General features: G+C 30.7%; 1 protein-coding gene across 1 annotated transcript; it reads right to left on the bottom strand.

Moving 5' to 3' along the window:
• Nucleotides 1-3870: 3870 nt before the first annotated feature.
• On the bottom strand, nt 3871-46563 carry Ir40a (Ionotropic receptor 40a). Its single transcript, XM_075365447.1, has 12 exons — nt 46433-46563; nt 41394-41559; nt 39225-39331; nt 38215-38305; nt 36321-36479; nt 34092-34260; nt 30549-30677; nt 21879-21979; nt 17372-17540; nt 11588-11684; nt 5229-5449; nt 3871-3959 (listed from the first exon to the last, which is right to left on the bottom strand). Exons 1-12 carry the CDS (start codon nt 46468-46470, stop codon nt 3910-3912), a joined length of 1497 nt encoding a protein of 498 aa, XP_075221562.1. The 5' UTR covers nt 46471-46563; the 3' UTR covers nt 3871-3909.
• Nucleotides 46564-60948: the final 14385 nt, after the last annotated feature.

The raw sequence follows: 60948 nt of genomic DNA, 5'->3' as shown, positions 1-60948 counted from the left end.
GTAATTTAATAGGCATACAAGGAAGGGATGTGGTGTCCACAAGAAATGTTTAAAATTGCTTAAAATTTTTATTAAGAAAAATGCTATGGGTGTTTAAAATAATTATTGATGAACTTGACTGTACCACTCTGATGAAGTGCACTAGGAATAATTCTGTACTTCTTCCATTTGTTAATTCCTGCTTCATTATACTTACATTTGTACTTTATATTTATTCAGCATATTTAAAAAATAAAATAAAATGATCTAAAAGGAGTATTTATAACCTATTACTGTAAAACTTATTATTTACCGCTGGAATGCTTCCAATACACCAAGTCTTTAAGAAGTTTGAACTGTCTAATTGTTATGTCTAATAGTTAAAAGTTATGTTTAATCTTTTTTTCAAAATTTAGAAATACTTGTTACTTTATTTAAAATTATCTCTTACAAAATTTACAGATATTCATGCCAGACTTATCAATTAAAAGTGATCTAATAAAAATGATTTACATGCACTTAAATAAATAAAAGTAAAAACAGAACTTACATCAGTTGATCCAGCAATTCTATCTTTAAAATAAATAAAATTAATAACTCCATCTTACCAGCAATTAAAATATAAAATCTCAAGATCTTTTGGTTCTTAAACCATCGTCAGGAGAATTAAAATATTACAAAATAAAGTCAAGATTAAAATAAAATAACAGTCATGACTGTACAGATATTATCAATATAAACTACATTAAGATTTTCTGTCTTTCTTTTCTGGTCCATGAAGACTAATATTTATGAATAAAAATGCCAACCTTCATGTGGTGATTGATGTATATCTTTTAAATTGTAACTGAAATGATTACAGGTAAATACAACCTGACACTAATCATTAGTCACCACCACAAATCACAGAACTGTTTTTAAGAAAAACAACCATTCAGGCTTAGCTATGGAAAGTGAGGGGATAAAGTAGTTTCCTGGTGCCTTCTTAACCAAGTACAAACCAAATACAATGTTTAAGTCATCATTTCCAGTAAACTGAAATGCAGATAATATTGAGTTATTTAAGTAATACCTTCACTCTTCTTGTTCATTATAAGGATTGGCTGAATACTAAAGATTATTACTCTCTATAAAAGTAACTGTTATTGGTACTGATTGTTGTTTGAGTGATTTCGATGTGTCACAGCAATGAGAAGTCCGGAACATATAATGTAAAGCAGAGAAAGAATTTATTCCTTTCTGTTGTACAACAACATTTTATATATATATATTTTGCTTCAACTAAGCAAAGTAAATGATGTTATACATTACTTGTAATGCAATAATTATGTGTTTCTGAAAATAACATTAAGTATTGCATAATAAATAATAAAATCAGAGATTACTAACAATACTATTAGAAATTACTCTTTCAATTAATAGTAGTGAAAAATCACAATATGTTGTACTATATATCGAAGTATACTATATATCTTATGTTGTTCATACCCCTATACTAACTACACTTGGTAAATGGATGCTAGCCATCTTAATGTTTTAAGAATTAGAATATCAACAGAAATATTGTTAATACTCTTTTTGGCAAAAAAGAGTATTACTCTCTTTGGAGTGTTACAGATATAAATAGCACAATTTAAAACTATAAACCACCAATTCTGGTCATTATTAACTATTTAACAGAACAGGTGAAATATTTAAAAAAATTAAACATCCTGAAATAAGTAAAAGAATGTTTATTTACTTATACAAACTACAATAATATTACAAAAAGAATAAAATATAACATTTTAGTTTTCATAAATTATTTGCAGATATAAAGTTACTTAATGATGTCATTAAATGTTTCTTGAATAGTTAACAAAAATTAACTTAAAAGTTAATTTTAAATAATAAATATATTTCGTATATAAAAATATATTATGAATATATGTAAATTATTAAATAGTATTGTGCATACAGAAAATCTGATTTGGACACCACATGATTTCCTTGTATGCCTCTTAGATTACATATACACATTTTTTGCTGCATTTCATAAAAATTATTTAATTTGAAAGCGAGATATGATCCTCCAGTTCTTTAATAAAGTGGACAGTTACACAATTGCATTGTGGTGGACACCACATCCATTACATTTTTTGTGGTGTCCTTATCAGCATTTTATATTAGTTTATATATTAATTTTGTTTCAGTTGTTCAAGTAGTTATGTGGGGTAAGTGAGAACGTGTCGGATCTGTAACCATGAGCACATCGGTTTGGATCCGACTTCATATCCATATATTTCTTTTTAACTTTTTTCTTAATTTAAAAATATCGATTTATTAATAATTATTACCTCAGTAAAATTTTTGAATTAAAATTAAAAGTATATAAAATTTTATTTCACTAATAACTTCTGATTTTTTTTTCATATTTTCTTTTGTATTGTTATTATTTATTGTAAAAATTTTTTACAATCAGAGGTTAATAGTTATTAATAAATCAATATATTTAAATTAAAAAAAAAGTTAAAAAACAAGGAGATTACGTCTGATTCGAACTGATGTGCCTTCCCCTTGTAAGATCCAAATATTTAATTAATTAAAATTTTATTTGGCTGTAACTCTGGTACCAACAAAAATAAGTACCACTCATCATATATCGTTGAAAAGTTATCAATGAGGGCTTATTACTGCAGTTAAGAAAAAGTCCAAATTTCAAAATTTCAACAATCTATGGCTAATCGTTTTTGAGTTACATGCGGGACATACATTTGTGTAGGCGTCACACCGAGACTAGTCAAAATGGATTCAGGAATGGTCAAATGAATATTTCCATTGAAATGTTAAATCTGAAAACCGAAATTACTGACGATTACAATACTTCCTTTACTTTGAACAGGGAAGTAAAAAGTGGAAATTACAAAATAGACAGCTGAGATAACAGTTATTATGTTGAGGTTAAAAAGTTAGAACAGAAAAGAATGGAGAATAGCATCAAATCAATCTAATTTTGTGATTGCAAAAGTCAGTAAAAAATAAAAGAATTTTTCAAAATTGAGGGGAACAGGACTACTCTTTTTTGATAGTCCTGTGTGATCTAGTTACTAATTTTTCTTCATATTTACTCTATGATTCAAACAAAGGATTTCTATCTACTTTCAATCAATTAAAAATCAAACAATCATTGCGGAAAAATCAATAAATTAAACTATTAAATATTACTGTAGGTATTATTTGTTTATTTACGATATATTGGGAACAATACATCCAAACTGTTCACAAACTATACTGTCTTTATAAGGGCAGTGAATTTTCAATGTTTATGAACTAGATGAATTAATATTGATATAATGTAACTAACTATTTCTATGAGAAAATAAAACATATTTATAGTTCTACAATAATAGATTTATAATATAATACTATAACATTTCTAACAGATAAAATGAAATAATAGAATAGTGAAATAATAAAATAAAGATTTCAGTCAGAAATCCTTTCCTATTTACAAAGAGATGGTTTTATTTTAAAGTAAATCAATAAGGAAATAAATAAGCTATGGCCCTTCAAATAAATGTTAGTACCATCAGAGATCAGAAAACCAGACAACAATTAGTTTGATCTTAAATAATATAATACTGAACCAGGTATATTAACTTTTATAATGATTTGAAGTACTACTGCACTTACTATGATGCTGATATTAACTTGCATTTTTCTACAGCACTCTGGTAGTAAAATTTTAATACCACTTCACAGTTTTTTCTTCTACGTTTTCTCCAACTTTCTGATATTTTTTCCAATAATAATCGTTATTTTCTTTTTAAAAATCTACAATGTTATCTGTTTTAATGAATAAACAAAAAATATCATCAATAAATTTATCTATTTATTAATATTTTTCAACTACTTTATTAAAATGGCTAATCTGTTTTTAAACATTCTATCCTAAGGTAGTTTAATTTTATGTAACAATAGTTCGATAAATAATAAGCAAACTGAAACAAAAGAAAAATTGACCATAAATTAACAAAAGTATTTAAATAAAGATATCCTTTGTTAAAAATTAGTTAAAAGTTATAAATGTAAATTTACTTTAAGCAAACATTGTACATCACCACTTAGAGAAAACAACCTTTTTTTTTTCCTGTTTAACCTCCAGGAATCACATTGCCAGATATTACTTCAGAGAATGATTGAGGATGATATGTATGAGTGTAAGGGAAGTGTAGTCTTGTACAGTCTCAGGTTGACCATTTCTGAGATGTGTGGTTAATTGAAACCCAACCACCGAAGAACACCGGTATCCACAATCTAGTATTCAAATCCATATAAAAGTAATTGCCTTTACTAGGATTGCAACATTGGAACTCTCGACTTCTAAATCTGCTGATTTGCGAAGACGTGTTCACCACTAGACCAACCTGGTGGGTTTAGAGAAAACAGACTGATGGCTGACAAATTTAAAAGTTTTTTTTTTCACTTTTTTTGTATAAAACAGCTGGATGCAAATGTCATTAATATTTCTTATTAATCGGCACTGGAGTATGAAGAAAACAGTTATCACTCAACAATGTATATTCTTGAGTGATGGGATTTGTCATGAGTCCTTTCTGAATCAATTCTCCTTTCTCATATCAAAACATTATCCTTTGATCCTTTCTTCCTATGATCTCTTCTTCATGGAATAAGTATTAAATGAAACTGCTGTAACATTTACAGAGCCTTATTAGCTCATCCAAGGATTCTGTTTGTTGCCTATGGGTTACATAATAAATACAATTAGTTGGTTGTTACAACTATCAAGCAAAGCACCTCCCTTTCCTTATGAGCACATTAATTCAATAGAAAAAATAATGAAATGCATAACCAAGAGTGAATTAAATAACTGAAAAACGGACTTTCTGTACCGCAGGTAAATAAACTTTTAAATCAGAAATTTACTTTATTCTGTAAATTAACTAAATTAATTGTTTAGGTCATTTGTGACACTAACCATTCTGCAGATCAGCGTATCATTATCAAAGGTAATAGCAGTATATAACAAATTTGAATTGACAAGCACAAACAAATGTTTATTGAAACAAATTGTTTTTCCTCATGAAAATAAGATCCTCAGAGAACAGGATCAAGTTTTATTAAAAACGTTTCTGCCTTCCATAATCATGGAAGTGTAAATTCAATTATATATTTCCAACATAGAAGGCAAAGAAAAGGCAAAGAAGACAAATTAAATGTTGATGGCATTACACATAAATAAGTCTCACCTGAAGCACTATATCCGATAGACAATATGACAAATGCTCCACTTAAGGTTGCCATACTCATCGGTCTGGGTTGACCACCATCAGTCTCCTCTTCGGTTGCTTGTTTTCCTTCAGCTACAGTTTCTACCTTTCTTTCTTCAATCTTCTTTTCTTCAACCAGCTTCTGATATTCATCTTCAGTAATCTTGGCTAAAATTCCTGATTCAAATAGCTGCATCAATCTTAAAACAAATAATAAATGAAAAGCCATATAAAAATAATCGGTATACAGAATGGCTGGGAAGTCATAATACTCCCTAAACTTAGAACTAAAAATTTGTAATGAGTTATAAATGAAAAATGCTATATAATAATGAATTATTTTATTTACTTACTTGATACATAGTATTTATTTTAATAGTCCAATGGGTCTGAGTGTCTATCCTCATGTTGCACGCACAATTCTATATGTCGCCACGTCCTCTGTGACATGTGATGGAGCATTTCTGGTCTTATATTATGTAAAGCATCCTTCACGACATTACCCAGTTCTTCATTTGTGGTGTAGCAATGTGCAGATACATGTGCCTATGTGCCTTGATAATTCCCCATAATGAATTGTCCGGTGTGGTGAGATCAGAACTTTGTGGTGGCCATGATAACGAAGCTGATGAAGGTGGAGTACCATGCCAATCCCTGTGGACTGATAGAACAAAATGGAAAGGGACTCCATCCTGCTGCAAATATACTCATTCCATGAGATCCTTCTCTTGAAGCTGTGGTATTAACCGTGCCTCCAGTATCTCTAAATAAATTTGTGTATTTTTGCCTGTCAAAAAAATAAGGACCAAACAAATGGCGAGTTGTCTCTCCAGCCCATATCATGTTATGAGGTGGATTTCTTTCCAACTCTGTCATGTAATAAGGATTTTCTTTCGCCCAAAATAACACATCTTTGGCATGCAAACTACGATAGATTGCAGTAAAAAGCACCTTTCCATGGTGGACTGCAGCGGCGAATTTTTCTAATAAAGCCCAGCAGGATGCAGTGCGATGTTCCATGTCTGCATCTGACAGTTTATTGATGAACATCAGACGAAAAAGCCTAACTTCAAGTCCTTTTTCATATGGTCTTGCGTTGTCATCTGCGGTAAACAAAGTTCAACTGATCGTTTACAAGTTGATTTTAATGGTGATTATTCAATGGAAACTGCAACAGCAGCACATGTTTCTAACCGTGTTAATTTTGTCTACTCCGCAGTCTATCTTTAACACTGCCTTACACCTGAACCCATACACCTGTCAACTGCTCCTCGACACTATAACTGTTTGTGTCAGCCATTTTGGCATAATTATCTTTTACTCAGAGTGCGTACTGGTAAAAAACTGTTGCCAACCGACCCCCAACAAAAATACCATATATTCTAAACATATTATTAATCATTAAATATTAAATATAATATTTAAATATTATATTAAATTTAAGGGTACAGTGACTTCCCAACAGTACTGTAGAGTATTTAATTTTGAGTAAGAGACATTTCCTTCGCATATGCAAAAGTATGGAATAGGATAAGCATAATATGCTACACACATAAAACTGAAATGAATGATGTTCATAATACAGTGGCACTAAAGAGTCAAGATTCTATTTCAAGGTTGTAAAATACAAATATTAACAAAGATCGCATTTGCATAATTAAAGTTTTTAAGTCATTCATTTGTAAATACATGGATTTCATTTTAAATTTAAAAATTAGGGCTGATAGGGGGTATAGGGTAATCGAAAAAGCGGTTAAACTTGTTCAGCTTAGTCTAGATTTTGTAACCCACCGGGTTGGTCTAGTGGTTAACGCGTCTTCCCAAATCAGCTGATTTGGAAAGTCGAGAGTTACAGCGTTCAAGTCCTAGTAAATCCAGTTGTTTTTACACGGATTTGAATACTAGATCGTGGATACCGGTGTTCTTTGGTGGTTGGGTTTCAATTAACCACACATCTCAGGAACGGTCGAACTGAGAATGTACAAGACTACACTTCATTTACACTCATACATATCATCCTCATTCATCCTCTGAAGAATTATCTAAATGGTAGTTACCGGAGGCTAAACAGGGGGGAAAAAAGTCTAGATTTTGTAATTCTTTATTTAGCGATTAAACAAAAGATATTTCTCTGAAAATGAATAGCTCTTACAAATGGATGCCATGACTTTTTCCGTATCATTAATTGATCCATCAGCAGTAAAACTTTTATAAAAAAAAATGAGCATGTTATTTAATGATAACACTTTTTTGTTATTAGACCATTAATTTCTTTGTTACATAAACTATAGCCAAAGCGCATCCTTAAAAATCTTCAAATCATATTTCTATAGGTATATGTAATAGGACTGTAAAAGAATCCTCTGAGGATACTAATAAATGGGGCAATCAGCTTTAGTTTTCTTTTTATAGTCTTTAATCATCATTTTACTTACTAAAATCGTTTGCGGTTTTCTTAATCGATTTCCTTTTGTTTAATCCTTCTAACTTTCAATTTTTTTTAAAAATGAAAATCACTTTACCTTATCCACTCATAATTATAATACATAAAATTATTTACAATAAAGACATGAAAAATCCATCGCATTATAAAATTACACAAACCTACAAATAAAACAACTAGAGAAACATAATTAATCTACAATTTTGAATAAATGGACAAGAGCGTAAGATATCTCCCCTTTGAGACCGATAATGTTACCCTAAGGAAAGCACATTTATAAAAATATAAAGAATATTCCATAAAGGTCTGGTTGCGTCCAATGAATTACATGCGCTAAACATTTATTAGATTAAAATAACGAATGTGTGCTAAGGAATAATTTTCATAAATTATAGAACTAAATGTCCATTTCAACTATTAAACAATCATAATCAGCACTTACACCGCAAGGAAGTAGTAAAAATTTAAAAAAATAGATAGACAAAAAGTAATACTTACAAATCTGTGAAAAATCTTTTACCAGTATTTATTAAGTAAAAATGACTACAAAATGAAAAAACAATTATGAGCACTCCAAGCACAAAGCACAATGTTTGCTTAGAATATGTTTTATGGTACTACAACTCTTAATCCCTTGTATTTTTTTAATTTATAACAGTAATCGCTTTTAATTTGCAGGAAAGGTTATATTTTACATAGTGGAATCATTAAAATCTCATTGTTACAAAGAAATAATGCATTTCCTAGATTTTACTTAATAGTTTATAGATAAAAAATAGTTAACAGATTTTCTTCATAGCAGCAGAATTTATTTCGAAGTACTTACGTAGTTGCTACTCCAACATCAGGGATTTCTTATAAGATGTTAATTCAAAATTCATATATCACATCTGTAATTATATTTAAATTAAAATTGTTGCGTTCATAATAGTCAGTCGTCAAGAAAGAAAAAAATAATTTATACATCAATAAGACTTACGTCATGTCACGGTCATGACTATTATCATAATAGTTGTAAACATCTTAATTCAAAATTCATATGTCATGTGTGTAATTATATTTAAATTAAAATTGTTTTTATTTTTATATTATTTTTACTTCTTGAAGACTGACTATTACGAACGTAACAATATTAATTTAAATATAATTACACATTTGACATATGAATTTTGAATTAACATCTTATAAGAAATCCCTGATGATGAAGTAGCAACTCCGAAAGTACTTGGAAACATATTTTAAAATTGTTGGTAAGTGGAACTTTAATTTATACAATTGTATTAATACCGACGATGCTATACGCTTAGAAAATTAAATCTAAAGAATTTATTTAATTCTTAAAATTAATTAAAAAATTTTATCATTACTTCTTACCCAGAAATGACTAAATACTCTTGTTAGAAATCAGATGTAACAAATTTAAATCTCTCATGCTCAAAAAAATTTTCATAATAAAATATAGCGATGAAAATGTAATTAACAAATAAAATTTCAACTAGATGACTTACATAGTGTAATAATGCATTTCCTATAAATGATTAAAATTCACATTTTACTTTTAAAAATTTATTAATATATGTTACAGGGCGTCAAAGTTATCTTAGCGTAAACACAACGATGCGAAAACTGTGTGTGTCTGTGTGTGTGTGTGTGTGTGTGTGTGTGTGTGTGTGTGTGTGTGTGTGTGTGGAGTGGGAAGACGACTGTCGGTGCATTCATGTCTAGTGCTTCGCTTGGTTGTAGTAAAATAGTATTGCCTTTTGTTAAAACAGTATTTATCATTACTAGTTTCACAGTGTAATATATGGTATTTTCAATACTAGTTGCGCTGTTGGTGTATTTTCAGTTTGAATTATGGTGTGTAGAATTACGATGTGTAATGCCTCAACCAAGATCTAATTGTAGATTGGGATGGGAAGTGGCTATAAGAAGTCAAATTATTTTTTAATGAATGTCTACAAAAAAATTTCAGAATAAAATTCTGATACATTTACATTCAAAAACACAAGCTCGCGTTGCTGATTTATGTGGCATATCGGTTAACATGGTGCAAAAAATTGTAACTGAAAAAAATAAACTTGGTGAAAATGAAAGTTTCACTACACCAGGAAAATTTCGAAAAGAATAAAGAAAAAATTTGTATCGATGATTTTTAAAGATGTGCATTAAGGAACATTGTGTATAATTTTCATATAGCCATAAAAAATTACCAATGTTAAATAACTTGTTAGCGGATTTTAAAACAGAACATAAAGATTCGGATTTTGAATTTACGAAAAAATTACGAAAAGTTTAACGAAACAAAAGTTACGAAAAAATTTACGGAGTGTGAGTTTTGGGTGGAAAAAGACTGCTGATAACAGAACATTGTTAGAGGAAGAACACGACATTCGTTTAAAACGAGTAAATTATTTGCAAAATTTACACAGGTTTAGAAACGATGGCCAAGTAATTATTTTTTCTGATGAGTGCTACATTTATTCAACTCGACCAAAACGTTTTGGTTGGACTGATGACTGTGTTCTTGGTTACAAGAAACCTATGTTGAAAGGGATTGAGATTGATAATGGTGTACGCCGGAGGTGAAACTGGAGAAATCCCTAATGCTTTTTTAATATTCAAATCGAGTCAGAAGCAAAGTGATTACCATGACACAAAAATGACATAAATACCGATAATTATGAAAAATGACTTAAAACAAAATCGATTCCAAATCTTCCACCTTGTTCAGTTTTAGTTTTCGACAATGCATCAAAATTATACGGTTCTGAACTCAAATTTTAGAAAGCAAACGCTATTAGGATGGTAGCAAACTAGAAATATTCCATGCTCATCGCAGATGTTAAAAGTTCAACTTTATCAATCGGTGAAGTTAAATAAAGTGCACGACTAACAATTCTATTTTGACAAAATATTGTAATATTACGGTCACAGTGTTTTAAGACTGCCACCATACCATCCTGAACTTAACCTGATTAAGCTGATTTGGGCAAGAGTAAAGAATCAGATAGCTGAAGATAATGTTTTATTTCGGCAAAATATCGGAGAAGTTAAGCAAAGACAGAACAAATATTTTCTTAATTAACAGCTGAAGACTGCAAATTATGTTGCGATCATGCTTTAAAATTTGAAAAAGCGTATTCAGAGAGAAATGCAGTTACAGATATACAAACTGAAAATTCTATATAGTGACTTATGATAGCGATAGTAGTGCCAACGATACAGATAATGTAATTGACAATGGTATGGGTGGTATTGAGCCACTTGACTGACTAAAATAAAACATGGTTTATTAAAAAACAAAATAATACAGTATCATTTATAATCTACTCGATCGATACTATCCTATTTTTCCTTTCTGAAAAATAAAATTGTGAATTTAAAAGAAGATTTTAAAAATAAAAGAATAATAAAAATACGAAAAAGAAAATTTCATGAAAAATAACAAATAACAGCGCGCCTAGTTGCCATTCATCACCTAGGTGTATTGAGTGCACTGATGGAATACATATGTGCGTGCAGTTACAGGCATTTGTATGTAACACCATAAACCCAATCTTACTCCCACCCATCTAGCATTCCATGAACATGCTAAGATAACTTTGTTCTACTTGACCAAAATTAAATTTGTCTACCATCAGAATTCTGTAGTGACAATAATTCATTTTATTTCAATGAAAGGTAGTAAACAATTTGTTCTACAATTTGAGATTTAGCTTAATTTTTTTACTGATATATTAGATAAAAAAAAATCTAAAGCAGAGATCTCTCCAAGGGTACTAAATGATGACAAAAGAGAAAAAAAGAGTATGCGATAAAATGTTTAAGTTAATTTTAATAAATTAATTTAAAAAATTAATAGAAACAAACATACTAAATGAAGTACCGTGCTTACACTTTGTTAAAATTCTGTAAAAAAGGACAGCCTATTTGCAGAGCTATTGCAGAGTAACGAGTGTGTAGTTTTTCACTCAAGTGAAAGTAATGGGCACCTAGGTTAACAAAAAAAGAAAATAAAGTAAGTAACAGTAAGGAAATCAATATTCATTAAGGAAATATTTGTAACAATAAGGAGATTTAAAAATTAATTTTGGTTATAATTAGTATCGTACTAGATTTAATAAATTATAATTGTTATGTATTAAAACTCAGCAGATTAAAAACAGTTTTCTTAAAATTATACATATACGTATATGAAGTGTATTTTGTTAAGTTAAAAGAAAAGTTTTCAAACATCAATATTTTTTTGACAAATAATCACATGAACTAGTAAACATCGACTAATACCACATCTTTCAGTAATGACTAGAACCAAATTTTTATAAAATATATCTGAACCATTTTTCAGAACAGACTCAAATTCAAAAATATTCAAGTAATGTTATTTCTTGAAAATGTTAAGATCAAGAGCACCTTCAATTTTATAATAGATGTTAAAAATTATCTCCTCTAACATGGATCCTAGTTCTTATCAATTCTGACACCTGCAACCATTTTTCATAATATTTTATAAAACTGAAGTTGAAATCTCAACTCAGCATTAGATTTTAGTCCATCCTATGAGAATTTTTCTGAAAAATTATATTTTTTAAATAACTCTGAAGGAAAAAATCTGGTGATCTTGGAGGCCTCAAAAATGAAGTGAAGAATTCTGAAAAAAAAGATTGGCTGAAAAATTCTTTTAGTACGATTATTAACATAATTCATTAACAAAACGATTGTTTGTTTAGAAATGATTTGCACTGATTTTGACTACTCTGATCGTTCAAATGAAACCAAGCTCACACCAAAATAAACTGAAATAAAATCTGAAATCTCACGTTACATTCTCATTTACAAAAGAATGAAACTGAGATAATTGTTAGCATTTTCTACAACTCGTTTTTTCCATTTCAAGAACAACACAAACAAATGCAATTTTACTTCTTAGTAGCATTGATATCAGTAGTAGCTGACAATCTGACTGTGATAATTCCAGTTTGACAAAATTTACAAATCAAATAATATGTATTCAATTCGATAATAAATTATTGGGAACTGCTGACTGAGGAAATTTCAACTGAAAACTCATTTTTCTCTTGTCTATGTTTTATTCACAAACTAAGTTCTACAGTGAGTAACTATTCATCAACACAAAACAAGACAGCTGATGCAACACAAAGAAATGTATACTATTGCTTAAAAAGGTTATTTGATCTCCATATCCAGGATGACTCTGAATGTAGGATTCTTACAGTTGCATTCTTTTGAAATGCCCATTATAATGTGTATTTACCAACTACTATAATAAATATGTTTAAGATGTATTAGCTGAACATTATAATAATAAAAATAAATCATGTGTTTTATTACTAATGATTTATTTTTATTATGAATTTTAAAGATTAATAACAATCTCATTTAAAAAAACTTTCGACTAAACTTCAAGAAACTTACAGATTCTCATCATATAGCTCATTAAAACAATTAAGTCCTGAGAACAAAGGCATTACAAAACAAATACAGTTAAAGACCCCAATCAAAGATAATTCTGATTCTGCCAAAGTTTAAATCTATTTTTTAAATAATAGTTTTTTAGTTGAAATTTTATAAGGTTACAAGCAGAATGCATATATGCAAATAACTTTGTAAAATTTTACAAGGTTGAATTTTTGAAGAAGAAGAAAAAGAATAATTTAAATTAATAATATTTTTACACCTAATTTTATAATTTTTTATATTTTTAGTTAAAGTAAGGTAGATAAAAAATTCTTTCTTCGATCGATTCTATTTTTTGAACAAACTATAATACCACTTATAAATATTGTATTGATACATTTCTTAAAATTTGGTATAGGTAATTAAATCATTTTGTGTTAATATTTGATATGTTCAAAAGAACAAAAGACTTCAAATTAACATTAATTATGATAAATTAATCACAGAGCACTACACGAATCATAGTTTAAAAACATTTTGTAATTTAAAACTGCATTATGACTTTTGGATTATTTTGCAACATTTTAATGATATAAAAAATATGGTCTAATAAATTTAGATTAAACGACTGGGAAGAAACTAAAAAATTCTTGTTAGTCATCTAAAAGTAAAAACTTAAAAAGTATTTACTTGCTAGTTCATAAGTAATCTTTTACTATAAAAAATTACTTGTAAACAATTCAATATTTACATACAAGGGATTTCAGAGGTAATTTCATGAACAGTTTCAATTTTAAACAAAGAAATTTAAAAAAATATATTTTTCTTCTATGCAAGCCTGTGATGGTTGTGGTTTTAGTTTTTGATAACTGATTTTTTTTTTTTTGCTGATTACAAAAATAACCTTCATTTTTTCCGTTTCAAGATTTTTCAAAAATTTCAAAATTTGTAAAAAGTAGAAAAATTGTGAAATTGTGATACATTAAAATATTGTATCACATTTTTGCAACTCAACTGTTTACCTACAAGAATGCATAGTATAAGCCAAAAAAACTGAATATATTATATTAATTTATTATAAAAAATCGTTTAAAATAAAACAATATCTTATAACAAATTAATTTAATATATCCACTTTTTAATATATGCATTCTTATAGGTAAACAGTTGAGTGGTCTGAAAAGGTTGTCAGTGACCCATTAATTTGTAATGAAATTGCCATAAGATAAGCCTAATTTCTATTATAGTGCATTTTTAAATTAGTTTATTTTTATTTAGTTAATTAATTTTTATGAGGTACGTCACATCTTTGGAAACCTCTCCCCCTCTTAGCACACCTTAATGATGAAGTATGTAAAATATTTACAATTTTATTCCATGTGTTGAAATTTCTTTGGACAGCTTATACTCTGCTTTGCACTTCTCGTTCTATGTTCTCTATAGGGTTCATCTTCGTGTAAACATCCAGCAATAGTCTGCCATCATTGTAGCAGTCCATTTTCCTTGATACCTCTTTTCTATTTTTTCATGTCCTGATGAAATCTCTCACCCATCTCTTGGCTAACGGCACCCGATTTTCAAGAAATTAGTTCACATGTAAATTTAGGAACTAAACCTTCAAGCTCATGGAACAGCCTAATTTTTTGTACTTCTTCAGCATGTTCATTGAGAACATGCTGAAGAATGTTCTGGAAAGAAAGTTTGGAAGGATCCAAACTTCAGATTTGAAGTTTGGACCCTTCTTATTGCCCAGAAACTTGGTTACTATGTCTAAGGTTCCTCAGGCTTTTTTTCTACAACTTCTATTTGTTTCTCAAAATTACCATCTTTGAGAAGTTTTCTAATGTCAGGACCAGTAAAGACCCTCTTTTAGTAAGGTTTTGACAAATTGCTTAATCAAGCCTAACTTGATATGCAGGGGTGGAAGGAGAACATTATTCTGATCTACAAGAGCTTTTCAGAGCACATTTTTGGTTCCAGGTTCTAATAAAGCTCTTTTTTTGCCAATCTTTCCTTATCCAATGATTTTCTCTGTCTGTGCTATCCCATTCACACAAAAACAAGGAAACTCTGAATATCCTCATTGCTGTCCTAGGACCATTGATATTTTTTGAGATCACCGCACATAATCCACTTATGATTGTTGTATTTAATTTTATTGAGAATGAATTCCAAATTATTGAAACCCTCTTTTAAATGGCCAGAACGTCTGACGGGTATTAACGGATACATATTCCCATTGTGAAGAAGGACAACTTTGAGGCTGCTTTTGGATGAACCTATGAACAGTCTCCAATCGGTACTTTCATACAGAATGTTAAATAGAGTCAAAAAGTCCATGTACATTAGTGCAGAAGACTAATTCTCCTTCTTCTGAAAAATATGGAAGAAAATCCTTTTTTCTGTAGCTGAACCAGAAAAATAAGGTGCCAGCTGCAAGCAGGTTCTTCTCTTTAAGCCTTGAACCAAGCAATTGTGAATTTTCTTTGATCCGATGTAAGACTCAGACCAAAAGGTCTGGTGCACAGCTATCTCTGGGTTCCTACTCCTCGATGTTATCTTCGTTTAAAACACTTGTATAACCATCTATTTCAGGTAAATTTTCTGGTGGAATTGGCACTGGTGCGTGTGGACCACGAGGAAGTGGGCATAAAGCGGATGCCATACTTGGATAGAAGATTCTTTTTACATTCTTCAAATTGAAACCGTGAACCCTAGTCGAACAAAAGTAACAATCATTAATGTGATTTTGTGGCTCTCACCACACCACTGGAACTCCAATTCTTTTTTCTTTTTCTGTTTAGCCTCTGGAACCACACAGGGTATTACTTCAGAAGATGAATGAGGATGATTTGTACGCATGTAAATGAAGTGCAGTTTTGTACAGTCTCAGATTGACCATTCCTGAGATGTGTGGTTAATTGAAACCCAACCATCAAAGAACCTGGTGTCCATGATCTAGAATTCAAGCTCGTATAAAAGTAACTGACTTTACTAGGAATTCCAAATCTGAATACTTCTTGTTCACCCTTTGATTACTATCCGAGTCCTTCAACACATGTGTAGCAAATAAAGGCGGATGCCCAATTTTGTCTTGTTCTCCTATTTTCACTCTGAAATATGTGAGGTACACTGCTCGAATGAAACTTGTTATATTTCTTTTTTGCCTTTCCACCATTAACTCATCACAAATGTAACAAAAAGAATCTGCAGAATTTTTGCAGCCTTTTGAAATCATTTTGTAAATGGAAAGTTTGCTTTGTAGCCTGAAAATATATTTTCCATCGACAAAAATGTGTTTGATCACAGAGGACGGAATAAACTTGAATTATGCATGCTGATGGTTGAAACAGCACTGATAGTAATTGTACGGTATATAAGTGGCACGGATAGCTGCCAATAAACATTTTACATCTTGTTAAGTCTTGTCACAACCTGTCAACCAAGCTGTCCCACCGTCTCGTTATTTTCAAACACCCCCCTATCACCCTCTTGAGACCACTGAACTGTTTAGCTATAAGAACCGATAGTATAAGCAAGCGGTTCCCAAACTTTTTCCGAGTCGCGGCACCCTTTTTCGATTAAAACATTTTTCATGGCGCCTTACCCTAAGTAAAAGTACGATGACTACTTGTAAGTAAGAGATAAAAATAAATAAAACTCATATATCTTCATTATTTAAAGTAATCTTCATTACTTTATTAACATTAAATTAATAATTATAAATTTCTCGATTCAATTAATTATAAAGTTTTTAAAATATTTTATGGCGCCTCAGTAAAGAGGCTGTGGTCCCTGGGGCGCTGCGGTGCACAGTTTGAGAATCACTGGTATAAGCCAAAAAAGTTGATATATTATATTAATTTATTATTTAAAAAAAAAAAAAAAACATTTTATGTGTATTGTATTTTATAGTATCACATTTTCACAACTTTTCAACTTTTTACAATTATTGAAATTTGCAATTTTACAAAAACTTTTGACACGTGCAAAAAAATGAAGGGTTTTTTTTTATATAGCGTTAAAAAATACATACTAATTGATTATCAAAAGTTAAAAAAACAATCCACAACCCAAATTTTCCAAGCTTGTGCTATCGTACATCTTTCATCTGGACTAAATAGTATACAGAAATCACGGGTAGCAAAAATAAAACATTATTGATGTACGGCAAATGAAATCACCTTTTTTTAAATAATGGCTTAGACATTAAGAAAATAATAATCTTTTAATTTAAAGCAAACTGAAATCATCTTCTTACCAAATCTCTTTGTGTTATAATAAAACGTCTCTCTTCCACCGATAAGCGCATAGTGTTTATTATCTTTAACAAGTTGCATTCCCTGCATTCCCATCTCGGCAGTTTCAATCAAGTACCTGTGTTGTTTTTTCATCATGCCCCATATTTTTTCATATAAACCGGTTCCATTCTGAACGAAACAATAAAAGAAATACGGTAACCGAAATCATTTCTGTATTTACAAATTCTACTTAAAAATAGTAATAAAGAAAACAGAATTAGTTATAAACGATAAAATTATCAGCGTTTCGCTTTTAAATTAATGGAATTTATTCTAAAAAATTCGTTAAGTTAATTATTTCTTCTTCAGTGAAGCTCGGTAGGACTATCAACAGTTCCTACCTTAAACAAGATTAGACGACTCATTATGTACGTATAAATGTATTTTAAAATACATTAAATCTGTCAAAAACACCATCGAATGCATAAACATAATGCATTAAATATTTATATCTTTCGATTACATGTTTACAGGATTTCTTAACTTTCCTTTTAAGACATGTCATTAACAACATCGCGACCAGAAACTCCATCGAAGAAACGTTTTTAAACGTTTTTAAAGCTCTGAAGCATTTAGAAAAACATATTCCGTTTTTAATAAGTGAATTGTTTACAATTTAAAAAAAATAATTTTTAATTAACTAAGTTTTGCTGTGCCGTTCGACAAATTAATTATCTAGTAAATACGATGAAGAAAGGCAAATTCCAATTTCCAATGATGTAATCTATCACAAAAAGCACTTATGAAATCGAAAGAGGAATTTACGCTTAATTCCGATAGAAAAAATCGTATGTTTTTAACTAATAAAACGAAATTATTATGTTAATTTTGAAAGGATGTGGGGTTTGCCCGAGATTCCTGTTACTATGAGAATGTTAGGTGCTAAAGTAGAATATAAAAAAAACAGCGGTGTATTTACCAAACGGTGATTGGACTTAACTCTTGCGTCTCATGTGACAGCTGGGAGCACAACCTGTGACTTTGTGACGTAATTTCTAGGATTCAATTTACTAATTTATATGACAGCCGGATACAACTGACCGGACAAAGGCCCAGGAAATAGAGGACTAGTAAAAATATTAAAATGAAGCCATCATATTTGAAATAAAAATTACATCGTACAAATAGCAGAATAGGAAAAATAAATTTACCGAAGCTTAAAAAAACTCAATTTTTGTTCATTCTTAATGACGATTTACAAATCCAGACCGATGCTTCTGATAGTGAAATACCTGGAAATAGAAATACGCTTTAATAATATTTTTATGTAATAAAAAAATTTCATCACGCTGAACGTAAAGAAAAATGAAAAAATCAAATTAATCTAGAAAAAATTTCTAAAGACGATCAAATTTAAACGATGAAAATAGTAGTCCAATATTTATTGAAATATTAAAATTTGGAACTTCGAATAAAAAATAAAATCTTAGTTTTAATCTTTAATTAAGAAATAAAATATTAAAATTATATGTACAGAACAGATTTGTGTGAAAAGACAGGACTTAAAAAGTTCAATCCCTTTCTTTTGCTCTTCAGTTCAAAAAAATCTGATGTGAACACCGCATGACTTCCTTGTATACCTTTAAATTAAATATACACTTTTTTTTTTAAAATGAAAAGTACATAAAATTTTATTTCATTAATATCTGATATTTTTTTCCTTCCTCTTTTGCCTTCCTCTTCTAAGATCAAAATATTTCAATAATTCAAATTTTATTCGGCTGCAACTCTCCGATGAAAATACGTACCGCTTATGATGATCGGTGAAAAGCTTCAATGAGGGCTTATTACTGCTACGGTTAAGAAAATGTCGAAAATCCAAATTTTTCAGATTTTGGGCTTTTTTTGACGCTTTTGGTCCGGTCGATTGCAATCAAAAGAGGAGGTACACAACTAGATGTTACAACAGTTCTAAATCCAAAATTTTGGATTTCCTTTTGGAACGGCACGGGAGAGCTTTGTCCCGTGCTGAAAGCCGTCCAAAACGTGGCACTGCGGACGCTTTTCGGAGCGCCGTGGTTTGTCAGAAACGCCGCACTTTGCTACGACGGACCTAAAAACCGTGTCGGAAGTGGGCGTAGCATAAGCGCGCGGACTGTTCGAGAGAGCGGCCGTGTCCCGAGCACAGCCATCTCAGGGACATCTATCGAGGGGCCCCTACACCGTAAGGTATGAGAAAAAGACTTCACGCCGTGTTAGATGAACCGCCGTGAAAAGGCGGGACGAGGGTTTGCGTATGATAAACCAGGCCAGGAGCCTCTCCATCGGATGAGCCGACGGGGAACTCCCAGAAATGATTGCGGGCATTTAAAAAAAAGGGTCATTGAAAAGAGATGTCCGCGTAAAGTTGTTACGGTTCATAAATGTATGGACGTACGGTTTTTTTTTTGCTCAAAATTAAATCGATTTTATTTACCCCATTCTAGTAGCAAACGATACTACAAAAAGAGAAAATATAATATAACACCTTAACTAGCGCTTAACAAATTAAACGTTTAGTCGCGTTGTATTTTATTCAAATTAAATTTAAAATAAAATAAATACTGGAATCGATATTAATTTAATCTACTCCATTACAATACCGTACAATAGTACGGATATAGATCAAATTTAATGTCCTAACGAGTGCTGAATAATAAATGAAGATATGGTTTTGCTGTATTATGCTCCGCAGGTGTCCTCAACAGGAAATAGGTAAGACGCTGCTGACCCACCGGGTTGGTCTAGTGGTGAACGCGTCTTCCCAAATCAGCTGATTTGGAAGTCGAGAGTTCCAGCGTTCAAGTCCTAGTAAAGCCATCTATTTTTACACGGACTTGATTACTAGATCGTGGATACCGGTGTTCTTTGGCGGTTGGGTTTTCAATTAACCACACATCTCAGAAACGGTCGAACAGAGAATGTACAAGACTACACTTCATTTACACTCATACATATCTTCCTCATTCATCCTCTGAAGTATTATCTAAACGGTAGTTACCGGAGGCTAAACAGGAAAAAGAAAAAGGTAAGACGCTGCTACAGGCCGGATCCTTTTCATCGTCTACGGGTTAAATCGTCTTCGGTTAAATTAACAAAATAAAATATCTTTTAAACCTTTTATTCAAAATCCATAGATTTGGTATTACGTTGATCCCATTTTAATTTAATATTCATTATTAGTAACGGAAATATATATCGCCTGACCGGTGTTGACTACTACCGCTTAATTATTCAAAGCCGTAAATTAAATAAATTATCGTTAACTTTCAACATTTATTGAAAACATCTGAATCTAAGCCATACCATCCTAATTAATATTTTTCAACATTATTAGGGTTTTTTACGCGCGCGCGAGCGGGAACGTTAAGAGCGATTTTGCCGCGCTTCATAGTATACAGTTATTTTGATGTCACAGTAAATTGATTTCACCATCATTAACAGGAGTAGAATGTACCGATGACTAATTTAAAGAAACCGAAAGCGTAAAACCAAAGACTAAAAAGGAGAAATGCGAACAAGTGTCGGGTCTAAAATTTAATAAAAGAATCAGGACTGATATTTTTGCGTTAAGTTTTATATTTCATTTTAAAAAAAAATCCTTAATTACGAAAAGTATTTTAAACTTATAAGCGTTTATGTATTACATATTACGAAACGATAATAGTTCACGAGGAAAAATTGCTTATCGATTTGCAATGAAGTAGCGGACCAACATTTATATAATACGCAATAGTAAAGAAAAGTATTCAAATGATATATTATTATTAAAGGAAATTACCTACATACGTGCACAAAATACGGTGTAAAAATTTTTGGGCAAAATAAAAAGTCGAACGTACAAAAAAAGATATAATAATAAAATTAGTAGACTATTTTAAATTTATTTGAAGTAACGTAAATATCGGTAAGAAACTCCCGCCAAGACCAGGGACAAAAATTGCAAAACTTGTGGAATTAATTATAAATTAAAAATAAAGAAATTAATTTACACAGTACGGCTAGAGAAGGCGTGTTATTAAAATAAAACCGATTAAATGTTCTTTATAACATCGAGATTTAATTATTATTTTTTGAAGATATTTCTTTTAGAAGGATTGTAATCGACGATGAAATAATAAAAAGATTATAAAGAAATAAATGCAGCCGCATACCGTTTACGTTTTTGCCGAAGTGAAGAAAATTAAAAAAATGTAGGTGGTAGAAGCGATGAGAGGAGGGGGATCATATCAAACAAGACGATGGAAAGCAATAGCGGTAAGGCTTAACATCCAAATAAAACCACCGTACGTAGAAAATGCTGCGTAATGACGCAAACGGTAAATATCCAAGGGAGAAAAAGTTAAAACAAGTAATACGTTGTAAGTTGTAGCAAACACACGATCGCTAGAGAACATAAAGAAATGGAGAAATACGGGAAACAAGTCAAAAGTAAATATTATAAAATGAAAATAATAATGAACCGCTGTAATAAGTATTAATAATAACCTCAAGGTTTCCGTGCGACGCGCTGTGTAATTCTGCAAGGAGCTGCATCTCATTCTTTTCCATCGCTTCTGCCAGTTGTTCCAGGGTACTTATCGGTGTCTCTACAAAGAAAATATTATTCGTAAAATTACTCTAAATTAAAGAAAAAGCCAGTAAGTAATAGTTAAAAATGTCATTTTGCCCAATGCTAAATACATTTATTTCAAAACACAAAAATTCTGCATATCGGTGGTGGTATTCATATTTCAAGAACGATAAATTTCTTTTCTTGGAGGTTGCTTACTATTGAATGCCTGTCACAGGCATTAAATAGAAAGCCTTTTAGTAAGTTTTGAATCGATGAGGTGAAGCAACCGTTTTTATAACAACTAAAATTAAATTTTAAAATAATAATAAAAAAAAGAAAAGAAATTTGCGGCTGAATTTTTTAATCTACAGAACTAAACCGCATTAGTTACGATTGATACTTGCCTTTATTCGATCGATAATAATTTAAAAAAATGTTTTATAAAAAATTAAAAAAAGAAGATATTTCTATTATTTATTTAAAAAAATAAATAAACGATTAGATTAATTTTGAAAGGACTCGGGGTTCATCCTCTGAGATTCTTGGTCGAAAAGATTTGACGTTAAAAAAAAGAAAATAATTAAAAATTAGGTATATTTATATTTCATTTGTTTTTAAAACAAAATAACATATTGTACAGGAAAAGTCCTGTATAGGCTGGTGTTATTGCTGAGGTGCGGTTGGTCTTTATAAATTCCTTACATAACAGCCGAGGCCCGGCTTCCAACTCGACGGCATAATTGCTAGCGCTCTACTATACTCTTTATCGCTACACTTATTTCTTGGCTATACTTTACCGAAGATGCCACTCGCTAAGTCATGTACGTCGGCTGGGCTCCAACTGCCTAGACAAAGACTCAGGGAAACGGAGGATTAGTAAAAAATATGAATAAAACTATCGCATTTGAAAAGTTACATTGTAGAAATGGAGAAATAAATTTACTAAGCTTGAAGGGAAATTCCCCCTTCATGTAGACCGTGATAGAATACAACAATAATAATAGTAAAAAATAAAATTTAATTCGTATCGACAGTTCAGAAATCCAAATTGTGGTTGACGTCTCTGGTAACGTCGATATGAAAATATTAATAAACGTTAAAAATAATTTTTATCGACTTAAAACAATTTTCTATATCGTGCTACCAAATTTGAAAAACGGTTAAAATTTTACGTAAAGAAAAAATAAAAAAATAAAATTAACTTTAAAAATTCTTATCGCAGTAAAATCTGAACGATGAAAATCGGTATAGTATTTTTTTAAAACGATTAATTCACCGCATAAGGTCTAAGTTTGTACTGCGGGAATATGAAAACGGAAATTTCGTAGCCGTTGAAAAAAGCCAGACAAGGATTTGAATCTGGGACCTACAAATGAAAGATCAAGAGGCTACCGCTCTGCCACAGAGATTAGTAGAAAATTTGTTTAGATATTGAAACTTGAAAACGCGAATGAAAACTTAATCGTAATTCATAACTTTTGAAGATATAGTAATTAAAAGCAAGTATAGAAACGTATTTATAGCGCGTTAAAGTTGTCTGATTAAAAAAGTCGTAATCTCTTTCTTTCTCTTTGCGGTACAAAAAAATAAAAACCTCCCCAAAAAAGACAAAATTAGAAATGTAACTGCACACCGGGCAGATGTACAATCTTATAAGAAAAAGCTAACTTGAACTTTCAAAATCGATCTTCAGATTCAAGAGTTACAGGCGTTTAAAAATTTCAATAAAAACAAAGGACTACTTAGCTTAATGATATTTGAATAAAACGACAAACAACTTGTGTTTCTTAGTCGATGATTAACACGTAACCGAAATAAAATCAAAGAGAAGTAAAATTTAAGAACAAGAGAAAAACAGTTAAAGCGAGAGCTATACGACATAACTATTATTAAGCAAGAACCTGGCTGAATATGATTTATGTAGTTCAGTTAGATACTTACATGTCACACAAAATTCTGGAAGCGGGTGAGCTATTTCTTAAAGCAGCTTGAGCCTCTTCACAGATGGATTTTTAGAATCTCGAGGAAAATTAACGATCGAATCATATAATTGCAGATCGGCTTAAAATCAAGTAATGCTCTTACAAGGAATCACGAGCAGGGTAGGGTTTCAGTCAAGCCGTTACACAGGGTTGTTTTTCTTGTTTACAATCCCATTCTAGATAGTAGTAGTAGTAGTAGTAGTAGGTAGGTAGGTAGATAGTAGTTTCCATCTGTCCCTTTCTGTTCCTTAACCTTGATCCCTTGCTTCCAGGGCATTCTATACATTCGATCAGAATCCTATTGGATCCGCATATTTTTTAAGGTACTGCTTAATTTATACCGATGGAAATACATGGACCTGCTTTCTTTCACTTGAACGAACAAAAAACCAAGTCCTCATGTGTAAAGCCAGGCTTTTCAATCTCTCCTAGTACACACATTTGCGATACAAATACGATAGTTTTCTTATCTTTATATCCTACCTACCACCTGCTGGATGCTAAATAACAGTATTTCCTAGTAGTCAATGTCGCACAGTAGGCGTGCAATGTAATTTACGCCTCAATCCTACCTTCTGTGCTTGCTATCGCTTTAAGTTAATTTTCAATAACACCGTCCTAATTTGATTACGTTTCCGTAGACCAATATAACATCGATATTGATGTTATCGGTCTATCGATATCGTTCGCAGGTCCTTAGGCCGATATAAAATGTAACTGCAAGTCACGCGTAGCGCGTATTTCATTTCAACTGCTTGAAGTATGCGCGGGCTTACTCTAATTAAATTTTTGGCATAATATTATGAACTTATTTTGTTAATAGACTAACCTTCTGTATTTTCAGACAGGGTCTTAATTAATACGAATAATAAATCGTATTCGTAATTGTTTTCCCCGATTAAAAGAAAAAAAAGCGTATTATGCAAACGATCAATTTTATGCGATTAAAATGGTTTTTCAATTTTTCAATTTTGGTTTTCGAAATCCAGTTAACCTTGATATTTATTTTTTTGTTTATTCTTACTTTTAGAATACATTTATTTAGCTTTTACGTCGTTACTGTATACTGTAATGATATTATTGTATCACTGTAACTTGGCTTTATTTAATGTCATTTTGAACGGTAATTTATAAAAACTTTTTATCATTTTTTACATTAAATTTACCTGAATTTAATCAAATTATCATTCATTAGAGAAATTAAGTAACTAAAAATTCATTAAAAACGCGTAAACTTTAATTTCTAATCGTTTATCGTTTGTGTTTTTATGTAAATAAGCTCTAAGGCGAAAGGAAAACTATGGATCGTTAAATTAAAAAAAAAAAAAAAAACTTATTCTTTAGCGAATTAAAAATATTTATTGTACTACCTCTACTGTTACTTCTAAAGAATAATGCTAGTTTTAAATTTTGTAATCTCTGAACAATTTTCACGGAAGATTTTACTTTTTACCTTACTCCTCCCTCCCCGAGAAAAAGAAGTCTACGTTGAAGAAAGCAAACGACTTATAAAAATAATTTTTGCCGTGAAAGATGGAGTAGTCTGAGAAACGATTACTCTTACCGCAAAGAATTATTTAATCGTATTTTTTCGGGACAACGAACACGATTTGAAATTATAACGACGATAAATACCATCCGTTTAAGAAAATTCTGTTAAATATGGAAAAAACAGTACAGGAGAAATAATATAGGGTGAGAGGGAGGAAAGGGGAGAAACATTTTTCAAATGTTCGCATGCAAACAACTAACGGTAAAATAACCGTTTAACAAAATATAATGAACATAAAATAGGTAAAAACATTTAATTCTGCGAATAAAATGAATGCAGGCCGCTTATTATGCGATGTAACTAGAGATAATAACATATTCAATATTATTAAGAAACTATTTGTGAGGGGGGTAACTGGTACAAAATGTTACGATATAAATTATACAGAAAACAATGTATTATAATTTTAACTTTCACGTATTACGTTTATTTAAACTGTTTTGTCGTTACCTTTTTATATAATCGATAAAATAACTGAGGTACCGTTTACCGACCTCATACCGACTGTCACAAAAAAATAAAGTTATGTTCGTGAATTTTTAACAAATGACTACAGAAAGGCGGTTTTCTTTTTCTAAGTTTCGTTTACGTTCATTAAAAAAAGGAAACCGAAGGCGCATAATAATTATATAAGAGAAAAAATTATCGTTTACGACCCTTATATTTAGCAACTGTCGGTTTATTGTAGAATCGTACGAGTTTACAGGTACTATTTATTTCTGATTTGTCACGATAAAATTTTACTGGGCCGCTCTGAAATTTATTTACCCTTTCATTATCGATAATGTCCGAGCCTTCCAAAAATCACTTCTTGTCATAATTAATTCTCTTCGATTACATTCAAGAAAATTCTAAATCTTTTTAGTAAAACAGACAGTTACAGTCGACAAAAACAATCCTTATATAAATTAGCCGACTCGGAAAAATCATATATAATAAATAAATAATTATGATTGTGTACATCGAGAATCCCTGCTAAAAATCCTGAGAAATTTAGGGCTTCACCCGAAACTAGTCAAAATCATCGGACTAACACTAACGGATACCAAATCCAAGGTTAAATTCAGGGGAGAAATATCTGATCCATTCGACATCAAAACAGGACTGAGACAAGGAGACGGACTGTCACCGCTTTTATTCGACTGTGCCCTTGAATTTATAATACGGGATTGGAAAAAATTAAATAAAGACAACGTTAAAATTGGAAAAGGTATCTCAGTAAATCGCCTAGGCTTTTCGGACGATTTAGCCCTACTAGCCCAAAATATAGAAGAGGCCAGATACCAACTGTCAACACTGGAAGAGATTGCAGGAAAAATCGGTCTAAAAATTTCATACGAAAAAACCAAAATTATGGTGAGAGACCCGCTATGCATAAGCAGAGTAAAAATAAACAATAATGACATACAACTAGTAGAAAACTTTAAATATTTGGGGGAAAACATCACGCACAACCTCCAAGAAAGTCCAAACTGGAATGAAAGAATAAATAAACTCATCAAAGCCGCAATAAAAACACAAAACATCTATAACAAAAAATGCATGTCCGTAAACACAAAAATAAGACATTATAACTCAGTTATCCGACCAGAAATACTTTACGGATGCGAAACCGTATTTGGACCGTACCAGACAAGGTTTACCGACAAACTGGAAAAGATTGAAAGACAGATTCTACGACGATGCGTCGGGAAAAACATTAAAAAAGACGGGATTTGGAGAATTATTCCAAACGAAGAGATTTACAAAACTATCATCCCGATAACTAATAAATTTAGAAAGAAGAGAATTTCCTTTCTACGACGTATTTTCAGAACGGAAGAGACCAGACTTATCAGACGCATAATCAAACTTTTCTGGAACAAGAAAAGCAGACCGAACCGGTTATACGAAGTACAGAAAGACATGGAGGAATTAGACATAACCCGTGAAAACCTAAAAACGAAAACCGGAAACTATGAGAAATTAAAAAATAAAGAAACAAGATTCCTATCAAAAACCAAGGAAACAATAAGCCGGGTGTACTCTGAACAAGAAAGGGCAAGAAGATCTGAAACCCTTAGAAATTACTGGCAAAAAAGAAAAGCTGAAAAACAACAAATCAGCAAGAAAAGAAAGAACTTGCCCCAAAAAAAAAGAACTAAAGTGATCCATTCTGGTCTTAAAAGTAATAAAAAAAATAAAATAAATAAATAATTAAAATATTTGTTTAAAGGAAGAGAATGTTCTCTTAATTTTAGTAATATTAGTAATATTTTTTACGTACCGATATAAGTAGTCTAAAGAAAGGAAGTCGTTATTAATTAAACAACGTACGGTGAAAAACATAAAAGTTTTTGTGGCTTGGAACCTGCGAATTAACTGTGATTTTGTAATTTAGAAAAATTTATTTTTATACAATCACGAATCGGTTTTTTGAAATCTATAAATTTTATTTGTTACTGTTCGTACACTAGAAAACAGATTCTTGTACTGTTGTTCCGTCGATTCTCTTATAATGTACTTTTAAAAAACTACAACCTAGATCAGAGGTTCCCAAACTTATTTTTCTCATAGATCACTTTCAAAATTTTGCTGGTTCCGGTGGACCCCCTGCAGCTACATTTCTACCGTATTTCCAGTCGACGGAAAATGTGAAGATTAGATCTAACTATGAAAATTTGCGTTGCGGCTGAGTTCCACGAACTAACAGCTTCCGAAAAAAAAAAAAGAATCGATCGGTTAATTTTTGATCGACTGTGCTGCGAGTGGATGTCAAAAAAGTAAAGTTGCCCGATCAAAAAAATATTTATATTAGTGAAGAATCAAACAAGTTCATGCAAGATTGCTAGCACACACACCACAAGTCGTATTTCGTCCCTTTGCACGTCTGAACAAGCGTTGCGGACGGCAGCGGCGGCGCTTTGCAAGTCTCGACACGTTCGTTGTACTGAATACGGAATATGCAAGTTTTTACAAGTAACAGTCGCTGACTCAAAACATTATCTGCCTAGATCGATACGCAAAGTCAAGCCGACATTTTAGTTCTTCACTATCGAAACCAGATGAATTTTCGTGGACCCCCGCTTACGAATTGTGAACCCCCATTTTTTTGTCACGCCAACGTAGATCCCCGTCGAGTCTCCCGTGGACCCCTGGGGGTCCACCTGGACTACTTTGGAAATCAACGACCTAGATGAAACAAGTTTACGATAATGATAATTCACCGGCGCAGAAAAAACAATTTTTAATTTTTTTTAACGTAAGAAAATTTATGTTCTGGTCAGAGCTAATGACAAAATCTAAAAAAAAAAAAAACAATTGAAGATTTTTATTTTTTCCATTATTTTTTAAGATTATTCGGTAAAAACTAGAATAGCTCGTTAAAACCTTTTCCGTAATAGAATATAGAAAGTTTTTCAAAATATCATTTTAATTTAATTCTACATTTCGATCGAGTTTTTATAAAACTTTTAACAAATTTATTCTATAGCGTTACCTAAATAAAGTAAACCTTTACTTTAAATGTAATACAGGTCTAAAATGTTTATTCTTCTCCACGATCTAATTTTTACAATGCAATTTGTGCAACTGGCTATGCGAGCATCCTGAATGTGTCTGTCCGTCAATCGGTATTACTTAATTTAATATAACCGACATACATTTACTTTGAATAGTTCAGATCCACAACTCTTTACAGGTAACAATATTATTATGAAATTCATACCTTTACGAGAATACCGATTGGAAAATGTCAAGGCGGCTCCCATTCATTTTCTACCGTCTTCTTCAGACGGTAGCTGAGAAACTTGTCCTATAAAAATGTTGTTTTACACGACGTATTCGCAAATATTTCATTCTTACTTGAAAATTTTATTTTTAATTTTTTAACTAGGCCGCAAAAGGCCATCTAGAGAAATTTTCAGTACGAATAATTAATTTTCATTTGTTGAATATGTTGCACCATTTTCTCGCACTTTATATGTTTATAATTTTATCATCGTATTCCTACAACTTTTTTTGTTCTTGCGTTTCAAAATCTTCCCGTTTCATATGATTTACTATTTTTTTTTTTTTTTTTTTAGTTTGTAGCATTTATAAACAGTAATAATATATTTATAACCCAAAAGTTGTTCAGATGAGTAAATAAAACCGGAACCGCTAGCGCCTACTTAATAAAAAGAAAAAATACATCATTTACATGAACTATGAAGTTATTTACATAAATGCTATGCGCAGACATTTTAAAAATTTCTAGATGACCTTCTTGAAATAAATATAGCTTATGAAAAAGGAAATAATAATAAGTTCTTATCGCGATAATTTCATAGCCTCCTATAAAAAAATCTTATGTGGACACCACATGACTTTCTTGTACGCCTATTAAATTACATATACCTATTTTTTTTAAATGAAAAGTACGTAAAATATTATTTCATTAATATCTTTTGATATTTTTTTCTTTTTTGTTATTGAATTATTATTTATTGTAAAACGTTTTTTACAATCGGAGGTTAATAATTATTAACAAATCGATATATTTAAATTAAAAAAAAAGGAGATGAAGTCTGATTCGAACCGATGTGCCTTCCCCTTGTAAGATACTAATATTTCAATAATTAAAATTTTATTTGGCTCTAACTCTGGAAACGACGAAAATAAACACAACTTATGATATATCGTTGAAAAGCTCTCGATGAAGACTTATTACTGCAATGAATAAAACGTCAAAAATCCAAATTGTTGGATTTCGGTTGAGTCGATTGCAATCGAAAGAGGAGTTCCGCAATTAGATGTTTCAACACTCCTAAATCCAAAATTTCAACATCCTACGGTTAATCGTTTAGTACATACGTCACACCGAAACTAGTCAAAATAGATTCAGGGATGGTCAAAATTGACATTTCCGTTGATATCTGAAAACCAACATTTTTCGCTATCGTAATACTTCCTTTACTTCATACAAGGAAGTAAAAAATCTGGTGCGACATAATATTCTTGCAGAAAATGTTCAATCTAAATTTAAAAGGAACATTTAACGGAAAAAAATGAAATCGATAAATCGTCTGATATTAAGCTCATTCACATACCTCTAGCAGGGCGAGCCAACATCGAAGTTAAATTAGCGGAATACATGTCACCGATAACATATGTAGCACCAAGATATAAAACAACCACAACTAGTCGCACTTTATTAATATCTGACGGTACTAAACAACCTGAAAATATAATTAATTTTTTAATACTATCTTATACACTAAAAATTTTCTGAAGAGGTGACAACTCGCTCAAATTTTTTTTTACTAAATTTAATAAATTTAACTTAGTAATTAATTTTAATTATAGAATGAAAATTATACTAACGAACAAACCGTCGATCAATTCAACCGTCAAAAATAATCTTACTGTTATCGATATCATACGCACTGTTTCCAGGGACACTGGATATCACTAACTACTGATAGCTGTTGAGTCGGTACTTTCAGTGTATGTTTTTGGTATTTAAAATGTTTGTTTTGTTAATAAGGTGACCGGGGAAATATTATTTAAAGTAAGTTTATCGAAAACCGATGTAAGGTTAAAGGCCTTAGTACTGAAAAGAGAAAGGCTTGCAGTATTAGAAGAATTATCTCGGAGACAAATGTAAAACATAAAAAGGGTGAATTATCTAACGTCACAAGTCAGGAACGGACGGGATGCTGTGTTTACAGTCTGTGGCAACAGATTATCTAGGCGATAGAAACCTCTCCTTCGCTACAGTCTAAGAAAGATTACTCGATAATTTGAGATGAAAAGTTAATGAAATATCATTAAATATATGCGTCATTTTGACTAAAAGTACAATCTTACTGTAAAATTTCATAAAATCGGTAAACACGTTTATCGCCTTCTGGTACAAGAAAAAAGTATAATGCAGTAAAGTAACTTCTAAGGGTATTCATTTCTAGACCTCTATGCCCGTGGCCCTCTCGATTAACAAAAATTAAAAAATTGTTCAAGTATTTAAACAAATGTACTATAAAAAGTCAACCGTTACAATTTGTTTCCTTTACACCCTAAGATAACTTAAATGTTTATCGTAAGAGTTCAAACCTTCCTTTTTCAACTTGAGCTCTATTTTCAGAGGCGAATAAAAAACACAACAGCTTTAAAGAGTTCCTATACACCGCTCTATTCCCTAAACCTCAATTAACAAAAATTAGAATATTATATTTGAACCTTTTTTCCCGGTGTCCTACTTCTGCGGTCAGAAGTAGTACGATATATTTGAAGGTACAAATTATACGATTCTCATTTTTTAATAGACCTTGTGATCGACTTAAAAATACGAGGTATATTCATAAAGTAAGGGCCGTCGGCATATATTTAAATATTAGCCGATATTAGGTATAAATATTAGCATTCTGAACACAGTTTCACGCATTCAGGGACATTTATCGGCTATTGAAGAAGCCAGTGCGGTTATTGTTTTGATTCAGTCGTTTGCCTGCCGGTGAATGCAGATCACAGTGTTCGCGATCCAGAATCGACGATGCGGGAAACTGTCGTCCGGCGTAATCCTCCTTCACGACAACATGCGTTATCACACCGCTGCCTTAACCAAGAAGAAGATACAAAATTTTCGTCCCGACTTTGCACCTAGCGACTACTTCTTCTTCTTGCCTTTGAAAAAGCGGTTTGTTGGACAACGGTTTGAAAACGACGAGGAACGCAAGGCTGCCGTTGTCAACCGGTTCAATTCTCAGGCGGCGAATTTCTACTGCAGAGGAGTTAAATAAACCGGTATGGCGTTACGAAAAGCGCTTAGAATTGAATGGCGATTATACGGAAAAGTGAATGTAGTTAACTAAAACTGTAAGTAAAAATCTTTCCTCACAAGTTAATTTTTTTTAACGACCAAACGGCACTTACTTTATGAATACGCCTCCTATTTAGTGAAATTTATTCACAAAAAATTGAACTTACGTCTAAATATTTAAAGAAGATTATATGTTATTTTCATGTCTTAATGTTTCTTAACAAAGATTAATCCAAAAAAAATCCATTTTGTACTATTTATACTGCTTAAATTTTTGCTTTAGCGACAACAGAACTGATTTTAATGGCGCTTACATGAGGAGTTGATCTCAAACATGACAGAAATATATTCTACTTAATTCTATAAAATAGTTAAAATGATTTTATTATAACTTACAAATGAATTTTACTACGAATGCTGTTTAAAACTGCATTTCCTTTATATTTCATCGCTTGAAATAAAATTTCCGATGAAAGTTCACAAAAAGTTTTCAATCATCACAAAAATTGTTTAAGCGACAGAAGAACGGATTTAATTTTTGGTCCGCTGTCTTTTTTCTGGTAAATTTTGACATGAATTTATAAATATCAAATATTTATTTAATCAAAATGCGGGATTACCCGTAAATATTTAAAGAGCACTTGCAAATATATAGCTTAGAGTTTAAAAACAACATAGCTTACAGATAGAATTACTATTTCTAGAAGTTCATTCTGCAGGTTTCATTAGAACAGATTTTGCCATTCATTGTAATATTGTAGACATAAGAAAGTAGACATAAAAGGAGATAATGGCCGCAAATTGAAATCAAGGACTTTTGCTTCGGTTTGTATGAAATGCAAAGATAACATGAAAATCAAAATAGCATCGTAGGAGTTTAGAGATAACTAAAATTATATATAATGTATATAGATAGCGCTAGCTACAAAATAATCATATTAGGTTACCTATAAAATATAAGAAAGTAAAAGAATTGCTATATAATAAGATATAAAATCTTCTATATATAATTTTAAATTTTCATATAAGCGATTTCTTAAATAATGTGATTTAGCCAGCGACTGAAACTATTATCGAATGAAAAATTATGTTACAGAATATAAGATTATAAACAATCAGGTCCCGATTATTGAGTAATCTAAATAAAATTTACTCCTAAAATTAATAAATAAATCTTTACTCTGATCGGAACGTAAACATAAATTATGTTGAGCGATTACGTTTTGTAAGAAAAATTATAAATATAAAAACAAATTATAAGATGTGATTACTGTCCATATTAATATTATTTGAATACAAACTGATGAAATAACGCCAAGGTAAATACATTAAATATAAAAAGTTATTACAGAATAATCCACAATTCAGAAACCGCTATTAAACATTATTTTAAGCGTGAATACATCGATTAGGAAGCATATAAACCGTGTTTCTTTTTTATTATTACTTTTGTTATAATTAATATTTTTTAAAATTACATCATCAGACCAATATTTTGTTTTAGTAAAAGAAAATCTTATAAATTGTATTTTAAATAAATTTGTGGGAAGATTTTACAAACAGTTTGGGGATTTATTAAAAATGTCAACAGAAGCGTAATAAGGTTTCCTTGTATTGTGCTTAGTTATAAAAAAAAAAAAAAACAGATTCTGTTATACGGTACAGTAACGGTGGACATTGTTATTTTATAAGAACAAGTAACCATTCTTTTTAGCAAAGACTGCACATTCATAAATAAAATCAACTTGAACGTTCAATAAATGGAGCAGTAAAGCCCAACAGCGATAAAACATTAAAAGCACTCTGATCGTATATTAATTTATTATCGACTTACTTTGTTTCAGAAATATGGCAGATGACACCCAGATACAATCAGATAGTAACTGAAAGCTATCGTTTTGAGATGGTCTGTTGTAGCTTATGTTGAACAAATATGAAATTTTAATAATGATAAATAATAACGGACCAGATATAAATATTGTCAATAACACTGGTGGCCACACCTACAAAATACAAAGAACATAAAGGATAATTATACAAAATAATGATGACTAATGACAATAATATCGGTGTTAAATAATAATGCAAAATGATAGATCTGGTTTTCAAGAAAAAGTGCCCCTTCAGCAATATCCTCTAAAGAAATTTTAATGTTTAAATTTACTTATTACTAACATGTATCCACTATTATGTGATTATAAAAAACACTTATCGTCTCATAATATTAAAAACAAATTTGAACATAAATACAATTATATATAAATTATAATGTTTTTATGTATTTCTGAAACGCATGTTATTATAGCATTCAACAATGTGGAGCGGTTTATGCATTGAATTCATCAAAGTATTCGATGAGATAATGTAATCCTTTTTCAGTAATCACTTGACAAGACTAAATTCAAAATGGACCTCTATCTTCATTTATAAATATTATTAAAATCATTGAGTTTAATTCCAGTAAATATTGGGAGGTAATAATTATTATAATATGTAACTTATGTGTATTGAATCAAAATCCTATTTTCCCTAAAAAAGAATATATCTATTATTAGCTTTTAATGCTGTACCTTTCATTTGTGGAATGACTGCAAACAGAAAATATCTTATGTATGGTAAGCCAGAATTAAATCTTTTCATGCAGAAAATTTTATTGCTTTAAGAAACCCGAGTAGGATTCTATATTCTGAGATAATTTAATTGTATAAGGAATAGATGAATTGAATCGATATATATGTCAAGAAAACTGGTTGTTTAAAATATACAAATTAAAACTGATCTCACCAAGTTTTCACTTAATATTAAAAAAAGATTTTCCTTTTCAATCTTTATTTCACTCATCACTTCAAAATATTGTTTTTATTACAGGAGAAACTGTTGTCCACCACTTACCATTCTGCTTTTTAGGTAGATTTCATAAGAAAGCTACCAATTGTAATGGGTACCAAGATTCGACTTTGAGAAAATTTCAACATTGCTTTGCATTTCACACCCCCCAGACTCCAAAATCACAAACAGCTCAAAAGTTTATATATATATATTATATTTATTTATTTATTTCACTTTCTTGCAGACACGATAAGTGGCGTTAATTTTGCACCAGTCACTATCAAATTATTCCTTAAAAATAACTTGTCCTAAAATCTCAGTCAAGTTCGTTAACAGCCAAAATCAGTCCATGGGGGGCTTTTTCGAAAAAAAAAAATATCGCTATAACTTTCTTATTAAGTAAAATATCGAATTCGTTTAAAGTTGCTACTATTCTTTGGAAAAGGGCCTAAAACTTATCTAAGTAAATTTTTTTATATGACCAACCATTGGTCCAGGGGGGGTTGAAAAAATGCAGTTTCGAGGACAAAAAAGAATCAAACCTCCCTTAATAGGCAGAGTATCAAATCGGTTTAAAGTGATCGTTGGTCCTCTAAACATTACCTACTTTTTGTCTGAAACAATTTTTGATATGACCAATCCTTACGGCAAGGGATAACCAAAATGTTGCTGGAATTGAGAAAAGATGGGGGCTTTTCGTATGCTAACTGTGTGAATCTTTTTTCATATGCAACCATTGTCATATTGAGTAAATTTGAAGTTTTTCTTAACTTTAAGATGGAAGCTTTTTTATCCCCTACTTAGCACCAGTGAAATCTAGCTCCGCCTTCCAGTGTGCCAAAAGGGATTTTTTAATATTATTATACATCCAGTCTTACTCATACAACTGAGGGAAAATATTTGGCATGAATTTCTTGAAAATCAATGCACTTAATCTAGTCTTGTAAAGGTGTAAACAAATAAATATACTACCTCAGCACCGTTACCCTTTCCTTATGTAGAAAAATAAACCTCAAGGAATAAATTATTTATTTATACAGACATGATTTCAGCCATTAAAAAATTATAAAATAATGATTTTTTTAAAATACATGTGATCCTCATGGAATGAAAAGAAAAATAGAATGTTGTTACCATTCATCAAATGGCTCAGCATAATACCTCTTAAACTGAATTGGCGGCTTGCAAACAGGAATGGGATTGTTAAGATTAAACTTTACTAAATAAACCTTACCTTCCAATGAAAAGGCCTAATCAAAGCTAATGCTTCACTTAAATAACCAGGAGCATGTGTCAAAAAGGCTTCATTATCGATGAGTGTTGGAAAAGTAAAATCAACAGCTTGACTTCGCTCATAAGTTACAGTCAAATCACCAATAAATATTTCTACTTCCTGTTAACAAAGACAATAAAACTGGTTAAATATTACATATAAGGAGGAATTATTTTACAAATATGTATTTTTAAATTATCACCGTTTCATTGGTGGAATCTAGATGGGATATACTTTGAATATTTTTCTGTATCTTAGCATATTAATCAGCTCTTAATTATAATAGTGCAGAATTATTACCATAAATATTTTGTATGATTGATATATAATGATTACTAAAATAAATAATCCCATAAACCTTAAAATGTGTCTTATGGCAGCAACTTTTTGTTTCTGATGGTAAAAATAATTCTGCTGCACAAACTCATAAGCAAATTTGAGAATCTTATTTATTACATATTATGAGTGAAAAGAAAATTACACAGTGGTATTCTATGTTTCAGTGACAAATATTTGTAACAAGAAATATGGCTGTCATCTTAATGCGATGACAGTTGATTTGTCGATAGGTATGTGCAAGAAAATAATGAAAAAAAATTATGTGTAAAAGTGTGAGTAAAAATTGTGTGTGTAAAAAAACAAATTGCGTGTAAAATTATGTGTAAGTATGTGCAAAAAAATTATCACCCAAGTGATGAAATATTTCACAATGAATAATTTAAGATACTTGGACTGAAAAGCTAATTACAAACAATTACGGGATGAAAATGTGATAAATGTTTAACACATACACAAGTAGAAAAGTTTAGTTTCAGCACAAACATTTTTATAGTTCAAAATAAAATATCTAAAATGCTGTTTAGAAAGATTGTGTTATTATATAATATAGTTGATCTCACAAAGTATATTTCTGGAAATAAGATGTCAGAAATAGCCATTAAGAGATATGGTCGAAATGTTGGATGACATCAGGTATAGAAAGTATGTTAAGTCTGCAGCAATATGTTGGTGACGTAAATCTCATCTCTCTTTTTCATCAACCTAAGAAAACTAGTACTCGCTAATTTGGAACAAAAAAAAAATTATGAAAAATTGTTCATTATGTACGTGTCATTACACCTAATACTAAGCATGTAATCTCACCATACAAAATTTCAAAGAATCTAATATGCTGTTTACATTCTTTTTACATCTGATTTGAAGTTAAATTATTATTGACCAACCGAAATGAAGTCAGTAATAGCTTAACTTTTACATAAAGAAAATTTGTTACCTCCTGCATTGTCCAGAGTGTAATGTGAAATTTATAAGGAACTAATATAATATTAACTTAATTATTGCAATTAATAAAGCTTATGTAGCCTTTTTTGTAAATATCATATCATATGGTGTGAATCATAACATATTATTTCATTCGTAGAATCAAATCTGATTGGCTACTTCATTCCGATCTAGCCAGTCCAATCCCCAGCATTTCTCCACCCTGCTGAGTGATCCTGTTGGTAGTTAACATATCTACGCTATGGTCATCAGTTTATTAACATTTGAATCCTTATTTTACATCCAATTATGACAACATACAAACTGACTGAAGTCAATACAGAGACTCTTTTATTTCAGAAACATCCTGACTAGAAAATAATAATAGCCAGAGATGGCATAACCGATCAGCATAAAATGATAGATTGTTCTAAAGTAATTAAATCCTCAATTGTTTGTTAAATAATTTTTACGCTTTTTAGTTTATTCCTACAAAATTAATGTTTAAAATAATGTACGAGTAAAAAATTATAATAAATAAATGAAATACTGAAGTAATGAAAAAAGACAGACGTGTTAACATTTATGTACATACTCTGAGCCAAATAGTCCCCAAGACACCTTTCATAGTATTATTAACAATCGCTGAGCCCTGACTATGGTCAGGAGGATCAAATGGTTGTAACCTAGAAAAAATAAATTAAACACCAAGAATAATAAACTATATGATAAATAAATAAATAGCCATAAATTTGAAGAAAGATATAGAATTATGAGTATAAACCCATGGAATGTTAGAATTTTTTATTTACTACTTATCAGAGTAAATAATTCATATTTTGTGGAACTAAACTATTTGATGTCCCATGTTATATATTACTGTCATTCTGATTTTTTGAAGTAACCCTAAGAAATAATTTATTTTCTGTTAGTTACTCAACCGTGCAATAAACATTTTAAAATAATAATAATAAATCGTGTTATAATTTACAACTGCTAGACTCCACTTCATGTTTAACCCTAAGAAAAAGGAATTTTTCAACTAAAACAACTCGCTCGATTTTCCCAAGAATTAAAACAAAATTTAAATACGTATCGCTTTAATTTTTTGTTTTTTTCAAGAACAAAAAAATTAATTTTTCTTCTCTAAGGAAGAACCTTAAGTAAGAAAATATCAGAAGAACAATTTCTCACCAAGAAAGAGGTGGGCCCTCACAAGAAAATGTTGTAATAAGATGCAGTCAAATATTTAAGTCGAGCAAAGAAAAAGGTATCATGTGAGCCAAATTAAAAATGATTTTGTGATAAAATATATAAAACCAACTAATGAACAGAAAGAGATCATGTTGGTGCAATATTACATCTATATTAAAAGAAACACTAAATCGTGAATACATTTAATTATATAGACAAATAGTATAACAATTTATAGTATATATGAGTAATTCAATGTAGATTTAATCTACATAAACATGCACGTGGTACACTGTTCACACACAAAAACACATGAGTAAATCATGTGAACAAACATACTCGTGGAATTTATTGTTCTATATATAAAATTAATGTGTTTATGTTTGTTATTATAATTAATATTTTTTTTACCTGAAGTTTAATTTTGATGCTAACAGATCAAGAAGTTTTTGATCTCGACCGCTAACAGATTCAATTTCAGAATCATTAAAGTAACTGACAAAATACCATGGTGGCTTCTAAGAAGAATACGATTAAAATTAAAAACAAGACATTAAAAACAATACTTAAAAATAATCGGTGTATTTTAATAGCTAATACACAACAAAGTTATGCTTTTAAGTGCAACAGTAAAATTACAATAAGTCCTTCAAGAGTAAAAAAAAAAACTTGTTTCATTTACACCAAAAAGGTGTACTTATATATGATTAAAAATACTTCTATTTTCCATCCGGTAACATTCCAACTTTACTGTAATATTCACTACCTTGAATTATTTAAAAATGTGCTTATATGCAGTATATCCAAGAAAGTCTTCCTATCCCTCCCTGCAGTTAAAATATTGCATAGTGTTGAAGGTCAGGGAGGTCCTAAGAAATAATTTTTTTACTGCTGTTGGTATCTCATCTCTTAAATTAAGAAAGACTTGAATATGAAACAATTTTAATCAACTTTTACAAATAAATTATCAGATGGAGACATTTTGGGGGCTGCCACATGCAGTCCCCTGCACAAGAATGTTGTTTTCTGATGAATGTGCAACTTATCACAGTTCACAAGCTAAGGAGTACACTCATTTTGTGTGCAAGTCAGAAACAAATCCACTGCAAGTCATGATGTCAACCAGAATGATATCATGATACTTGTTTAAATCATTTTTTTTTTAACAGTATGTAAATGGTGATTCTTACTCGTATTAGTAAATGTTGGAAATTTAAGACGAGGGTATCATGGAATGTGTCCTGATACAGCAAGATTGAGCTTCAGCTCAATTTGTTCTCAGAGTTCGTGATTTTCAAAATGAAAAATTTACAAATTCCTGGATCAGCCATGGTTCACAAGCATATGCCCCATTGCAATGTGTACCAAAACACCTGCCATACCAAACCCAACAACTCATTGAGGGGAATAATCAAAGCCTATAAAGAATTCCATAACAGTGTGGCGGAAGCCTTTCAAATCATAACTCCAGAGTTGCTTCAGCAACATGTCAAGGAGCACGGGGAGCACGAGAGAGAGAGAGAGAGAGAGAGAGCGCATGCATGTGCACGTGTGTAGGTATTTGGATAAAAATGGTAGAACCACAATAATAATGGCTTGGTAGGGAGGAGGAACCCACTCTGATAATTTACTTTTTATGTATTATTTTTATGGAAATTTAAAAACTGAAATTTTATTTAAAAGATAATTTAATAAGATATAAAAGATATTTTATTTTTAATTGCCGTGCAAAGTTTTTTTATAGCTCAAAATAAATATTTTTTTGGTTAAATTTCCAAAATTGACTTTTAAGTTATAGTCAAAATTAGTTAAAGTTAAACCGACTTCTAAATATGACATTAAGTTAAATTATATAATTTAGCGATCAAAGTAAAGTTTATAACAACTAGACTTTACAGAGTTTTAATATAATTAATGTTGTTTTTAAGGTAAATTACAAAATGACTGTGAACAATCATAAGACTTAAAAAGAACAATCATTAAGTTGAATTAAAAATGATTTGTAACTCGCTTGTAACATACATGTAGAATATGAAATTCTATACCGGTTGTTGGAGACTGAACATGAGGTACAAATCGCTTCTCAAAAGGAGTTACAGCCTTTCTTGAGAATAACATTAACATTTTTGCAGGCCTCCATGGCAGAGAGGTTGCAATTCAGTTTTTCATTCTAACAGTCTTGGTTTATAATCCCAGTCAGACATGGGATTTTTTACGCGTTAAACAAACTCATTTTTTTCAGAGTCGGGCAAAGCAGGAGCTATTACCTGACACTTCCTTAATACCGCAGTTAACATATTCAAACATTAAGAAATAAATTACGTGAACATAATAAGAGATACAATTCAAATCCATTGTGCTCTCTGAATAAATTTCTATTTAACTCAAATAGTCTGCCGGCAATACACATTTATTGATGCAGCTGTGTGAGATCAGCTGCATCAATCGGTAAAGATTGCCCAAGATATTTTTCTCTAAAGATATTTTGAAGCACTATTAAAAACATAATATTAATTAACTTCAGAAAAAGTTATAGTAGTTTTAAATAATTAAAATTATATGTTCGTCTAACATACTTACATGTACAACAGGTATTCTAAATACTCGTCTTTTAAAATTTTGATACACCTTTTCAGTTGGAGGTAACAATGGATGTTGAAAAAGTTTATCTTCAATTGTCCACCAATTAACTAATTCAAGCTTACTTTTGCCATTTGAACTTTTATGATTATAATAAAAATTAAAGCTGAAATAAAGAAATAATAATGTACAAATTCATTTTTTGTCTAAACACTTTCATTCCTCTTGGTTAGAGATTTTAATTGTAAACTATGTTAAGCATTAAATAACACATTGACACATTTCTAAAGAGAATGAATACTTACTGATGCTGCATAATGTTTTCACAGAATACCTGAGGTTATAATTTATTTTTCTATTATTAAAGATTCATTATAATTCAATTACTAAAAATTAAAAAAAAATTAAAATGTAAAGATTATATAGAAATTGTTTTTCAAGAGGACCTAATAGCATGCACATCACAAAATTTTTCTTATAAATATGTAAGTCAAATTAAATGAAGGTTTCTTTTGATTTAAAAAAAATTATCAATTCATTTAGTGTTATCTTCATTCCCAGCTATCAGTTACATACCATCATATCTTTAACACATTATCTGACTTGAGACTGGTCTCTTGCACTTGGCTGTTGCCAGTCTCTTTTATTCACAGCTAAGTTTTTAGTTTCTGTTAGCTCCTCCCATTCCTCTTAGGTTTACTCTTTTCTGATCTCTCTTCTTTGACTTAATACTGATCCTTTTAATTTTATTTAAATTCTCTGATATGTCCTCATAATTCCTTCATTTTTCAGCGAGCATTTAATCTATCCTAATCTCCTCATTTTAAATGCTTTCAGGCTTTCTTCTTCCTTTTACTTAGTGGATGTTGTAAACTCATAATATAAAACTTCACTAGAAGTTTCTTGTTGAGTAAAGTCATCCTTCATCATAATAACTGTTTCTTTCTATTAAATACTTCCTCCAAGGAATCTCCAAGGGATTCTCCCTTTAAGTATCCACCTACAAGTCATAATACAGGTTACTTTTTTCTTCTTTTTTATATACATCCCTTGGCTTTTTGTATTCTATCTTCATTATTTTTGTTTCCTTAAAGTTCATTTTTATAACATACTAGCAGACCCAGCAATGCTTCACTGTTGCTAGATTTGAGTGTGTGTGCATGTGTGTGTATATATATATATATATATACAGATTAAATGAGCACAATTGAAAGTTTGACAAAACATTAAAAAACTGAACATTAAAGAACTTCAACAAATTTTACCTTTCACTTTTTCCCTTTTCCGTTCCTTCATTTTTTCTTTTTTGCTTTCTTCCTTTTCCCCTTTCTCCCCTTTTCCCTTTTTTCTTCTTTCCATTTTTCTCTTTTTCCCACGCATAAATTGGTCCAGTAGTTCTTTAGTTCATAGCAGACACATATGAACATTGCCTTTTGTATACACAGAAGAAGAAAGTCTGTTTGTTTGTTTCGTAAATATCTCGACACCGGCACCACTTAGCAAGTATAGTTTTTGCAAAAATTTGTCTTTTTACATAACTAATATATATTCTGAATATGAGACAAATCACACCATAAATACAAGTTTCCTAAATATTTCAACCCCAGTACCACCTACGGGTCCATATTTTCAAAAATATTTCTTTTCACATATATATATTCTGAATGTGAGCCAAATCAGACAATAAATGCAATTTTTCAAAATATTTCAACCCCAGTGCCACCTAGCAGGTTCAAACTAATTCAGAAACCTTAGCGGGCGTGCACACACAACTCACCAAAGTTTCATTCCAATCGAATGAATGGTATAGGAACGCATATGGGAAAAACAAACATTCATTTTTATATAAGATTTGGTCACATCTTCTAATTATGAAATTATTTATTGAGCTGCTTGTTGGTACATTCATCCCCTCAAAACACCATGTTATCTGTGAGTCTACGATATTATTTAATTTCTTCCTACACCGATTGATCTCTTCATCTTTTTCAACGCTATTTTTGATCATATATTGTCATTAGGATTATTACAAATGATCATTCCAATTAAAAATTAAAATAATTCATGTTTTACAAATGATCTTTCCAATTAAAAACTTGAATAATTATTGTATAATAACAGTAAGACACGTGAAAGTAGCATCCATGAAAAGGGAAACTCAAAAGGTTTTGTATTACACTTGGTTCACAAAACATCGCATTACATATGATCAATGTGAGCTTCCTGTATCATGTGACACACATAGAGCCTGTACTTCAATTCCTGCCATATAAGGTTGTAACACTGGACTGATGTAATGGGCTCTATAATGTGAACATGAAGAGCCTGGAAGGTAGGTAGTAAAGGTGGCTGGCCGATACACATGTTGTTTGACAAACCCCAAAGAAAATTCTGTGGACTTCATACAAATCTCTTTCTTACACGTTCCACAGTTTCCTTGCTTACTGATGCTTACAGATGCAGCCCCTTGCTTGTCAGAATACCACAAATACTGGACCCACTGGATGTGTCTTCTCCAAACTTCCTTCTAAAATTGCATTGCACGTGAAAACAGACTGGCAGATATGAAAATCCAGTACACAAAAAGCTTTCTTATCTTCACTGGCAGCATTTTCTCTCCTATTGCCCTAGCAATGAAATTAATAATTGCATGAAATTTTTTTATACCAACCATTGAAAACTTTTGAGTCTTCCTTTTCACTAATGCCACTTTCATGGATCTGAATGTTATTAAACATGAATTATTCAAGTTTTAATCAGAAAGATCATTTGGTAATAACTCTGTATGCGTTTTCTTTTTCATTCACTAAATTATATTCTATATTAATTACATAATGATACATCTCTTACAATTATTTTTGTTAATAAAGTAAAATATTTGTTATATTGCATAATAATTTCACTACTTCTTTTTTACCTATTTTTTACTTTACATATTCTCTTTAATTCTTTAAACACTTGCTCTATAAAGAATTGATAATAAATGATCATGTACGTATTTAAAAGAATAAATATTCACTATGTTCCATCTTCATAAATTTGCGACTTGTAAATATACTTATTGCTATGATGAATAAACCATATCACTGAAATGCTCAACACCAGACTAAATTTTAACTGTAAATCATATAGATTATTACTGTCGGGTATGGGTGCATGTTTACCTATATGTTAAGTAAAAAAAAATTTGTTAAAAAAGCTTTTGGTTCAAAAATCAATTTCATTCAGTACTGTAATTTTATTTATCTTCTCTTGCAACTCAATGTAAACAATTTTTTTAAAACAAATTTCATTTTTACTTTCTTCATCTTTATACTTTTACTTACCTATCTATACCCTTATAGAGTATATTATGTAAGTGTAAGTATAAGTATGCTAATCGGGTCAAATTTTGCAATTCAGGGTTTTTTACAAGAGTTTCCCTCTGACAATAAAAAACTCAATTTTAGCATAGAAAAATTCCAGAAAAATGTTATGTATTAATGTTTGCTTGCTTTTTACTTTATATCTTTTGACTGGAGGGTCCGACCTGGATGATGACATGATTTCTGTATGTGGGGAATTGATTTTGGTCATAATCAATCAATGGGCAGAGAGATGTGGACTTTATGAAGAGATTTGGACCTGTATTTTAATCATAAATGAAACCCTTGATAAGCAGAATTGCATAACTTAGCTAGTAAGTTAGACCACTCTTTAATGGTTTTTTTCTCATTAACTCATTTTTAACATAATCATAATGTATTGAGATACTACAGTAAAAAATTTTAAATATAGATTAAAAATTACTAGATTTTACTTTTTTCATTCTTAACATAGTATTTTTTAATTCAAACAAAAACATTAAATACGTTAATTACCTTCAGTCTACTATTTTGTATGACTGCCTTAACTAACGAGAAAAAATTCCCACTAGTGGTCTAAAGGCCAACATTTTTTGGTCAGGTAGACGTAGTTATAATTGCCATTACTTATTCCAATTTACAGTATCTACTACTTAAGTCACTGATAAGTTAAAAAAAAATTCAAGAGCAGTTCAATCAGATAAGTGTAAAAACTCATGCGCACCAAAGGTTTTCAATTCAATTCAGTATTTTCATTAATAATAGAAAAACTTGTGTGAAAACATAGACAAGTTTAATATATGTATTGTTTCTTCTGTTACTTGTGGGACTTTAGTGTACTTCCTGCAAAATTTTCTAATCTCATACGTTATAAAACTACTCTATATTGGTAGACCAGTTTTATTCAGAAAATATAATGTTTCCTAGCAGTTAATGATTGCAGCATAACAGTGTAGTGGAATTTAACCAGTTTCTTTTATACTTCTTAATTCTATATTTTGTAATGCTGACCTGTTAAGGTTTTCCCACACACAATTCCTCGATTCTTCCAGGCAAATAATAGGGTAGTTCCTTTTTTAATTGTGGATTATTACATCAACCCGTTCCTGATTTGATTTATTTAATGTTAGTATACTGATTTGAATAAAAGACTTTCAGAAAATTTTTCTTCTGTAGGGTTTTCCTAATAATTAAATCAGATGTCATTGAAATGAACTTTCAAAGTATGATGCAATCTATGGACTGCAGTGAAATTCAACAGTTGTCATTTACTGCTTGATTGTTCTTGACGATTAAGGGATCAAAATTGTTATTTTTTAATGTTCTTTATTATATTATTTCACATTGAAAGTATAAGCCAGATTTGCTTTCTCTAAAAGTAATGATCTTCATTACGCAGACAAATATTATGGTGATCATAGTTTGAAGAAAAAAAAGCTGTCAGTTCTACACATTTTCAGCTCAGCATTCTCCTGTACAAAAGTATATTTGAATTTGTGAAAAAAGGAATGCTTAACTATTCCACTCCTTTTTTCTCTAGTATTCATGGTGCAGAATATTTAGGTTATTTTAAAGGGTTATGGAATTTGATCACTACAATAATATGTCTTTCATTAATGTACAGTATTGCCATACTAAAATATTGTCTTCATTATCATATTATAACATTAATAATACAATTGTTTTATTAATTACCTGTCTACTTTATTCCTGACAAACACACACACTTCCATAGCTTCAATAATATTTCTACTGAATCTCTTACTAGGTGGAAATTTATTCCATAAAAATAAATATAATATATTACGCTGCACGAGATTATCTTCAGATATCTAAAAATGAAAACAAAAAATTACACTGGTCTACAAAAAAATTTTCAGTGTAACTTCAATGAAATTATCTATTTCTAATTGATTTTGTAACAGAAAATTTAAAAATAGTTGCAAAAGAACTGTAACACACAATCAACTATGAACAATATTTATGTCATAAATACAGTACTGTAAAAAAAAATAATTCACTGTCAACATAAAATTTGGAACTGAAAAGGGAGTAGGTGTTCTAAATAGTATTTTATATGCTGAATCTGAATTTATATTCTGAAACAACCCATCATGTAACGTTAAGTTACAACCACTTAAATTTATTTGTTCCATCATTCATGGAACAAGCAATACAAATAATTACAAACAATACAAATAAGTTAGTACGTCTGCATGTTTGCTTATTCACATCCAATTTATATTGTGATGCATGCTGTAGATCTATATTTGATACATAACAGCCGAATGATGTCATTTCATGTCAAGCCAGACATGTATAGACATGCAGTAAGACAAGTAGTGAGTAATTCAAGGCGATGAAATTTTCTTCAGTTTGAGTTCGGCTCTTTGTGTAACTTGCTGTGTTCTTTAGTTGAGGAAGTAGTTTTATCATACATATATTATAAAGATTGTTTGATAAGTGATGCCATAAATTTAGTGAAAGAGTTTTATGACAGAACAACTTTCAGTATTATTTTATTGAACATCAAAATTTGTTAAGTTGTGTGTGCATGTGTGTTTCATTACATTACATGGTGAAACAATTTTATGAAGTATTTTTACTAGTTAAGTATTTATAATTTAAAACTTAATTATTTTTAAAATTAAAATCTATTTCTGTAATATTTCAGTTTACTTTCATTAATTAAAATATTTTGAATTTTACATCGAATAAAAATTGGGCTTGTAAAAATTCTCCTAATATTTTTTTGTTACGTTTGCGGAGAATTCACCACGAAAAGTCAATGAAAACCATTATCAAATCTGCTGAAAACCGCTTAAAAAGATTATTTTGACTGTCCTGTAGGAGACCAAGATAAATCCTAAGCTCTACATGTAGCATGCATCAGAAAGAAGCTTAGTGTTGTTGCACAACTTGAATAATTTTTTTTATACCGGTAGCACATGCTGTAGGAATGAAAGTACATCAAACATTTTAAAAGCTATTATGAACACTCATGGCGAATCATCGCTGACTTGAAAGCAACAGGACTTTTTCTCGGTCTTCAGAGTGGCTTTAAAAAATATGTATTTCTTGTATTTGCAGGATAGCCGGGGTACAGATAAACATTGTGCGGTTAAAGACCGGCCAAAAATAAATCGGTTTACCCCAAGAAAGGAAAATGTGGCCGATATCGCCCTTGTCGATGCAGATCGTATTATTTTACCACCTTTATAAATAAAACTAGGCCTGATGAAAAATTTTGTAAAAGTATTAGATAAAGATGGAGACGGCTTTAAATATTTAGCTGAGGTTTCTTCACGATTAAGTGAAGCCAAATTAAAAGAGAAAATATTCATCGGGCCCCAAATAAGAAAATTAATTCGTGAAAATATATTTGAGAGCAAACTAAACCCTAAAAAACTAACAGTATGGAAGTCATTCAAAGATGTCGTTACTGGTTTTCTTGGAAACAAAAAGACTGAAAACCATAATCGGCTTATAAATCAACTCTTAGCGAACTACAAAAATTTAGGTTAAAGAATGTCATTGAAAATTTGTTTTATACATTCTCATTTGGACTTTTTCCATTTAAATTTGGTTAACATCAGCGATGAATTATGTTTCACAAAGATATATTGCAGACGGAATGTTATCAAGGCAGATGGGATGAATCTATGATGAGTGACTACTACTGGATGATAAAAAGAGAAGAATTCACCGAACACGAAAGAAAAAAAAAAAAATTAAGATAAACGTTAAATGTCTGCAAAATAAAGGTAGGACTTTTAATTGTAATTATTATTATTTTTGTATTCTATTAATTAAGAAGTTTCTCAATATTTTAAAGCGTCATCACCAAAGATCTGATGGTGATGAAGAAAAACAAATTTCATTTTAATATAAGGCACAAAAAAGGCATTCTAATTCACCTACTTTATCTAAGTTACAAATTATTTTTTTAATTTTTTTTTGCTGACCTATATAATTAAATCAAATTAAATTTAAAAATGAGTTGTATATTGAGGTGATTATAATTTCAAAAAAATGTGTTCTGTGATCCAATACTAACACCACAAAAAATCTTATGAAAGCCATGTGCTGTTATGCTAAAAGTATAGTAGAATGATTTGAAGTACAACCGTCGCTGCTGTGGCACCAAGTATCAAGATAGGTTTCACACAACCTTTCTGTCTGTCTTGTGGGAATTGCCCAAGAATAATATGATTCCTTTACGATACATGACATGAAAGAATACACGACCACACTGAACAAAGCCTGTCTCTCAATCGGAAGTAAACATATAGATAGCATTTCAGTACTCCCACCGCTAACCTGCAGAGTTCACAACCATGTTGTAGTGAAGGTCCTAATTTAGTGTAAAGAGTAACAATTAATGATCTGGTAGAATAAAAATGTTATGTGTCGGGGGTTTTTCATTGTTTAATATTAACTTTAGCAAAATTAAAAATGATAATTTGATCTACACGAGGTGCGGTTATTAAATATTTTATTTTAAATTTATACATATTTGGTTATTATCCCCTTCCATATACACCGCTCCACTGACCCTACAACGCTCCATGCGAATTTTCCATGGTTCGAAACAGTGCTGGAAGTCTTCTTCTTTGAGCTCTTTCATGACGTGCTGCTTTTTCTTACACAGATTCAACAATCTGAAATCTTGTTCCTTTTAATGCAGATTTGACCTTAGGGAACAGGTAAGAGTCATACGGTCCCAGGTCAGGGGAATAAGGCGAACGGAATACACTGGGATGTTATACTTGGCTAGAAACACCTTGACAGACAATGCTGTTTGAGCCGGTGCATTGTCCTGACGAAGAACCAGAGACTTGTTCTTCCATAATTCGGGTAGTTTTTCTAATTTTTTCATGGAGTTGAGACTGACGGTCATATCAGATCAGATTACCAATTTTTTCCATATTTTTATCAGTTTTTGACGTCGAATTGCAACCTGGGAGAACATCATCTTCAACGTCTTCTCGGCCATCTTGGAAACGCTTAAACCACTCAAAAACCTGAACATGTGATAAATATTTATTGTCATATACTTTTTTTAATAAAAGATAAGTTTCAGTAGCGGTTTTTTCAAGTTTCATTTGAAATTTCACGACAATTCTTTGCTCTAATAAAACATAATTTTTTCAGCAAAACAAAAAAAACAGTTGTTATCCAAACAAAGGCCGCGGCCAGACTAATATGTCTACAGAAACTTGAGTGGCAACAATCGAAAGAGAAGGCTTCACACTACACAGCTGCCAGTTGTATGAATTTGGCGCATGCACAGTTCTTCTGTAGCAGCATTAGTCTCATCATTTAGTAGCCACACCTCGTATTACTGTTAACCAATATTTTTTCAGTCTATTATTTGACAGACACATCTAAAATGTATGTGTTCACACTAAGACAAATAGACAGAAAGAAAGATTAGATAAACCTTCAAGCACAAAAAAAATCAATTATTAAATATATTGAAAAAAAAATTTTATTAAAGCGATTAAATGAATAAAACTTTACAGAGAATTAAAATAGAATCTAGTTTAAAAAAATTGTTTCATGAAATTCTATGTTTGGATATACTGCTTTATGGCTATGAAACAAAGGCACATGAAAATATTAAAAAGTGCAGCCAAGACAGACTTTACTTGCAAGTTTCGAGACGAATGGAGGAAACCATATGGTGGAAGTTAAAAACAAAATGTTCTTACGAAAAGAAATGAAAGAAAAATTAATTACAACTTTTAACCTAGTATACAGTGCTGGTAGAATACTTATGAGATGTGTGAATAAATATCATAATTTTATTATTCAACTAGAAGAAATACGGGCGAGTAAATGCAATACAAATTTACGTTGATTAAAATAAAAGTACTTCTAAATTATTATTCTGAAACATTTAATAAACAAGAAAACAGTAACACAAGCAAATAAAAGCACATAATTTCTAAAAATGGAATAATTTTGAGGCACTTATCCACTTATCATCATATAAAACTTAATTTTTAATGTCAAACTGGACCAAATCAATTTTAATAAGATGTGTTTTAAAATCATTCATAATATTTTAAATCACTTTGAAGCCATTTTCAATAACTGGTGCTGCTCTTCTGTTCCTAGCATCAGCTGTTGGCTTTCTGAAATTAGGAAAATATATGTATTTAGAACATGGTTGGAACATATGTTAAATTTGAACTGTGAAATTATTTAGATTATCAAATTTATGAAGAAATAATCCTTTTTTAAATATATAATAATAAGGTTCTTATGTTGATGATGTACGATTTGCTTCTAACAGATGGTTGGGAAAAAAACACAAAAAAGCACTCCAATCTAACTTTATTTCATTACCTTCACTCACTTGAATGTAAAAAATAAAAAAATATTAAATGAAAAAAAAGACTAACATTTCAGCCACATCCTAAATACATGCATGTTATTGTTGTCAGAGAAGAAAATAGTATCGCAAGGCCATGAAGATGATTGCAAAAGGTACTGAAAGCATTACATGAGTTTAAAAAAGATATTTTTAAATTAAATTTGGCTCAAGCTGTCATTAAAAAGTAATAGTTTTGTAATTCTTACCATCAACTATCATTGACAAAAACATCACAATTATAATCATTACACTAGCTAAGTACACTCACTGTTTTCATTAACTCTTCTAACAACTTCTGTCTTGCTATTATAACGTAAACAACTTTTTTGTAAGATGTCATGTGCTTCTTAATATCAGATTCCAACTGGAACAAATCAATATGACCACAAATTTATTTTGTATTCTTTACATAATACAATAAATAAAAATACAAATAAATAAATCTCGTATTTATTTAATTATTTATTCCATCTCAAGACATTTATTTTTTTTTATGAGAAAAGGTGAAACAACAACATAGTTGTACACATGTTTAATAATAATAAAAAAAAACAAACTAATGTGATGCATGCATAAACAATTATATGGCATTTCCTTGGAATCCAAATAACAGAAAAACTTTTTTAGTATTCCAGGAAACATGCAAAACAACTTTTTTAATTTTAAAGAAAGGTTTGTTTTTGATAATCCAAAGACTGTACACAAGTCTTTGCGTAATATTATCTACATATAGTGACCATTTCAATGTAGTTGATTGTATAAAAAACTGTGGGTGATAAAGACTGCATGAAAAAAAATATTACATTATATAAAATTAAAACCTGAAGATTTAGAATACAACAAATGTTGAAATTAATTGATTATTGAAGATAGTAGAGTATATAAATCTATTTGAATAAATGATTGAAAGCAAAATAAATGTTAAAATTTCAGTCATTATCACCAGCGAAAAATTTTAATTGTTCTTGCTGCAATAGTATGCATGAAAACAAATAAATAATAAATTAGAACTTATATTCACCTTTTTCATACTTTCTTCAGAACCAAGCTTGTAAGTAGTTGTAGTTACAGCTAAGTTACTTAAAGCCTTTGTAAGTTCTCTAGACATATCATCATCTGTAAATAAAATACATCTTTAAATGATTACCTTTAACAACAGTGCATTAATGCAACCCTTCTGTTGAACAGCACATGATAACAGAATGAGGTTCACATGTTTTTAAAACAAGAAATTGTTTTAAAAAACAAGTTTTTAAAACAAGAAAACAGAATACGTGATTGTTGTCCTGATATTAGAGGATAAAGAGAGAAAATATAAAAAACATTAAAGTTGTTGAAGGTCTATAAACAAATACTGGCAGAAAGGAGGTTAATAAGAAAACAAAGGTAAAAAAAATTAAGTTCTTTGTGATCACTAAGAGGAGATGAAATAGTAATGCAATAAACCAGTTATGATTCTCACAAATAAGTAGCTGAGCTGAATACAGTAATAAAGTAAGCATAGCATCTCATTCATTTGTTTCTATTAAAACTTTTAAATGCTTTTAACTTTTGAATCTGTGGACTTTTGAAAGTCAAGTAAGCTTTTTTCTTATAAGGTAGTTTACTTCTCCACTGTACTATTAAATTTCCAATTTTGTCATACTTTAGTATTTTTAACTTTTGTACTGGAGAGAGAAAGAAAGAAAGAGACTATGTTATGATTTTAGGCATTATCAGTATCAAAATGTTATTAATTACAATAAGATTCTATATTTTAATTTTTTTTAATTTTAAAATCTTAATATCTGAATAAATATTGTAGTGATTGTGATCATTCCAATTTTATTGATTTTAGAATTTAAAAAAAATTAATCTGATTCTTTTTCATTTTTCTCTATGTTCAATTTTAACCTTTTTCAAATCTGAATTTTATTTCATTCTGCGATAAAAAAATTATTGTAGTAAGATATTATTAACCCTAGAAAGGTAATGATGTGAATATTTTATTCAAATGACATCAAGAATCATCGCCCTGCCCTTGGGAGAAAGAGTAGTTGCAATACCTCTCGGATATGCTTTTTCCAGTCAGTCAGCTATCAGTCTGCATAGTTATCAGACACTTTGCATTTTTATTCGTGCCTTCAAAATTCATTCATTCATATGCGAATGTTTTCTGCTTACTTACCTATTTTGTCTATTATATGCGGAAACACTTCACATATTTACCAATCATGTACTTTTCATTTTTACATTAGTTTTGATTTTTGTTGTAAAAACGCACAAAACAACAGTACTATTTTTGGGCGTTTTTGGTGCAGTTTTACAATACACTAATGGTAAATTACAACATGTGTTTTTCTTTTTTTCCAGGCACTGGGTGACAAAAACCTTTGCAAAAATGAAGATGAAGTACGTCGCTTGCTTACAGGTACTACTAATGACACTGAGGTAGAGAACACACCTTATAAAAAGATGATGATTTGGAATCTGATGTCGACAAGAGTGATGAAGATCCTATTTGGGAGCCAGATGATCCTCCATGACTGAAATAACATAGCAGAAAGACTAGAATAAGATATCAGAAAAACCCTGCAAAAAATAAAATGTTTAGAGGACAGACAGAAAGGGAAGAATACAGAAAGGGAAGAATACACAACCTAGCACATCTAACAGAAGAAAAAGAACAGAAGGATAAAAAACATTGTTCCTGAAGAAGACGGAGAAAAAAAAAAATAAATTCCACAGTACTAAATTCTGCTGGAGAAATGATAGTTGTATGGAACCAAGAGAAAAATGAGTATGTATGGAATTGTGAAAGCCAAGTAGAAAGTGAGAAAACATCTAGAAAGAACATTGTTCATATTAGACCACGTTCTGCTCCTCAAGCTCAAGATTAACTTGAACCCTTATCGTGCTTTAATCTTTTCTTTATTGATAACATAATTGTTACAATATTGACCAACACAAACAGTGAAATTGCATGACAAAGGCAAAACTACAAGGAAAGTAGTAGTCCTACCCTTGCAGATGTAAATTTACCAGAGCTCAATGTTTTTTAGGATTACTTGTGTTACTTTTTTAGGATTACTCTGCAGCTTTGAAAGACAACCACGTGTCCACAGAGATCCTCTTTGATCCCTCTTACTGTGAAAGCAGATATACAGCTACTGTTAGAAAATTCTTTCAAGTTTTTGATAATCTGTCTGCACTTTGATGCAAAAGAAACTAGGAAAGAACAATTAGTTGGAAATTGGCTTGCTCCTGAATCAGAAATTTGGGACATACTGATGAAAAATTGTGAGAAAACCTGCCAACCAAGTCTATATGTTACAATTGATGAATAACTGGTAGGGCTTAGAGGTGAATGCAAATTTTGCATGTACATACCATCTAAACATGATAAGTAAGGGATTAAAATACTAATGATGTGGGCCAACAGTTCCAAATACTTGGTGAGTGCAATGTTGTAACTAGGTAAAGGCACAACACCAACAAACAAAATTGTAGCTAACCACCACTTCGTAAATAATTTAACAGCATATATCAGTGGATCCAATTGTAATAAAACAATGGATAACTGGATTTTTTAATGTTCTTTTGATTGAAAACATGACAAACTGACTGTTGATCAGTGTTAATTGTTGGAACAATTAAGAAGACAAGCCCCATTTCCCACCCGAGTTTACCGACAAAAAGTTTTAAGACAAAGGTTCAAACTCATCTATTTTCTTGTTTCTTGATGACGTAACTGCAGTTTCTTTTTCTCTATGAAAAATGAGCTTGTGCTATTGATTTCAACTTTGCGTGGTGAAGTCTATTAACAGCAAAACTAACAAACCTGAAGTGATTATGACATACAACTCGTCTGTGCTGTAGATAACTTAGACCAAATGAGTCATGCCATGAACCGTGGTAGGAAGATAAAAGGTGGAATATGTATTTCTTCTACTACATGATGAACATTGCATCCATCAACAGCTTCATTATCTACTCCTCCCACAACCATCTTAGAAGAAAACAAGGATGGAAAATTTGTATTCAGCAGGCAAAACTTCACACTCACACTCCATAGACAGCTGTACAAAGAATGGAATAATTAGATTGCAAAAGACTATCATCACTAAGTCTTTGAATTCTGTTCTGAATGATGAGGTAGCAGCTTCAAAAACATTTACCAAGAAAAAGGGCCAAGGAAATACTGTAGCGAGTGTTCATACACAAAAAAAAGGCACACCACAACCTACCTGTCTTTCTTGCCATAAAACGGTTTGTGCAGAACCTCAAGTGAAAATATGCCATGGCTGTGCTGAAAGCTTAAATCACTATGAAAAAGATTAAATTTATGTTTTATCAAAATTTTGCAATGTTTAAGTACAATTTTTTATATAATACTCCTGTGTAAGTAAATTTTTTGCATGTTTACCAATGACACAGTGCAAAAACAGTTATCTTTCTAAGGTTAATATATGTATCTTTATTTTCCTATCAATGTTACAAGAAAAAAGCTCACTACAAGAGACATCAGCTATAAGATCCTACAGCCTGGATTTCTGAATCATCAATAAATCTCAATTTCATATTTTGCTATTATTACACAATCCTGCAGGCTTTGGTTTGTGGAATGTTTTTTTTACTTTTGATAATTAAGTCCTATCTATTTTTTGGTGCTGAATCTGAAAATAACCTTCATTTTTTCTCATCATGTGAGGATTTTTCGCAAATCGCAAATTTCAAAAATTGTAAAAAGTTGAGAAATTGTGAAAATGTGATCCTGTAAAATAGATGTAAAAATGTTTTTTTTTAAATAATAAACTAATATAATATATTCACTTTTTTGGCTTATACTATGCATTCTGATAACTAAAAAGTTCAGTGGTCTGAAGAGGAGGGCAGGGGTGATTGAAGATAATGAGACGGTGGGAGAGCTTGGTTGACAGGTTGTGACAAGACTTAACAAGATGTAAAATGTTTATTGGCAGCTATCCGTGCCACTTATATGCCGTACAATTACTATCAGTGCTGTTTCAACCATCAGCATGCATAATTCAAGTTTTTTCCGTCCTCCGTGATCAAACATATTTCTGTCTATGGAAAATATATTTTCAGGCTACAAAGCAAACTTTCCATTTACAAAATGATTTCAAAAGGCTGCAAAAATTCTGCAGATTCTTTTTGTTACATTTGTGATGAGTTAATGGTGGAAAGGCAAAAAAGAAATATAACAAGTTTCATTCAAGCAGTGTACCTCACATATTTCAGAGTGAAAATAGGAGAACAAGACAAAATTGGGCATCCACCTTTATTTGCTACACATGTGTTGAAGGACTCAGATAGTAATCAAAGGGTGAACAAGAAGTATTCAGATTTGGAATTCCTAGTAAAGTCAGTTACTTTTATACGAGCTTGAATTCTAGATCATGGACACCAGGTTCTTTGATGGTTGGGTTTCAATTAACCACACATCTCAGGAATGGTCAATCTGAGACTGTACAAAACTGCACTTCATTTACATGCATACAAATCATCCTCATTCATCTTCTGAAGTAATACCCTATGTGGTTCCAGAGGCTAAACAGAAAAAGAAAAAAGAATTGGAGTTCCAGTGGTGTGGTGAGAGCCACAAAATCACATTAATGATTGTTACTTTTGTTCGACTAGGGTTCACGGTTTCAATTTGAAGAATGTAAAAAGAATCTTCTATCCAAGTATGCCATCCGCTTTATGCCCACTTCCTCGTGGTCCACACGCACCAGTGCCAATTCCACCAGAAAATTTACCTGAAATAGATGGTTACACAAGTGTTTTAAACGAAGATAACATCGAGGAGTAGGAACCCAGAGATAGCTGAGCACCAGACCTTTTGGTCTGAGTCATACATCGGATCAAAGAAAATTCACAATTGCTTGGTTCAAGGCTTAAAGAGAAGAACCTGCTTGCAGCTGGCACCTTATTTTTCTGGTTCAGCTACAGAAAAAAGGATTTTCTTCCATATTTTTCAGAAGAAGGAGAATTAGTCTTCTGCACTAATGTACATGGACTTTTTGACTCTATTTAACATTCTGTATGAAAGTACCGATTGGAGACTGTTCATAGGTTCATCCAAAAGCAGCCTCAAAGTTGTCCTTCTTCACAATGGGAATATGTATCCGTTAATACCCGTCAGACGTTCTGGCCATTTAAAAGAGGGTTTCAATAATTTGGAATTCATTCTCAATAAAATTAAATACGACAATCATAAGTGGATTATGTGCGGTGATCTCAAAAAATATCAATGGTCCTAGGACAGCAATGAGGATACTCAGAGTTTCCTTGTTTTTGTGTGAATGGGATAGCACAGACAGAGAAAATCATTGGATAAGGAAAGATTGGCAAAAAAAGAGCTTTATTAGAACATGGAACCAAAAATGTGCTCTGAAAAGCTCTTGTAGATCAGAATAATGTTCTCCTTCCACCCCTGCATATCAAGTTAGGCTTGATGAAGCAATTTGTTAAAACCTTACTAAAAGAGGGTCTTTACTGGTCCTGACATTAGAAAACTTCTCAAAGATGGTAATTTTGAGAAACAAATAGAAGTTGTAGAAAAAAAGCCTGAGGAACCTTAGACGTAGTAACCAAGTTTCTGGGCAATAAGAAGGGTCCAAACTTCAAATCTGAAGTTTGGATCCTTCCAAACTTTCTTTCCAGAACATTCTTCAGCATGTTCATTGAGAACATGCTGAAGAAGTACAAAAAATTAGGCTGTTCCATGAGCTTGAAGGTTTAGTTCCTAAATTTACATGTGAACTAATTTCTTGAAAATCAGGTGCCGTTAGCCAAGAGATGGGTGAGAGATTTCATCAGGACATGAAAAAATAGAAAAGAGGTATCAAGGAAAATGGACTGCTACAATGATGGCAGACTATTGCTGGATGTTACACGAAGATGAACCCTATAGAGAACATAGAACGAGAAGTGCAAAGCAGAGTATAAGCTGTCCAAAGACATGTTCAACACATGGAATAAAATTGTAAGTATTTTATATACTTCATCATTAAAGTGGGTTATGAGGGGGAAAGGTTTCCAAAGACATGACGTATTTCATAAAAATTAATTAAATAAATAAAGATAAACTAATTTAAAAATGCACTATAACAGGCTTTTGTGGTAGTTTTCATTACAAATTAAGAAGTCAAGACTGCCACTGCCCTCCTCTTCAGACTACTCAACTGTTTAGCTATAAGAATGGATAGTATAAGCCAAAAAAGTGAATATATTATATTAATTCATTATGAAAAACGTTTTATATCAATTTTTTTTTTTTTTTTTTTTTTTTTTTTTGCTTTTACAACCTCATAGGATCACTTTAGTTCAATTTCTGGGCCAGTCCATTTTTTAATTGATTCTTCTTATTTCCGAATCGTATGAGTTGTTTTATTCTTGCTTCTTTTTGAGGCGTTCTGATCTTTGGCGCCTGTCCTCATCTGAATACACCCTGTTGGATTTTTTTGTTTATTTTAGGTACAAATGCTATCATATTAGTTTTAATTAGTTTGTTGTATTTTTCAGATTTTGTGATTAGATATTTGGAGATTCTCAACTCTTCCATTTCTTTTTGGACTTCCTTTATCCATTTCAGTTTTGCTGTTCTTTCCTAGTATAAGTTAATTATTTGGTTTGCAAATCTGGTGTTTTCTGCTCTAAGTAGGTGCCCCAAGAATGAAATTCTTTTTTCCTGAAGAAATTTGTTAGTAGGGTTATTATTTTATATACTTCTTCATTTGGGATTATCCTCCACTGTCCTACTATGTTTTTCTTGTTTATGCGTTTTCTGACTATCTTCCTTTCTATCTTTTCGATCCTTTCTACTTCTCCAATTTTGTATGGTCTGAAGAGAGTTTCGCTGGCGTATTATATTTCTGGAAGAATTATTGTTTCGTAATGTCTGATTTTAGTTTTTGTTGATAAACATTTTTTATTGTATATGTTTTGGGTACTTATTAATGATTTTTTAAGTTTCTCAGTTCTCTCTTGCCGGTTTATTTTCTCATTGATGTTATGTGTTATGGTATCTCCTAGATATTTAAATTTTCCCACTAGTTCTACTTTGTTTCCGTTTATGTTTACATGATTAATGCATAGTGGATCCCTGACCATAATTTTAGTTTTTTTGTATGATATTTTCAAACCTATTTTTTCAGTAACTTGATCTAGTGTTTCTATTTGGGTACTAGCTTATTTTATGTTGTTTAAGAGGAGGGCTAGATCATCTGCAAAACCCAGGCAGTTTACTTTAATTTTTGTTCCAATTTTTATTCTTTCCGGATTTAATTTTCTCCACTCTCTTAATTATATATTCTAGTGCACAGTTAAATATTAATGGGGATAAGATATCTCCCTGTCTCAATCCCGTTCTTACTTCAAATGCATCTGATATATCTCCTCTGAATTTAATCTTTGAAATTGTGTTTTTTAAAGTTAGGCTGATCATTTTGATTAGTTTTGGATGCAGACCAAAGTTCCTTAGTATTTTTAATGGGGATTTCCTATGTATGCAGACATATGCCTTTTTAAAATCTATAAAGGATAATACCAGTTGTTCGCCTTTCGATTTGTAATAATCAATTATGAGTTTTATGTTTAGTATCTATTCCGGGCAGCCTCTTCCAGGTCTAAACCCTCCTTGGTATTCCCCTAATTCAATTTCTAGTTGGTCTTTATTCTGTTATAGATTATTCTAGATAATACTTTATACATTTATATCTATTTTATTGTATCACATTTTCGCAATTTTTCAACTTTTTACAAATTTTGAAATTTGTGAAAAATCCTGACATGATGGTACAATTAAAAGTTATTTTCAGTTTCAGCGCTAAAAAATACATTAGAATCAATTGTGAAAACTAAAAAACACAACCATTGCAGGATTATGTTATTATTATTATTATTATACTATATTTTGGTCCATCATCAGCATACTACATCATCTAAAATGAATTTTCCTATAAGTTTATAAAAATTTACAAGTATTTATTTCCCTTCTACTCCTATTTATATAACGTAAATTTTAATTCAAATATGATAGTTTTATATTCATATTTTTAATTTTCCTAAAGTTTCTTGGGTCTTTGTTCAATCACTTCAACCCCTGATTGGGGGTTAACCCCCTACAGTTAACTTAATTTTATTATTGGCATTAATGAACCCCAGTAATTATGTCATAAAATTTTGAATTGGATCCCAACCGTAAGGAAAGGAGGTTCATCAAGTGCAGCTACAGCTCAGCAATCTATCAATTTACAATGATAAATTATTATTATATATAACTTTCACAAGTATATTTTTATAAGCGTGTTTTTTGTTCTAAGTATAAAGGATCTGATCCAAGCACAAGATAAGTTATACATTTTATTCAAATCAAAATTCATTCAAATCGGTATTATTTTTATATGTAAATATTTAAAGAAAAGTATAATTGTAAATTAAATAAAATTCATTATTATTTTTTTAAAACCAAATAAATATAAATCGTATCTAATTTTGTTTTATTTTAGCAACTAGTTTTCTCACACTGCAATCTCAAGAGGGTGAACCCCATGTCCTTTTAAAATTAACGTAATAATTTATCTTTACAAATAATTTTTTCCAATATTGTTCTATAAAGTTATTTTATTTTTATCGGAGCAAAAATATAGGTACACAGTCAGGTTTTGGGGTAAATATTTCAACAATTGATTGTTACATTTTCATACAGCAAACATAAAAATTTTGCCTGTTCGGTTTTATATTAGTCGATTATGTTTAAAAAATTGTCCAATTATTAAACTCCAGAGGTTTTTAGATAAATTAAAAAACCTATATAAGAACACTG

The sequence above is a fragment of the Lycorma delicatula genome, chromosome 5 (genome assembly GCF_047948215.1).
Source record: "Lycorma delicatula isolate Av1 chromosome 5, ASM4794821v1, whole genome shotgun sequence".
Taxonomy (NCBI): Eukaryota; Metazoa; Arthropoda; class Insecta; order Hemiptera; family Fulgoridae; genus Lycorma; species Lycorma delicatula.
The sequence above is the reverse complement of the archived record's forward strand: the minus strand, read 5'-3'. Positions and strand labels throughout refer to the sequence as shown.

Bases quoted from the DNA above. Each gene is read 5' to 3' on its own strand.
- Ir40a (XM_075365447.1), bottom strand. From the start codon at position 46,470: ATGGAAGTGTGTGTGTTTGTCAGGAATAAAGTAGACAG. The intron at 34,261-36,320 runs GTAAGGTTTATT...TGTATTTTGTAG, and splicing joins TTAGGCCTTTTCATTGGAAG to GTGTGGCCACCAGTGTTATT. The intron at 30,678-34,091 runs GTAAGTCGATAA...TTATATTTTCAG, and splicing joins TGCCATATTTCTGAAACAAA to GTTGTTTAGTACCGTCAGAT.